Genomic DNA, 72,089 nt, shown 5'->3' on the forward strand with positions numbered 1-72,089 from the left:
TCTGCTGTATGATGGCAGATAAACTAGGGAAAAAAACAAAAATGAAGTCTGTGAAGAGACACATGCTTTCAGAATATCCATATGGTATTATATCTAGGTTTCTTTGTATTTATATGCACACACTTAAAGAAGAGATTAAATAGTCAAATGAAAATATCATCCAGTTCTATGATAATTGAACAGCAGACAGGATATCTCTGAACAACAATAAGCCAACACACAGGTAATTAGCCCTGCTTTTCACTATTTCTCTACTTCTGAGAACAAAGATCCTTAATGTCATTATGAATTATAAGTTATTATGTAAAATAGGAGGGTAAGATAATGTAAAGTTAAGTGCTTGTGGTTGAACAAATGCATGGATAGTGCTGACTAGAAAATATCTAAATATTAAAAAGAAACTAATTAAGTCTGCAAATACACCAAACCAAGTGATAAAAGAAATAGTTTTGTTTATACAGGTCATGTTGAGAACCTGGTTCTGTTTAAGGGAAATTCTGCCTGCAGAAAAATGACTTTAAAATGATCTCAACAAGAACAAAGCAACTCATTGAAGTTGGTAGGAAAAAAATCACTGGAGCAGAATTATCTCTACAGGTTTATCCATTTTCCATTTTAGAAAGGTTGGTTGTTATTTAATTGACTAATAGAAGAATTTCCCTCTTTTTGTAGATGCACACACCCAAGTTAAAAAAAAAACAACCCAGGCTTGAAGAAATTTCTTGATGTTGGTTCTTGTCTTAAACGTATTGACTTATTTTTTTCTGCAAAAAGAATGCTTAGTTTTAATACATGTACATTTCCAGTGGAATCATTGGTGCTTCTATTTATTCAACAAATATTTAAATAGCAGCATTGTCAGTGCTTATAACAGACAAGAAGTGGTATAGAGAGAGAGAGAGAGAGAGAGAGAGAGAGAGAGAGAGAGAGAGAGAGAGTAAACTGAATGATTAGCACTAATGGGTTCACCTTGGCTTCTTAATGTGTAAATCATCCTTCACTGATACAAAAACACTAATGGTCAGGGAAATGGGTGTTGAGTAGTAAGAACACTCATTGTCTCGAAATATCTTTTTTAAATTTAAATTAGAAACAAGCTTGTTTTACATATCAATCCCAGTGCCCACTCCCTCCCCTCCTCCCCTGCCCCCCACTGAACCCCTATCCCATTCCCTTTCTGCTCCCCAGGGAAGGTGAGACCTTCCATGGGGGATCTTCAAAGACTGTCATATCTCTAGATGTCTTTTTTAAGTCTAAGCTTATTTTTAAACATAATTTATTTTTCAAAATTGCCCAAGAACCTGAGACTGGATAGGCTATGGACCTAGAGGAAATCAAATACTACTGTTCTACTAAAGCAGTGGTTATCAACATGTGGGTGTCACCACATGAGGAAATGTACTAAAGGGCCATAGCATCAGGATGGTTGAGAACCACTGTGTGAAATAAACATAGCAATAAAATGGCTCAAGGATGGTCTGCTATACTCATAGATAAGTGTCTCACTCAGCCAATGTCAGAGAAGATTCCCAATGCAGTAGAGGGTAATAACACAGAAGCTCACAACTGAATAGTGGCAGAGGTTAGGAGACTTTGGAACAGTTACTCCTAAATGAGATGTCTCCTTCTAAACCTTTCCCTCAGGGTTCGGGGACCTATGGAGAAGAGAGGTGTAGTTAATATACCCAATGGCACTCGATTGTCAAAAACTGACTTTCTATTTCCTAGCAAGCATCAATTGCAGATGTTTTTAATTAATTTTACTCAACTGGAAAGAAATTTTAAAAGAGAAATAAACATGTATCTTGGATTTATTTCTTATATAAAAACCGAGTGAGCTGTAACTTCTATAATCTGCTTCAACTCTCTGTTAATTTTAATGCATGCCACACAGTCCCAAGTGTATAAGAAAATTAGTCTAACTGTTCCTTTAGATTTTTGTACTTTTGCCACTTTCCACCTTGAAGTTTTACAGTTTTATGAATCATTTCTAAATATCTTAACTTTTTCATAATCTCTTCAGTGACATTCAAAACTGCCTTCTCATCATATGCCTTTCCTAGTGTTTCTGGGGTTTTTTGGGTTTTTTTTTTTTTTGGTTTTTCGAGACAGGATTTCTCTGTATTGTTTTGGAGGCTGTCCTGGAACTCACTCTGTAGACCAAGCTGGCCTTGAACTCACAGAGATCCACCTGCCTCTGCCTCCCGAGTGCTGGGATTAAAGGCATGTGCCACCAATGCCCAGCTTTCCTAGTGTTTTACTTTTAACTGTTCATCTTTATATGAATACGAACATTGGCATATATGTATACAATTCATCCAAGGTCTCATGAGAATATAAATTACATAAATAAAGCTTGCCTTGATTTGTAAAACTTCTAACAATGTCTAGCAGAATACCATCCATGTAACAAACATTTCAATAAAAAAGAAACAATAAATCCTGATTCCCTTTACCAATAAAAAAGGAATTAATAATCCACACTGGAATACTTGAGTTAGACAATTACATTGTCAAACACTTTCATTATAATGAGGAAATGTCACTACTATCATGACATTTTAGGGAACACCGACATATTTAAAACTCTGCAGCTTACATTCCACTTTCTTGGCTCATTCTTTCTTGCAACTAAATCAACCACTTTGATAATTCTCAGCATAAGCTTGGTTCTCTGCACTATTATGACAAAGAACAGAAAACATACAAAACAACCATCTAGCTCTTTGTCATGCTAATACGGAGAGCTTTCAGCACGGCCTTGCATATCTGCTTGGTCTTCACACTGTAGATGATGAGGTTCATGACAGAAAAGAGCAACAGGTAGGCACTGGCAATCAGAGTCTGGACATATAGTGGAGTTTGTTTTCCAAATCTGTGGACAAAGGACAAATTGATCAATGGAATATAGAATATAGCCACAGCCCTGATATGGGAGATGCACATGCTGAAGGCTTTCTTCCTCTCTTCCGGGGAAGCAATGCTGAGGACAGTTCGAATGATCAGGACATAGGAAAGGAGGATGAAGACAGAGTCCACTCCAGCAGTGGAGATCAGCGCAGTGAGCCCAACTGCACTGTTGATCCTGGTGTCTGTGCATGAGAGCTTCATGACATCAGGGTGGAAGCAGTAGGAGTGGTGGAGCACGTGACTGCTGCAATAGGACAATCTTTTCAGGAGCACTGCCAGGGGAGTCTGTATTAGGGTTCCCCGGGTGACAATTGCTACTCCAATCACTGCTATTTTAAGGTCAGTTAAGACAGAAGCATACCTCAGAGGATTGGAGATGGCCACATAACGATCAAAAGTCATGGCCAACAGCACTGAAGATTCCATGACAGTGAAGAGTTTAATGAAGAACATTTGTGACAAGCAGACATTGAAGCTGATTGACCTCCCTGGCATTGAACCAGAATATCCCCAACATGGTGGCCAGAGTGGATATGGACAGCCCGAGGTCAGTGGTGGACAGCATGGAGAGGAAATAATACATGGGCTCATGGAGGCTGGCCTGAGTGACAATGGCGAAGAGAATCAGGCTGTTCCCTGAGAGGGCAGTTGCATAGAGAAAGCAGAAGGGGATGGAGATCCAGGCGTGGAAGGCTTCCAGCCCCGGCATGCCAGTGAGCAGGAAAATGACGGAAGAAGTTGTGGTGTTCTGGAAAGTTGCCATATTGAATTCAAACTTCAATATTTTCAGCTGAGTGTCCTGAAATGATAATACATATTTATTTGTGATGCCTAGTCAACATTTCTGTGAGACAATAGATGGAGTAAGAAAACTGAGGGATCAACTGACAGTATCCCCATAAGGAACCAAAGTCATGAATGAAGAGTTACATTAGAATGGCAGTTTATACAAAATAATATAGTAAGTAAATTAAGCCAGACTCAGAAAGGTATAAACCAGATGTTGTCTTTCCCTCGTGGAATCATTTTTAGAAACAAATGAAAACATAAGAAGGAGTATAAGGCTGTGTATTTATGAAGGTGTAACTAGTGCATCAGCAAAAAAGCATAAGAGCAGATAAAGAGAGAATATGATTTAAATACATTGTTCCTGTATGTCAATACCATGCTGAAACCTTCTGTTTTATAGAAATAATATAAATAATAATATAAAAACCCTAAGGGCATTCCATATTATTTATATTCATAAATTTATTAATGAATGTTTGCTTATTTCTTCTTAAATGAAAATGGCAATCAATTAATAAACATTGAAATTTGAAATATGTACAAATGATTGTAGAATTTCATATAAACAGTAACAGTATATGCAATGATTCTGATGGTCCATTTACAATATTAAAAGTTCATCTGTATGTGAACAGTTTCAAACATAGCATGTGTGTGAGGAATTAAGACACACAACCAGAAAGGAGTATGAAGCATTCGCAATATAATTCTTAAGAAAATTTGTATTTTAAAGTTTATGCTGCATTGCAAGCCAAATTCTTCTAATTCATGTAAACTTTGAGTGGGTCAGATGCTCTGATATTTGCCATGTAACAAATGACTTTTATGATAATGCATGGGGAACCTAGGCAGATTCCATTGCAGGTGAGGATGCCGAGGCTGGGGACCAACATGCCAGGCAGACAGAGCTAAAGTGAGGGGTTTTGTTAGAAAGGGAAAGGAGGGGGAAGGAAAGAGAAAAGAGGTAAAGAGACACAGAGACAGAGAGAGGACAGAAGAGAAGAGAGAGACAGGAAAAGTCCTGTCTGCCCCAGGGGAACAGCAGGAAACAGAGCTGCAATGAGAAAAGAGCTTAAGTGGGCAGGAGTCTGTCTTTTTTTTTTCTTCAATTTTTTTTTATTTTAAATAGCTTGTTTTACATGTCAATCCCAGTTCCCTCTCCCTCCCCTCCTCCCCACTCCCCTTTCCCCCCACCCTCTCACCCTATTGCCATATCCTTCCACATAGGGGATATCAGAGTCTGTCATTTTACTTTGGGTAGGGTCCAGGTACTCCCCTAAGAGTCCAGGCTGAGAGAGCATCCCACTTTGTGCTATAGGCACACGAAGACTGTTTGTATATCAGGGATAGACACTGATCCACAGCTCAGGGCCCCATAGGTTGCCCAGGCCTTCTCGCTGACACTCACATTTGGGGGGTCCAGATCAGTCCCATGCTGGCCTCCCCACTGTCAGTCTGGGATCCAAGAGCTCTCCCCTGTTCAGATCAGCTGTCTCTGCTGGTTTTGCCAGCCCATTCTTTGCCAATTTGCTCATCACTCCTCTCTCTCTGTCACTGGGTTCCTTGGGTTCAGTTCAGTGATTAGGAGTCTGTCTTTTAAAGGGGTCCTTTGCACCTGTGTGCAGACTAAGCAATCATGGAACCCTGGGTTGACCATGGTACTGCCTGAGTGTATTCTACCAGGTGACAGGGACAGGTCAGCATAATACCTGAATCCTTACATTTCCAACTTTATTTTTTATTATTTAAAAAGGTGAGGAGTTAGGTTTGACAGGATAGGGAACAAGGGCTTAGAGTTCTCAATACTACTTCCTGCTAAACTGGAGGGCATCATCCATCTTTGGAAGACCTAAGAAAGCTGGGGTACTGCCGTGTCCTGGGGTAGCTGGTTGTTTCATCGTAGTCCAGACTGTATAGAACTCTCTGGTATCTCTTAGACCTGGCAAGATGTTGGTAGAGCAGAGGACAAGGTTAAGTTTGATCATAAACAAATGTATATGCCTACAAATAAAATACAAGGATGCATAGGAGGATGTGAGTGTGTTATTAATGCAGTAGTTGTAGATGAAAGAAAATTTTAGAAGGAGCACAAGTCTCCTCCTCCCTTCACCAGTCAGCAAGAAATTGGAGACCTCAATTTTGTACCACAAAGATTTGATTTCTGTTGGTAACTCAGTTTTACTTACAAGCACTCAGGTTGTTCTTTTGGGCTTTGTAGAGGACAGGGCTGAGCAGCTGGGTTCTTCTGCTCAATGATACAGAACATATGTGGAGACCTATCTCAGGCTTTCTGAAACCTCTTCATTAGAAACCCCAGATGGAGATGATGGGGACCCCAGAGAATGAGGCTCTCCGTGGGCTCATTCTACTTCATGGTGTCCTTCTCCTCAGAATCACCACACACTGCTTTAGCTTCCATGAAGAAACTGGTGAGAATCTTCCTATCAAAGTACATTTTTAAAAGTCCCTCCAACTATGCTGGAGTGTTGCGTTCTCTGATCTTGTGTAGGTCTTGTGCAGGGAAATTTAACTGCTGTGAGTTCATGATTCTGTAAACTTCAGAAAGATGTTGTCATTACTGACCCATAGTCAACCAAATAATCTTTATTAATTCTTTCAAAAAGCATTGTAAGGCTTTAACATATTCCAAAGTTTTCACTAGAGTAGTACAGAGAACAGAATATTCTTTCTCCCACAGAATCTACAGCCCAGTGAGGAAATAGATGTCAAAAATCAGAGTTCAATCATAATACTTAGCTTTCATTAATTATTTTAATTAAGATATTAAGGGGTACAGGTTAATAATTCATTATACATACTCAGTGTATAAAATTAGATCAGCGTTTTCATCTCCTATATATTATTTTTAAACTTAATATTAAGCTAAAATAGTTATATAATTATGTGATACAACTTCAGTTTCAATGTATGACTGCATTTTGTGATGATCAAATTAATGTAAGGTTCCCTAGACATTTTAGACAATACTTCACCATATCTTGTAAGATTAAAATATTAATTAATTTAACAAAGAGATCTCAAGGCTTCTTTAAAGAACTAGAAAAGTATTCGTTTCAAGCATGTTTTATTTCTCATTGATTCTTTAATGACTCTACTATTTCATTTTATTCAACTATAAATGTTTTTGATTCACAACAATAATCATTTTAAAGTAAAATATAAATTATAAAATTATTCAAATATGTATTTCTTAGGATCTGTGCTAGATGAACCATAATATAGAGGACTAAAATCAATTTATCGGTAGACATAAGCATACGTTAACAATATTTTGCCAGGTGCAGCAGTAATAGTAAGATAAGAACTATACAGCATGATATTTCTGTCATTAAGGAATACCCAGGAAATTTCAAGATCATCAGAATAAAAATATATTTTTTAACAGGCTATTCAAGCTACAGTATTAATTCATACAGATGAATAACAAACACAGATACTCGGGAAAGATTCTCTTTGAAAACGCTAAAACTTTCCTAAGGCTGCTTAATGAAGAATACTTTAAGCATGGCCTTACGAATTTGTTTGGTCTTCACACTATAGATTATGGGATTCATTACAGGAGGGATGAGCAGATAAACATTGGCAATTAGAGCATGCACAAATGGAGGAGCATGCTTTGCAAACCGATGCACCAATGACACACTGATCATAGGGATGTAGAAGATAGCAACAGCACTGAGATGGGAGACACAGGTGCCAAATGCCTTTTTCCGCTCCTCCTTAGATGCAATGCACAGCACAGAACGGATGATCAGAACATAAGATAGAAGTATCAGAACAGAGTCCAATCCTGCATACGAGATGACAAGGGTCAGGCCAAAGGCACTGTTGATCTTAGTGTCTGAGCATGAGAGCTTCATCACATCAGTATAGAAACAATAGGAATGATGGAGCACATGACTACGACAATAAGACAGACGCTTGAGGAGCAGGAGTAAAGGAACAAGAGCTGTGGTCCCCCTAATTACAATTGCAAAACCCACTGCAATGATCCGTGAATTGGTTAAGATCATAGCATACCTCAGTGGATTACAGATGGCAATAAAGCGGTCAAAGGCCATCACCAGGAGGACTGAAGACTCCATGAATGTAAAGCCATGGATAAAGAACATCTGGCCAATGCAGGCATCAAAGCTAATCTCTCGAACATTGAACCAGAAGATGCCCAACACCGTTACCACCGTAGAGAAGCACAGACCCAGGTCTGTGAAGGACAGCATGGACAGGAAATAGTACATGGGTTCATGGAGACTTGACTCAGTGATGATGACAAACAGGATCATGCTGTTCCCAGAGATGGCGATGGCATATAGACAGCAGAAAGGGATGGAAATCCAGGCTTGAGAGGTCTCAAGACCAGGAATGCCAGTGAGGAAGAAGACTATTGAGTGGGCAGTGCTCTGGTTGAAGGATGACATAGTGACTTGAGGAAGCAGAAGCCCTTGGGGGAAAGGCACACATCCTGTAATGATGAGAACAGAAATTCTTCCAGTCTCTGCTACACACCACACATTTAGGAACACTAAAAACCCAGTTTCTTTCCCTCATCTTCAATGGAAAGGCAAAGCCATTTACTGTTTTACTAAATGTCAAATTGAACAGGTGCAATCGGGGAAGAAACAGCACTAATATCTGTGAGGAGACCCAGGTTTTCACAAGATCTATATTGTATTATGTGTGGGTGTCTGTGTGTTTACATTAAAAAAGAGGCTATATTAGGCTGACAAGATTTCTCAGTGGATAAAGGCAAGTGGAGTCAATCCTGATGACCTGAGTTCAATCACAAGAACCCACAGGGTAGGAGACAACCTACCTCAGCAAGTTATCATTTGACTTTTTTCCACATCTATGGTACATGTTCAGCTATACACATGCATGTACACACTTGCATAAATACACAAAGTACAAACATATAATAAAGTTCTCATAGGTAATAAAAGTATCTTCCAGGTCTATGGTGTTGGGCATGACTGACAGGTTATCTCTGGACAATAAGTTAATTTGTCTTGCTTTTCACAACTTCTCAGTTTCTGATCCAGAATCCTAGAAGCCATTACACTTTGCCAGTCCACTAATGCCCAGTGAAAACAGAGTAAGACAATATTGAAGATTTTATAGTTATGACTGAATAAATAAATTATAACTGTCAATGTAAAAAATATTAAATACTAAAGAGAACCAGTTTGTCTACACAAATAAGTCACCCAGAATGATACAAGGAAAAGGTTTGCTTACACAGGTAGTAATTGGAAACCTAATTATGTTTAAGGAAAATTCTGCCTCCAGAAAGATGATTTAAAGATGACCTCACATGATCCCTCCTACATCTCTTCAGCTGAATTCCAGGAGCTCAGCCCCATGCCTGGCTGTGGATCTCCATCTGCTCCATCAATTACTGGATGTCAGTTCTATGATAGCAATCATGTTAGTCACTAATCTGATTAAAGGGGAAGGCCCATTCAGGCACCCTTTCCATTATTGCTAGGACCCTTAGCTAGGGTCATCCTTGTGGACTCCTGAGAATTTCTCTAGCACCAGGTTTCTTCCTAACCCCATAATGGCTCCCTCTATCAAGATATCTCTTTCATTGCTCCCTCCCTCCATCCCCCTCCCAACTCTGTCTTCTTGATCCCTCATGTCCCCATCCCCCATTCCCTCCCTTCGAGCCCCCGTCCCAGTTTACTAGGAAATCTTAACTATTTTCCCTTCCTGAACAAATAGGATCAAGACCATGGTGGAGAGAACCACAGAGACAGATGACCCAAGCCAGTGGCAGTTCATGAACTATGGCTTAACAACTGGGGAAACTGCACGGGACCAGACTAAAACCTCTGAATATGGGTGACAGTTATGTGATTTGATCTGTCAGTGGAGCCTCTGGCACTGGCACCAGGACCATTTCCAGGGACATGAACTGACTTTTTGGAACCCATTATCTATGGTAGGATAACTTTTCAGCCTTGATTGGGGGGGGGCAGAGAAATACCTTGATCCTGCCTCAACTTGGTATGCCAGGCTTTGTTGATTCCCTAAGGAAGGGCTTATACCCTATGCAGAGTGGACAGAGGAGTGGTAAGGGGAGGAGAGAGGCAGGAGAAATGGAGGCACGAGGAACTGGGGTTGGTATATAAAATGAAAAATAATTTTTAAGTAAAAATGTTTTTTAAAAGATCGTAAAGGAAGCCGGGCAGTGGTGGCACACGCCTTTAATCCCAGCACTCGGGAGGCAGAGGCAGGCTGATCTCTGTGAGTTCGAGGCCGGGCTGGACTGACAGCCTCCAAAATAATACAGAGAAACCCTGTCTCGTAAAACAAAACAAAACAAAACAAAACAAAAGGGTCATTGCAAATTGTAATACACATTGTCTATGAAAAAATGACCTAACTAGGAGCTAACAGCTCATTGGAAGCTTGTGGAAAATCACTGAAGCAGAATCACATTAGCAAATGTCATGGTTTTCCACTTTTCAAAGGAATATTAATGTGAGTGAGGAGGAGTATCCCTTCTCTGTAGATATGCAAATCTGAAGGATTGAAGGAAATGCTTTGTATTGCTTAGGAAGCTTTCTAAGGCCACAGTTTACTCTTCAGCATGCTTAATTTTAGTATAAATGCCTGCCCCTTCCAATCATACATGCATATGTTACAGTGTCCACACATGTGATGGATATGAGTTAAAATCAGATGTGACTCAACAATGAAACCTGCAAATGACCCTGAAGAAGAAAACATTGAAAAGATGCCAATTTGCACTTGAATAGAAAAATCACTTAAAGGTGTGACATTTCTGTGATATGGGAGTAGAGGAAAATAGGAAATGATCAAAACTGAAAGCCTTTTGAGTATTGTGATAATTGCTTTTCCACGAAGCTTATGAAGAGACCAAGTTTATCGAGGCTGGTTTAGAGGTTCCCTGTGTTTTCGTACCATGGCAGCTCAACATTGTAGAGCATTACACGAAAAATAATCGAGAATCAAAAGAAAATGGGGAGAGGGTAGAGAATACCCCATGATCAATGTTAAGGACATGTCACTAAGAAACAAACCCTACTTGCCACAGTCCACCCCTTAAAGTTCCCACCACCTCCTATGAACATCATGCCGGGACCCTACAGGATACTCCAGGTTTAACACAAATTTCGGCATCTCTCTGAGTCTGTCTCCAAGGAATCATAACATATAGATGAGTATTAAGTATTAGACCTCTACTACTATTTTTCAGAAACCATTCAGGTATTTGGTAGATTCTATTAGAGATCTTGTCAGGCATCTTCCATGACTTAAAGTTTAGACCTGAGGAAAGGGTAACTGTCTGTGTCCCTGAGTGGTTTTCACCTCTGCACTTTGAATAGAAAGGGTTTCTTTTCTTTGCCCTTAAACCCTAACCTCTGGTGCTCTGCTCTCAGACTCACTTGTTTTAGATTCATAATATGACCTTTACCCCACCAGTCTGTGACTGCAGCCACATCAATCACTGGCAAATGTCAAACACTAGGAGCAGGGCAGAAATTACTCCCCCTGAGATGCAGAGGTGGGCTCTTATCTCAATTCTTCCATGAAAAGTTACAAGTAAAAATGCCAAACTTATCTTTCAGCTGGAGTCCAAGACCCTTAAATCCACATACCTGGTTTTGATGGGCATTAGCTCTTAATTGAGCAGAGCTCTCTCTCTCTCTCCTCTCTCTCTCTCTCTCTCTCTCTCTCTCTCTCTCTCTCTCTCTATCTCTCAATCTCTCCCTCTCCCTCTCCCTCTCCCCCTCTCCCCCTCTCCCTATTCCCCCCCTGTGTGTGTGTGTGTGTGTTTGTGAGAGAGAGAGAGAGAGAGAGAGAGAGAGATTTATTTGAAAATATTTATGTAAACTTATTGGAGTATTTGTAGGTGTAAAAAAGGTAAGTTTTCTGATGAATTAAAATTAAGATCTGGTGATAAGAACTATTATTTTCTTAGAAAAGGAAGAGAACTTTTTAAGGACCTAAAATCTTGTTCACTTTGTTTTAAAGATGAAGAATTAAAATCTCAGTTCTCTTTTTTATATTTCTGTGATTTTATCACCTTTTAGATATATATTTTGTTTCTATTTTTGAGAACTTCCTACATGAATACTGTATTTACATTTATTCCCACCTCACATTCTCACACTTCTAATTCCTCCATGTTCCCTCCCAATTTCCTAACCTCCTGTCTTTACAGTAAGTGATTGAGACCTCACTTACAATTGGTATTCATAACAGCACACCATGAGGATGGCTATTTCTCAAAAGCACAGGTGGCACATACCTTTAGTCCCAGAATTTAGGAAGTAAGGACAGTAGAATCAGAAGCTCAAAGTTATCCTCAACTATCCAGAATGGGCTAGAGATTCTGTTTATAAGACAAAAGTGGCAGGAACGTAAAGAAATTGTAACCTTTGGAAATAATTGGAGAAAATGACAAAATTTTGCTCTCTTAAGAGAAGTATTATAGAACTTTATTATAAAACTAAAAAATTACCTCTTAAGATTGAATAATCCCACTTCTCAGTGAACAACTAAAGAAAGTAGATGTTGAGCAGATATCTACATTCTTATGTTCCTTTCAATATTATTCATAAGTGGCAAAATATGAAAACATCAAAATACCCACCTGGTTCACATGCTAAAATGTTAGCAGCTACACACAGGTCTGAGGGAGAACATACGGTGTTTGTCTTTCTGAGATGAGGCTACTTCACTTGGTAGAACATTTTCATTAAAATTCATAATTTCATTTTTTCTTTAAAGTTCTAATTATAGAATGAATTAATAAGTATTTACAAATGTAGTCTATATTTGTAGTAACTATTTTGAATGTTACCTTTTAAGTTGACATACTAAGTTGTTATACATTATATGCTGCTAAGTACTGCTGGGTTTACTTTAACAAGTTCATCTAAACTACATAAGTTGTTTAAATAAAAACATCTTAAGGATATTCATTGCCTGTTGGATTCATAAAGCCTTCATTGCTCTCAAACTGTGACGACAAGTACAGAGTTACAGAATGGGTCTAGAATGGAAGTATTGACCCTGCTACCTGGTCCTTAAAGGCTCATCAGAGAGGAGAGGAGAGGAGAGGAGAGGAGAGGAGAGGAGAGGAGAGGAGAGGAGAGGAGAGGAGAGGAGAGGAGAGAGAGAGAAGAGAAGAGAAGAGAAGAGAAGAGAAGAGAAGAGAAGAGAAGAGAAGAGAAGAGAAGAGCAAAGAAGAGCATTAACCTCAAAACTTACAAGACAAGATGTTCTTCTATACTAAGGGTAGACGATCAATCCCAGCCCTGCCTTCTGACTCTGGCTCCAAAATGGATTCTGTTTTTCTAGAAGAACCCAAATTATAAAGATCTTGCAATAGCAACACTCGAGTTCAGAAGGGGAGGTTTTATGAGGACTCCAGAAGCTGTCTGATGAGAGACCTTTGCCCAGCAGGAAAAAAAAATGAATTCCTAGGAGAAAACTCTGAAGAGCTGTGTCCTGCTAACCCTTTGTGCTCCATATAATGATATTTATATTTGCTTTTTGTCTAACTTTACTCTTGTTTCTTCAAAGACCCTGTAAATGGGTTACAATTTCCAAGCTCATTCAAGAGCAGTGTCAGCCTCAAGTAGCTGTAGGACAGACCTCTGTATAGGTCCAAAGCCTAGGAGAAATGGTGTAATGGACTGACCATGAGTCTGTTAGGCTGTCATTCGCCTGTTTCACAGACATCATAAGACACAGAACCCATATGGAAGACAAGTTGAGGAATAACTATGGTCACTGAAGGCAAGCACACTTACTTGATTCTGACTTCAAGTATTTCCCTGTATATTCTGTATCCCTTGAGACAATGTGCACAGAGTCGCAGAAGCTAACAATTTAAATGGAAATAACTAAAAGAAGACAACAAAATTCTGTGAATCTCTTGTGCATCACTTGTCAGTTTATAATAATGATTTGATATAGCTTGGCCTAAACTGTGTATTAGCATATTTACTATTATGGACAATGTCCTATATGACAACAGATACCTCTTGTTTAAAAGTGACTTTTAGTATTTGTGTTTTAGTAATAAAGCCTATGATGTTTACCATCAGCTTGGGAATCCACTGACTTCATAAACAAATGATACTACTTTGCAAATATACCCACTATTCAAAAGGTTATCTCTATTAAAGCAGCTATAAACCAGATTCTTAAATGACCTGCTTAAAGTCCTCTTTTGTCTAGATCCCTGGGGAAGACTGGAAAAACATGTTCTTTATTTATCTATTTCATCTCAAACCTAAGAAAATATTCTCCCCTTTTGGGCATCATCTTGACTAACAGAAGCACTCCTTCGCTAGACTGCACTTCAACAGATGGTAAGGCATTTTCCCAGATTTTTATAAACATGCCAAGAAATGCATGACACTCCATGGGAAAAATGCACAGTTCAAATAGTTGCTTCCAAGATACTGAAGTCAAAAGAGATGCCTAGACTGTTACAGGACATAAATGTGAAAAATCTTACTGCCCTGCTGAAGACACTAATCCTGTGAGCACAGTTGTTGGATATGGGACACAGTTAGCAGAAGGACAAGACCTATTTCAGAGCAAACCACAAAGACTGAAAGCATTCAGTAGCTGAATAAATAACATGAGTAGGTACCCAGACATTGTTCATTTTGACAAGATAAGCCTCTATTTAAACAGCCTGTCCCATGATTTGAGTATTTTGAATATGGCCACTATGTAACAAATTCTCCAACATCCATACCCATGGGAAAGAGTAAATCAGAAGTACACTGAGATTCCACCTCACTGTCCACACAGTAAGTGTGGCAAGGATGCAGAGGAAAATGAAATTTTATACACTGATGGTGGTGATGTAAGGTTCAATCAGCTATGGAAATCAGTATGGAAGTTAAAAAAAAACTAAAAATACAGCTTCGACATGATCCAGCCAGCTGCATGCATCATTTCTTAGCACACTCAAAGGAACCTAAGGACACATACTGCAGAGAAAGCTGCTCTTTCATGATTACCACAGCACAAAAGACAAGTTATGGAATAAACCTGGGTGTCCATTACCAGAAAAAAAGAAGCCGAAATATAGCACATATGTATGCACAAGGAAGATTAACTCTGCCCTAAAGAAGAATGAAATGATGTCATATGCTGGAAAGTGATGGAACCTCATCTTGTTAACAAACTAATCTGAGGCAAAAGTGACATGCACAGATACAAATTATACAGATAGATAAGTGACAAGCAGATATAAATGATGGTTATAGATTGGTAGATAGATGACAGAAAGATAGATAGATACATGGATACATAGAACACTAAAGTAGAAAGGTAGAAAAGTAAAGGGGAAAATATTTAAGAAATGAAGGAAGACCAGTAGAAAGGAGACAGAGAGCAGGAGAGGAAAATTAATTAATATGGTCATGGTATATGATACTCTTGAATCAAAAATATGTCAAGAAACATACATGAATACTTGTATTAATAATACTGTATTAAGTTAGTAAGCATTTTGTTTATTAATTTAATAAGAATATTGGAGACCAAACAGCCTTTATCTAAAACTTAGCTCTGTCATCTATCATGTGACTGTGAGCTAAAGGGTACTTGAACCTCTATTTTTATACTCTAATGTAGGCAAATAATTATGTCTGTTAGATACCTTTATTTTGTAAAATAAATAAGATTTTCTAATATTCATCCATGAGAATGTTTTTGCACATAGTCTACTCAATTAACTCAAAAAATTACTAAAGACTATGCTATTGATTGCTATTATTTTGTGTCTATACCTCTCAATACACCAATTTAGTAAGTTATTATTATTCATCATCTATTATGCACCAGATACAGTGCTCCTGACTTTTGAGGTGAAATAGTATGTACTCTCAAGAAGAAATAAAGCCACCATCATCTAGTGTTGTTGCATGCCTATAATCCCAGCACTCAGGAGGCAGAGGCAGGTAGATATCTGTAAGTTCTAGGCCAGCCTGGAATACAAGAGCTAGCTCCAGGACAGTTAGGGCTACACAGAGAAACCCTATCTCAAAAAAAGGCAAATCTGGTCTGTACATGACTGTTTTCAATTCTTTGTCGTTCTAAGGTCCTCATAATTCTGGTCCTGTAACTTCTCAACATCTCCTTAGAAACACTGTAGTGTTATCTGCTTTGTTCACTTTTATAGCCTCGATATCTTTCCAGTATAAAATATGAGGTGGGTCCAGATTATTTTGTACATCAGTAAGGATAGAATTGAGGGCCTACTAGAGGCCAAGAAAATTCTGTAATGAAAAATAAACAGTGTTCCTTGAACACTTGAAAGCTTGGTGAGAATAGAGAGGAGATAGAAGGAAATATTCAGAATAGACACTAGAGGCCCATAGGAGGAAGGAAGTGTTGGTTGTTTTCTGTATACACTAGAATTGCATGGTCACTGCTGGCTACAATAGCTTGGAAATCCTCTAATATCCAACATGGCCAGATACAGAATAAGAGATGGATTGTGCTGCTCTCAGACAATGGAGCCAGGAAGTGACATAGAGTTTGTGTTTTTGTAAGTGATGAGCTAAATGGAGAAACTTTTTTTGCAGTAACCAGCTTTCATTGTTGCTCTTATTTTATTTCTATAGTTTAGATACATTAAATCTATATTGTTCAACTTGCCTTTGGAGCTTTGGAATACGATCCTTATTTCCTGATCTGTCACAGAAATCTATATAATCTGTTAGTTGTACATGAAGTTTAAAGGTGAAAGAGGACTGACTATAAATAGTTTATATAATCCATATATTAAAATTTTTACTTACACTTTGACTACTGTAAATAATACTCTATTCAATGTTCCTGTGCATAAAATATAGTCAGTATGTTTATATATTTTCCTTTCAATAAATTTTTAGAAATGGATTATATGAGAAATTTAAAACAATAATAAAAGCTGGAAACCCATTCTTTTAAAGTTTATGCAAACACTGTAAAACAATGCTTAGCCCACTGTAGCACAGCAACAAAAAATTAGACATTGTAAGCTTAAAAAAATTTACTGATTTGATAGGCAAGAATATGTTACTGCTTACTGCAATAAAATGTTGACACTAAGTAAATGGGGTTTATCCAGGTTCAGACAGAACACTTTTTTCATGTTGAATTCAAACTTTGTAGTCTGAGTTACCAAATTTAAGAAATATGATATGAAATCCAAAGATGTTAGAGACTGACATGCTTTCCATGTTTAACAAAACTGATGCTAATTTATTAATAATTTCAAGTCATTCTTGATGAACCTTATGATTCATTTTTCAGAAATCTTACTAAAATTACCATTGAGAGTTTTGTTAATCTAGTATGAAAATAAGAGCATGAGACAAGTCCTATTTTGAGGTCTGTGTACCAAGATATGAAAGTATCCTTTGCCAATATGCACGCTGTCGTTACATGTGTGTACCACATGCTACCATTATTGCAAGTCTGTTGTTCTGGGAGAGCAATTTCAGCCATGGAAGAGAAACCCATGATTTTTCCCAGTTACTTCCTAAGACTGGTGGGAAGAGAATCTGAACTCAAGAATCTGTGGAAAACACATTCAAAGGTCCCAAGAAACTCTCTATAAGTTCACACATGAACACACACACACACAGTATCACATACATGCACACACACACAAACACACACAGTATCTGTATATGATACTTTCATGAGAGAACTAAGCTAAGTTATTTAAATGGTTTGACTCTTAGAAACTGCATAAATCATACTGATATTATATTTTTTCACCAAATTTACCACCATTGGTGTGTAAGGCATAGGTTGATATGGGTGGGTCTCACTGCAATAAAGTCTAGAAGTCAGCAAGCATCTTTTACAAAAGTTATAGGATGAAACACTACAGAATTGAGTATAGAGGATTCTTAAAAGACTAATGTTGAAACTGCCATATGACTCAGCTAAACCACTCTTGAGTATATTCCCAAAGGACTCTATATTTTACCACAAAGATACTTCACACCCATGCTTACTGTTGTTTCATTCATAATAGCAAAGATCTGGCAGTAGTGAGATCTTCACAGATCTACAAGAATGATACCAACTGGCATTAAGGCTACCTTAAATGTCCTCCCATGATAATGAGAATGATGACTACCTTTTTTATTATTTTTAAATTTAAATTTAAATTAGAAACAAGGTTGCTTCACATATCAATTCCAGATCCCTCTCCCTTTCCCTCCCCTCCTCCCACCCCCTCCCCCAACCCCTCCAATATCCCCTCATTCCCCCAGGGAGGGTGAGGCCCTCCATGGGGGTGTCCATATACCATACTAGAACTCTCTCCAATGGCTGATGGAGGCAGAGGCAGACACCTACAGCTGTGAACTGAATTGAACTCCTGGAACCCAGTTGCAAAGAAGAGTGATGACCAAAGGAATCAAGATCGGGCTGGCAAACCCACAGAGGTAGCTGACCTAAACAAGGGGGGAATACATGGACCCCAGACTGATGACTGAAGGGCCAGCATGGGACTGACCCAGACATCCTCCCACCGAACCTGGGTGACAGAGAGGAGGCCTTGGCAATCTGTGGGACCTGGGAGAGTGGAGCAGTATTTATTCCTGGCATACAGAAGGGCTCTGGGAACCCATACCATGTGGAGGGATGCTCTCTCAGTCTGGACACATGAGGAAGAACCTGAGCCCTTCCTGGGATGATATGACAGACCCTGAAAATCCCTCATGGAAGCCCTTGCCCTCCCTGGGGAGCAGAGGGGGGATGGAGTGGGGGTGATGGGTTGGGAGGACTGGGGGGTGGGGGAGGAGGGGAGGGAGAGGGAACTGAAAGTGACATGTGTAAAAAGTTAAATAAAAAGTATATGAAAAAAAAAGAAATGAAATTGACCTAGCTGTCCATCAACTGAGGATAATAATGAAAATGTGCTAGATGATAGATAGTTAGATAGATAGACAAACAGACAGACAGAGTGTGATGGGGTGATTTTATTCAGGAAAAAATAAAATTAAGAAATGTAAGTGAGATTATCTTGACTCAGAAAGACAAATAAAAACTGACACAGGTCTAGGCCCTGATCCAAATGATATGACAGACTTTGAAGATCCCCATGGAAGGCTTCATCCTCCCTGGGGAGCAAAAAGGGGATCGGATATGGGGTCTTGAGGGGCAGGGGAGGAAGGGAGGGAGTGGGAACTGGGATTGATGTGTAAAACAAGCTTGTTTATAATATAAATTTTAAAAAGGAAAAAACAAAACAAAAAATTGTCTGTTTCACATGTAGATATTAGTTTCTAACTTTATACATTTTTGTTTAAATGGGAGCAAGTATATACAGAATACAGGAAACTACAAAGAAACCCATGAAAACAGGTGGGAAAAGTTGTCTTTTAGGGAAAGTGGTGGCAAAGTAAAAGTGAAAAGACTGCAGTGGAAACATCTAAGGAGGTATGGGAACAGAGAGACAAGGGAGAGGAGAGGGGAGGGATCAATCAATAAAGACTGAGTCTATATGAAAATGCCATAAAGAAACCTGTTGCTTAGCCAGGCATGATGGCACACGTCTTTGATCTCAACACCCAGGAAACAAAGAACGGTGAATCTCTATGAGTTTGAAGTTAGTATGGTCTACATAGTTAAGTTCCAGTCCAGTTAGAGCCACATTGTAAGGCCCTGTCTCAGAGAGAGAGGTGGGGTTGGGGGAACCTTTGTAAGGAAATTTTAAAACAAGTGTAAGACACTTTGTGTACTCCTCAAGTCTGTCCTCAGATCTTGACTTATGGACTCCTTGTGTGATTTCTAGAAGCAACAAAGAGGGTGATAAGCCCTTTGCACACAGCCACCTATTTAGTTCTATATTTTTAAGGATTATGCAAATAGATTGGGTCAACCCAAACAACCTCACCCTACAGCTTTATTTTTCTGGACTGGGTAATTTACTTGAAGCAATAATTTCCAGTTGCATCCAACTTCTTACAAATATGATTTCATTTTTTTTAAACAATCTCATAAAATATGTATATGTACCACATTTTCTTTATCTATTCATTTCTTGGTGGACTTCTCTTGATGGTCCATTTCCTAGCTGTTGTGACTAGTCTAGCTACAAACACAGGCACGCACACACCTCTATGGTGTATTGACTCGGAGTCATTCAGAATTCACCTCAAAGCTTTTAACTTTCATCACATCTGCAAAGCTCAAACTCCCTTCAACATGTAAAATATCAATTCAGATTCTAGGCATTAAGATACGGGCACCTTCATGGGATCTTACTCCATCCACAAACATCAGTCACAGAATCTTTGACATATACAACCCAGCGAAATAGTAAGAAAGAAATCATGCTGGGTGGTGGTGGCACACATCTTTAATCCCAGCACTCGGGAGGCAGAGGCAGGCGGATCTCTGTGAGTTCGAGGCCGGGCTGGACCAATAGCCTCCAAAACAATACAGAGAACCCCTGTCTTGTAAAAACCAAAAAAAAATTTTTTAAAAGAAATAATACAGACATTTTCAAATGTAGATAAGACCTGTCAATGTAATGGATACAGGATATACAAGACATAATCAAGAATAACTCAAAGATCTATAACCCCAAAAGTGGTCCCAAGAGAGTGGGAATGCTGGAGCAACTGAAGAAGCCATGTATAAAACCAATCTGAGGTTAATAATAACCAAAGGCTGAGTAGGGTAGTAGTCAGACCACCTTAGATGGCATCACTGGCTAAAGACATCACCTAACTGCCCTGATTCCTCAACATAAAACTCTCATAACTTGAACACAGTACAGACGCCCCAAAATTAATCTAGTTATTCCCCACCTTGATGTATGGATATCAAATAAGAAGTAGGTAAAAGTAGAAAAAGATAGAGAAAACAGTATTTATTTTCTGTGTAGTGAAATTGTTGACTGAGACATTTTATCACTGTATTTATGAAGCACATGCCTCATAAATGTCAATGTCAGTGTCAGTTAGTCTGTTTCTCTTCTAAACTAAAAGTCCAAGCAGTGAGACCTATGTTGTATTCTTTTTATTAACTTCTAACACTCACATGTAGGTTAAAAAGCCCAGGTCCAGATTGCCTCAGAGCATAATTCTTCCAGAAATTCAAAGAACAGCTTATACCAATTGTTCTCAAAGTATTCCACGCAATAGAAGCAGAAGGGTCTTTGCCAAACCCTGTCTACAAGGCTTCAACTAAGAAAGAGAACTTCAGACCAATATCCCTCATGAACATTGATGCAAAAATACTCAATAAAATACTGGCAAATTGGGTCCAAGAACACATCAAAACAATCATTCACCATGATCAAGTAGGTTTCATCCCAGGGATGAAGGGATGATTCAACATACGAAAATCCATCAATGTAATCCACCATATAAACAAGCTGAAAAACAAAAATCATATGATCATCTCACTAGATGCAGAAAAAAACCTGTGACAAAATCCAATACCCCTTCATGATAAAGGTCTTGGAGAGATCTGGGATAACAGGAACATACCTAAACATAATGAAAGCTATATACAGCAAACCAACAGCCAACATCAAACTAAGTGGACAGAAACTCAACACAATTCTGCTAAAATCAGGAACAAGACAAGGCTGTCCACTCTCTCCACACCTTTTCAATATTATACTTGAAATTCTAGCTAGAGCAATACAACAACAAAAGAAGATCAAGGGGATACAAATTGGAAAGGAAGAGGTCAAATTTTCACTATTTGCAGATGATATGATAGTTTATGTAAGTGATCCAAAAAACTCTACCAGGGAACTCCAATAGCTGATAAATACTTTCAGCAAAGTGGCAAGATGAAAGATCAACTCAAGAAAATCAGGCCGGGCATTGGTAGCACATACATTTAATCCCAGCACTCAGGAGAGGCAGGTGGATCTCTGTGAGTTGGAGGCCAGCTTGGTCTACAAAGCGAGTTCCAGGATAGCCTCCAAAACAATACAGAGAAACCCTGCCTCGAAAAACCAAAAAAAAAAAAAAGGAAAGAAAAAAAGAAAGAAAATCAGTAGCCCTAGTATAAAACAGATGATAAAAGGGTTGAGAAAGAAAGAAATCAGCAAAACATTACCCTTTACAATTGCCACAAACAACATAAAATACCTTACGGTAACCCTAACCAAACAAGTGAAATACCTGTATCGAAAGAATTTTGAGAAATTAAAGAAGACACCAGGAAATGGAAAGATCTCTCATGCTCTTGGATAGGTAGGATCAATGCAGTAAAAATGGTACTCCTGCCAAAAGCAATCTACAGATTCAATGTAATCCTCATTAAAATAGCAAAACAATTCTTCACAGACCTTGAAAGAACAATAATCAATTTTGTATGGAAAAACAAAAGACCCAGGATAGCCAAAACAAACTTGTTCAACAAAGTAACATCTAGAGGCATCACCATCCCTGACTTCAAATTCTATTATAGAGCTGCAGTCCTGAAAACAGCTTGGTATTGGCACAAAAAAGGCAGCTAGACCAATGGAATTGAATTGAACACCCTGATATTAACCCATACATGTATGAAGATCTGATCTTCAACAAAGAAGCTAAAAATATACAATGGGAAAAAGAAAGCATCTTCAACAAATAGTGCTGGCATAACTGGATGCTGTTATGTAGAAGACTGCAGACAGATCCACGTCTATCTCCATGCAGAAAACTTAAGTCCAAAAGAATCAAAGACCTCAGCATAAACCCAGCCACACTAAACTTTTTAGAAGAGAAAGTGGGAGGTACCCTTGAATGAATTGGTACAGGAGACAGCTTCCTGAACATAATACCAGTAGCACAGGCAGTGAGGACGACAATTAATAAATGGGACCTCCTGAAACTGAGAAGCTTCTGTAAGGCAAAAGACACAGTCAACAAGACAAAAAGGCAGCCCACAGAATGAGAAAAGATATTCACTAACCCCACATCTGACAGAGGGCTGATCTCCAAAATTTACAAAGAACTCAAGAAGCAAGGCTCCAAAACACCAAAGGACCCAATTAAAAAGTGGGCTACAGAACTACATAGAGAATTCTCAAGAGAGGAGTCTAAAATGGTTGAGAGGCACTTGAGAAAGTGCTCAACATCCCTAGTCATCTGGGAAATGCAAATCAAAACAACTCTGAGATACCATCTTACTCCTGTCAGAAAGACTAAAATCAAAAACACCAAGGACAGTTTATGCTGGAGAGGTTGTGGAGAAAGGGGAACACTCCTCCACTGCTGGTAGGAGTGCCAACTAGTACAGCCCCTATGGAAATCAGTATGGAGATTCCTCAGAAAAATGGGAATAAGCCTACCATAAAACCCAGCAATTCCACTCATAGGCATATATCCAAAAGATGCACATTCACACAACAAGGACATCTGTTCCACTATGTTCATAGCAGCATTATTTGTATTAGCCAGAACTTGGAAGCAACCTAGATGCTCCTCAACTGAAGAGTGGATAGAGAAAATGTGGTACATTTACACAATGGAGTATTATTCAGCAGAAAAACAAAAAACAATGGAATCCTGAATTTGCAGGCAAATTGATGGCACTAGAAGAAACCATTCTGAGTGAGGAAACCCAGTCACAAAAGGACAAACATGGTATGTACTCATATATGAATTTTAGACATAGATCTGGGGAGTGCCCGCCCACAATCCCACAGCCAGAGAATCTGGGGAGCAGAACCTTCATCCAATGGCTGATGGAAGCAGAGACAGACTCCCTCAGCTAAATACTGAGCTGAACTCAAGGAACCCAGTGTCAAAGAGGGAGGACTGATGAGTAAAGGGGTTAAGACTAGGCTGGTTTAACGCCCAGAAACAGCTGACCTGACAAGGGTTAGCTCTTGAATCTCAGACTGATGGCTGGGAATCCAACATGAGACTGATCAAGAACCCCTGAATGTGGTTGTTGGTGAGGAGGCCTAGGCAATCTAGGGCCTTGGGTAGTAGATCAATATTTACCCCTGGCATACAAATGGACTTTGGGTGCCCATCCAACAATGAGAGATGCACTCTCACCCTGAACTCTTGAGGGAGGGTCTAGGCCCTGCCCTGTATGAAATGACAGACTATGGACACCCCCATGGAGGGCCTCACCCTCCCTGGGAAAATGAGGTGGTATTAGGGGAGTTGATGGGAGGGCGTGGGAGGAGGGGAGGGAAAGGGATAGGGACCTGGGATTGACATGTGAAGCAACCTTGTTCTAATTTAAAATTAAAAATTAAAAAAAAAGAATATAGTAAACACTTCACAATAGATGTATGGACTTTTTTGTTTTTTGTTTTGTTTTGTTTTATTCTTTTTTCTTTTTATTATTATTTTAATTTTAAATAGTTTGTTTCACATGTCAATCCCAATCCTTCTCCCTCCCCTCCTCCCGCACCCACCCCCACTATCCCCTCCAGCCTCCTACCCTATAGCCACTTCCTTCTACATAGGGGATATCTAGAGTCTGTCATTTCACTCAGGGCAGGGTCCAGGAACTCCCCTAAAAAGTCCAGGCTGAGAGAGCTTCCCTCTCTGTGTTATGGACACACTTAAGAGGTTGCTACTGTACCAATACATTCCCGGTAAGCTACAATACACTGCTGATGTGAATAAGGTCAGATTCTAAGGGGTTAAGATGTTATAGAGTGAAGTTTAACTTATAAACATAGCAGGAGGTGTTTTTAAGTATATGATATTTCATTTCTTAATCCACCTCAAATGGCCTGTTAATGGTTATGGCATTTTTGAGGTGGTGAAAGTTCCCTAAATTGAATTGTGTTCATGGTTACTGCATAATTCTGTGATTGTTCCAAAACTATTGGATTATGCATTATAAATGGATCAATTTTATAGTATGTGCACTATATCTCAATAAAGCTGTTTAAAACAAACCCTCCAATGAGCCATCACAAGGAAAAAACTTTGCATCAGCCCATAAAACATGTAGCCATGATCACATTCTGGAAGAGATATAAAAAGCTTGTATCAGGCAAGTGAGTCCTCTGGGAGCGTCCGCACCCCGGAGGCACAGTAAATTAGCTCTGCCACAGGGAACTGGTCCCTCCACTCTGTGCTTATCTCCAAAGGAGCTGGATGAGACTCAACATGAGCTCAGCTGTCCCCTGGAATCTCAAGCTCCCTGCACCTGCTGAGTTAGCCTGAGAGGGACTCATTGCTACTGAATGGGCTCTGTAAGTAAAACTTTGTTCCATGGAAGGTCCTACCACTGTGTGAGCTGTGCTAGCTTAGCGGAGGGTGGGCAGATTTGCATTGTGATGTTCAGAATTAGATAACATCGTGGAGTAGAGGGCAATAGAGGACAGGAAATTTTGAATTATGGATTCCCAGGAAGCCTGCAGAGAAGGAATGAGCACTTTGTTCTGCCTGCTAGGGGCCTGGATAACCTATCTTTAGTCAAATGCTTTAATTAGTGTTCTGATGAATTTATCATGATCAATTAAACTCATTTCTAAGTTCAATGACTCATGCAAAATATAAAAGCTTGCAGCTGATCACACTGATACATACCTGCAATGCCAGCACTTGGGAGGTACAGGTGAGAGGATCAGAAGCTCAGACAGACCAGTGGCTACATATTAAGTTCAAAGCCAGCCTGTGATACATGAGACCCCGTCTCAAAAAATGTAAATGAATAAATCAAATTTAATTTAAAATGAAAGTGAAATGACCTGTTGTGAACAGTTTGTGCATGCCAGGGTTTCCATTAGGCAGTTTACTGATCCAGCCCTATAGATTAAAGAAAGCTCACATAGCTTATAAGTTTCAGGGAAATAGATTTTTGAGAACATGAACATTGGAATTAAAGATAACTTGATTCAGAATACTGGCTGTGGTACTCAACCAGCTATATGTGATCCTGAGTATGTTTCATGACCTCTCTCATATTTTTTTTATTCATTCCATTACAAAAGTAAATTTAAAGCAAATCCACTAATACCTGTATGTGTTGATATATTATGAAGTTCAGGCTACCACACAAGAAGGCTTCCTGATCTGATACATGTGATATATCAGTATGAATAATTACCTTGCTGTACAAGTCTTCCAAATTAGTGTTTCTGAGCACAGATCCAGGCCTGGTCTGCCACACACTAAAGATTGGCAGCAGCTTGGAGAATACTGATGATGCCACAAGAACTAAGTCAACAGCTAAAGGCAGACAGGCAGCAGCTCTCAATATTGCAGTGAAAAAGAACACTGTCTAAATAGGAAAATTCATACAAAAAAAGAATAAAGTTGTGTATGGCCTGGAGAAGGTGAGTCTGACAGACCTGAGAGTGATGTCACACTGCAGGGTAGTTTGCAGAGGACAGAAATGATGAAGAATGCTTGTAATCTAGTCTCTTAGGAAGCCAAGGCAATAACTACAGGCTAGCTATGAGCTACATAATACAATCTGGTCTCAGTGAGAGAAAAAATAAAATTGCAGAATAATGCCAGGAAAATTTAGTGTTCTGTTATTCTTTAATATTATCTGGTGACTTCTGATGTAACAAAAATAAGTGATAAGATATAACCTGAAGTACCAACTAACATCCCAGACATAGGCAAACTGGAGTCAATAATGAAAAAACAATAAGTGGAGCAAGACAGAGATAAGAGAAAAGGATGAAATGGGGTGGTAAATTTTAATTAGAGGATTACTAGACCTTAATATCATTTTCAGATAAAAGAAAGAAGGTGAGCAGTACCAGGTCAGGGATAGGGGAGGAAATGAGATCTGTTGTTGTGTCTCATGAATGAGATGATATTTTTCAGAAACAGGTATTTCATTCACTTTTTGTTACCACTTGATGCAAAGAGCTTTTATTTGTTTCCAAACTGTGACTTGAATTTCTCTATCACCTCACTCTGTTCCACATTTCACTGTTGCCTTCATGTTTAAGCCTGCCACTATTCTGCTAACTTTTGAAATGTAGTATTAGATGTTATCCTTAGACAGTTCATGTATGAGTCAGATGGGTGTGTGTTATTTAAAGCCATGGTCATAACTAGGTCATTTCTAGAAGAGGATATGGACTGCAAGAAGGGATAGGGAAAGCCAAACTCTCTACAGCACCACAATTCATAAGGCCGAGAACAGTATTTTCTGATAAATGGTGGAGAGGTATACTCTATTAGAGTAACCATGGAAGCAATTGAAGCAACTGAAAGAGAAAGTTTCAAGGAAGAGATCATCAAATTTTGAGATAAGGGAGAGAAAACATATCTGGAATTTAGAAACTCATTAGTCACTGAGGGTGAAGGAAAACTACAGGAAACCAGATTGTTCCTCAGCCTCTAAGCACTGTGGTTAATAATGACACATAGTAATGGGTGCTAGCTGAGATGAAAATTTAGGAAACATTTGCATTAAAGTATGTAAAGCTTTCATTATTGAGTTGGAGTGGAACTTGTGAAAAGGAATCAATGGTGTCCAGCAAAATGCTAAAGAAGGAAAGGAATCTTATTCGAGTTAAATTAGAAGAGATAGAGAACAGCTTGTTTACTTATTCATAAAATATTTGGAAATGCCTGGCTCTTGATGCTTTAATCTAACACATCATCCTTTCCAAGAAACTCAAGATTCTTATGCTCTCATCCACTCATTTCTCTCTCAGCACCCGGACCATGCTAAGAATCCTTTCGTGTGATTTTCTTATAGTTTTTATAGTTTTCTATTGTTCTTATCACTTCTCATGTTATCTATGTCAAGAGCGCACTTACCAAGTTTACACTCTTGTGAACTCACATCTACTCATCAAAAGTTTAGTTACAATTCATCTACTGTGTTGATAGTCTCTAGAATTAATTCCTAAACATTTAACACAGACCCATTTGCAGACACAGAACACAGACACTGGGAGACTGCTGCCTGTGCTTTCTCAGTTTTATCTCTTAGACATGCCCTACCTTAGTGTACTCTATGATTAGTAGTGCATTTCCTAGTCTATGACCCTGTTGTTCTCACTATAACTATACAGTATCTGGTGTGCCATTCTTATTCAAACTCAGTAAATTTTTATTGTTGATAAGGGTCACTGAACTCTTATTGAAGAAGATGTTTTGAGACTTTAGAAGGGGATATATAGTCTATTACAACCTCTTTGACTTCCTCAGACACAAACTCATCTCAGACTCACTTCACTCATATCTTAGTAGCTAACAAGAGTCTGTGTGTACCCTCTATTCTGTCTACTGTTGAGCTGACCTAAAGATTTGTGATAGATAGTCAACTGCTTATAAAGAATTCCTGGCTGTAAAAAGTACTCTGTGGTCCTCTCTGGGTTTAGCATGGATGAAGAGAAAATATAAGAAACTCTGGTTTGAGAGTGACAAACGGCCCAGCCAAAAGCATGCAATTTGAGTTTTCTGCTCCCAGAGCACATATTAATCAGGCCGAACTGTTCTGTACAGTTTGTTTTGTCTTGTCATCTTTAATAAAAAAGAAGAAGGAATAAGTTATCAAGAAGAATGAAAACTGGCCATGAATAAATAGATTATTGAGAAACATGTTATTAAGAAATCAGGAAACTATTCAAATAGTAGTTTAATGTTGTTTTAAAGCCATCATTTTAAACTTTCTGGAACTCAGTAACAGAAATAACAAATCAGTCATTACATGTAAAATGAAACGCATGGTTGCCAGAATTAGCAGATATACATGGTGACCCTCTTCATTCCAGAGCCATTATTATTGTTCAGTGTTGTGCAACTAGATATTAGAGTTAATGAAAAGCCTCAAGGATAGTTCTCCCTCACTTGGCTATGAGCTTAAAGGGAATATTTTGTATTATTCTTTAGCTTCTAACCAGAGCTTTGCAAAAGACTTATACTTGAGAAATATCCTATGAAATTCTGAAAATTTTAGCATTCTTCATCTCAGTGTAGACAATACACAGAAAATTTCCACTGCTTTTTCTATGTGCCTTCCTCCTGTTCTGCAAACCTACTGCATGACCACATTCTGATAATCCTCTTCTGCCTTTCTTAGCTGTCTTTGATAGTTAAAGTGCTTGTTTGGATTTTTGAATGATTCTATTTTAAATGACAAACTATGATTGTGGATATTTATGAAATGCAATGTGGTGTTTTCCTAAATATATACATTCAAGAATGAGCAAATCAAGTTAATCAGTATATCTGCCACTTCAATTTATTATCATTTGCGTGGTTACAATAGTTAAAATATCCTCTTGAAGATGTTTGGCAGCATATAGTACATCAATGTCAATGCTTAATTCTTTTTATGGTGATGACCATACATCTCTGACATTAATTTCATCATTCCCCTGAGGACACTTAGGACTGAAACCATCAAAGTCCTAAGATATACTCAATTCAAATAAATTTTGCCATTCCCCCTAATATTCCAGTAATTTCAATTATTTTCCTAATTTTCTTTCAGTAAGTTCCTTAAAATGGGAACTTATTTGAGGTTGTATATGTGTTCTGGAAGCACTTAGGTGACCTCTGTGGTCTTTTGCATCCTATGCTTGCTGTCTGTCACTTAGTGACTTTCTTTCCCACCAAAGAACTTACCCCAAACTGGCTACTTCCCATTGATCCAACTTCAACCATAGCCTTATGTTTTCCCCAAAACCCCCATTTCCAATTCATGCCTACCCATCTACCTGGTTTAAATTTTCTACTCACAGGAAGAAGAAAATGTGATATTCTCCATAAAGATTCATCCTCCTCTGCAAAACAAGGCAGAAACATTGCATTATATCTCTTAGCCAGTATGTTTCCACAAAATGCACAGAATTTATCATGGAGAACTAGTCATTCAAAAAACTTAAAACAGATAGCGTTGATTCTGGCAACACCTTACACCAAGTTGGCACTAGTGTCCTATGACATCTACTGCTGGAAGAGTGAAAAGATAGATCACATAGTCCAAATGCAGCTAGTAGCAAAGAACCTCAGAGAAGAAAAGTTGTGAACTGAGACTTTTTTTCAAAAAGCAAATTGTGACAGTAGTTGAAATCATACAAAGTTTTATCAAGTTAAAAGCATCATTCCTATTTTCATATATTGTATAGATGCTCACCCTTGGTAAAAATAAACATTGGATAAAATTATTTATAAGTAGGATACAAAGACCTTTTCCATACTTTTAATCTAGGATGTCAACTTTCCAGAACACCACAACTTCTTCCGTCATTTTCCTGCTCACTGGCATGCCGGGGCTGGAAGCCTTCCACACCTGGATCTCCATCCCCTTCTGCTTTCTCTATGCAACTGCCCTCTCAGGGAACAGCCTGATTCTCTTCGCCATTGTCACTCAACCCAGCCTCCACGAGCCCATGTATTATTTCCTCTCCATGCTGTCCACCACTGACCTCGGGCTGTCCATATCCACTCTGGCCACCATGTTGGGGATATTCTGGTTCAATGCCAGGGAGATCAGCTTCAATGCCTGCTTGTCGCAAATGTTCTTCATTAAACTCTTCACTGTCATGGAATCCTCAGTGCTGTTGGCCATGGCTTTTGATCGTTATGTGGCCATCTCCAATCCCCTTAGGTATGCCACTATTTTAACTGATTCCAGAATAGCTCAAATTGGGGTTGCAATTGTCATCAGAGGAACTGTAATGTTGACACCAATGGTTGCACTTCTTAAGAGACTTACCTTCTGCATCAGCCATGTGCTCCACCACTCCTACTGCTTCCACCCCGATGTCATGAAGCTCTCATGCACAGACACCAGGATCAACAATGCAGTTGGACTGACTGCCATGATTTCTACTGTTGGTGTAGACTCCATTATCATCCTCCTTTCCTATGTCCTGATCATTCGAACTGTCCTCAGCATTGCTTCCCCGGAAGAGAGGAAGAAAGCCTTCAGCACATGCATCTCCCATATCGGAGCTGTAGCTATATTCTATATTCCATTGATCAGTTTGTCCTTTGTCCACAGATTTGGGAAACGAGCTCCACCCTATGTCCATACTATGATTGCTAATACATACCTGCTGATCCCTCCTGTCATGAACCCCATCATCTACAGTGTGAAGACCAAGCAGATACGTAAAGCTATGATAAAAGTTTTCCACTCTAAAGAAATAAAGTCACAAAAGTCTAGAGCTAGATGGCTTGCTTCAGGCCATGTTGTCAGTTAATGCTAGAATACATATAGAATACTAATTACTTTAACTCCTTATTTCACAAATGAGGAGACACTGGTCTGTAAATAGGAAGCAGGATCAGTAGAGAGGCTTATGCATCGAGTTTTTCCTTGCCAATTTTTGTTCTAAGATAGTGTTTCTATCCTTGTCAACAGTTCTTTTATTCTTACCTCATTGTAGCAGTTAAATTTTCATATTAAATCATCCCTTTGTAGAATTGTAGGTGGCATTTTCTAACTATCTGCCATCCACTGTTCAAAGAAAGTAAAGGTTGAATGCTTCTGTGTGTATGGAGATTTATATTCAGAAAATAGTTTGATACTATGTTCATTGAACAAATAGTAGCAAGTTGATCCTAGGGTCTATGATTTCTCCAACCATGAGTTCTTGGCCAAATTCACCTCAGACATAAATAAATCCTGTGGAGCTGGCTTTAAACCACATCATAAAGCCATTGGTTACCCAAAAAAACCTCTTACCATGATTTCACCCATGAATGTATCTTGCCAGTTCTATCATTTTTAGAACTTGTGATGCTCATAGCTGAGTAAAACTATCAATGACTTTTGTTCCATAGCAGTCAGGATAGCACCGTCTAGCACTATGGGCACCAGTCATTAGGGAAGAAGCTTCCAGAACAGTACCAACTTTATTTCTTCTAGTCCTACTACTAAAGCATGTGGTGCCTTCAGAAATAGTATCTTACCATCAGGTTCTGGTGGGCAACTAAGAGCAATGAAAATGGCCTGCATTATTTTGAATTTTCTGAGAGATCCCTTACCAATAACTAGAGGGGAGGTAGCCTATACCCAGGACTGGGATTTTTACAACCAAGACTTCTGGAAGGAATACCATCCTTTCTCTTAATTATTACTGCCCTTGATTTCCATGTGTTGAAATATCCCAGTACTCTCAGGCCTATTCTTCCTGTTTTGCTTCTTTTTCTAGCCACTTCATACCATATTTTGACATTAGATGCCCTATGCTGAACAACCACAAGTTAACATTCATAGTCCACACTCATCCAGTATGTGTCAATGTTTATCTCCAGATACCTCACAATCTAGATAATCTTAACAGTTCCATCGGTAAAAATGTATGCTTATCTATAGGCTTCCATAGCCAGGAACTCTGTTTTCCAAATCGCTAAGATGAAACACTTGCAATGAACTCTTTGCCTTGCTCTTACTCCTGTCCCACGCCTGTTTATCCCCAAATTCAGATTCCAACCACCTACGTTGCTTCCACTGCTGTCATGAGGATGGCAACCATCACCTTGAACCTGAAGATATTTGTGAACAGCTTTCTGGGGAATCTTCCTTCATGAATTTTACAGTTAAGAGTGCTTATTCTAGTACGAATGGCAGACCTTATCACTCCCTGTTTAGCACACTCTCATGGGCTCTTGTGTGACCCATGGGGGAAACCCAGGGATTGTAGTAGTGTGTAAGGGCCTCTACATGTTCTGAGTCTCTACCACTATTCCAGTTCCATTACCTACTGCCCTTGGATCCATCCTAGTAAACCTGCATTAGCCTCCAGATAGTTTCTTGTATCATCAGGTACACTCCAGTATCGAATTCATGCTTACTGTGTTTCTCCCTGTGATGTTCTTCTCTCAGAGATCAACTTCTGATTTGCATCCTCTTTTCATGCAGTGGACCTTACTGCAGGACCCCAAACATTATAAGGATAAAAATCATAGCAAAAATAATTCTCCCTCAGTTCCTGACAGCATTTACCCACATCCTTACCTACCTTTTTTTTTTCATTCCTAGCACTTTCAACACCCAACTGGGGAAGAGAGGTGTTTTGCTTTGTTTTACTTATTTCTCGTTTACAAGAAAATACTTTTAAGGATAAGGAAACTATTTCTCACTGAGTGTCCTATCTCCATTTTACCTCTTAAGAATCTTTCACATTTCTATTAATTATCCTCTGTCACTTCAAGCCTTTGTACAAGCTGATAGCTCCAATTGTAGTAGTATTCACTGTCATCACCCTCATGCTTAGGAGAAAAATGACTTATCTAGAGGATCCTTGACCCCCCTTGATCTGCCTTATACCCCACCCAGATGCACCATCATCTCCTTGTACTTATTTCGCCTGGTGACCCTCTTTAGCTTCTATTATAATTATTCTTTCCACAACAGAGTTTGAGTTTACTTCTCAAGACCAAGAGCTGCATCTTACTCACTGTTGTTCTGTTTTTACACTTCTATTAATAGCATCTCTGGCCCCTTGTATCTTTAGATTTCCTTTCTTGTTGATGGCTTTGTTTTTATTTGGTTTTAAAATAGTTGCACAAAAATCCCCATGGTGACACTGCACTACCCCAACCTCAGTAGTAGCTGGGGTTAAAAATATGTGCTGCCATACCTAGTTCCACACTATCTTCTAAGCTCAGTTAAACTGATGAACAAATAAATAAGATCTTAAATATGTATAAGAATTTGGATGGCACCCAAAAGTATATCATGGTTCCCAAGGTATTTATTTATGAAGGTTCTCATTTTGAAGGATGCTATGCAAGGTGCCCTGCTTTGATCATTTGCTTTAACACCACCCTGCCCCTAATTCCTGCAGAGCTCTCTCTCTCTCTCTCTCTCTCTCTCTCTCTCTCTCTCTCTCTCTCTCTCTCTCTCTCTCTCTCTCTCTCTCTCTCTCTCTCTCTCTCCCTGCCTCCTTCCCTCCCTCTCTCTCTTTCTCCTCCCTCCCGCCCTGCCTCCCTCCCCAACATAAAAGACTTCCCTTGTATAATCTTGTATAATCCTTAATAAATGTGAGTTAAAAGCAAGAAAAAAACATTAGGGAGTCATTGACGTGGGTGATTTCTATTTTGAATAAGCTACCAATTTCTGTTTGTTCCTGTCCCTTTATGCTCTCTGAACCTCATGGATCATACTCCTCATACAGTCCTGACCTATAACAAAGTCAAGATAAAAGTCCAAAATAACTGTAGAAAAATCCAAGAAGGAAAGATGAGAAAATGTAGGTTTAAATGCTAGATTTTGCCTACTTCATTGCATAAAGTGTGATTCTTGGAGAGCAGTAAGAGACAGGGTAGGAGTGACTTGATCTGGAAGTGAAAGATGACACTATTCAGTCTTAAAATTGGAAAAGAAACTGAACAGCAGTGGCACATGCCTTTAATCCCAGCACTCAGGAGGCAGAGGCAGATGGATTTCTGCGTTTTAGGCCAGCCTCGTCTACAGAGCAAGTTCCAGGAATCCAGGGCTGTTACACCTGTCTCAAAATAATAATAATAATAATAATAATAATAATAATAATAATAATACGTTGGAGAAAGACACACTAATCAGTCAGGCAATGCCAAATAAATCAGCCCTGAAAATATACATAGCAAGTAACAGAGTACATATTGAGCTAGTTGGGTTTATGCATTTAGGAATATAGATATGTATAAATATGTAACAATTAATAAAAAGGAGTCATGCATTTGAGAGAGAGCAAAGAGGAGTATATGTGAGAGTTTGGAGAGAGAAAGAAGAGTGAAATGATGTAATTATAATCTCAAAAAAATAAATAAAGTTTTTGTTTATTACTTAATTATGGCCAGATGGGACTTTGTCTCCCCAATTATTTGGCAATTTCATTTAGATCACCATCATGTGTGTACATGTATTCCCTCTCACAACCCCCTCACCCTCCACCACCCCATTTGATCCTCTGTTTCAGCCCCCCTTCATCCATATCTGTTTATTCTGCTTAAGTCTTCTATTGAGAAGTAATTTTTAAGGTGATAAGGAGGAATCTCAATCTTTTTTTTCTTTTTTTAATTTAAATTAGAAACATGCATGCTTCAAATGTCAATCCCAGCTCCCCACCTTCTACCTCCCAACCCCACCCTCACCCCCTACCTCTAGCCCAATCCCCACATTGGAATCTCAATCTTAAAGGCTAGGCACTTGGATTTTCATGACACTCTCTGCTTACATCTACAGACTAACTTGTGGACAACACTACTGTCCAGCAACCCTGGAAACTCATAAACTTTTGCAATTATAAATGGGCAACTTGATATGAAAACTAGTAGTTTACATAGCAAATATTACACTCTTACCAAGTTGGGTCCCCACTATGAGTCAGAAACTTTCCTAGAAATCAAAGTAATTATGGGGACATGAATATTATATTTAGAAGGAAAATTAGACAAGACGAGTTGAAGAATTAATTACAGGAGATAAGGAAAAAGTGTACATCTTAAGTTTAAATTCATAAACACACCTAATCTTATCTTCCTGAATTCATCCTTCAAAAGATTTCTAGACATTCAATTTAATACACATATGTAGTTATGATATCCTTGGTATGAACTGTGCATTCTCCCCCTAATGCCAACAGAATAAAGCCTTGAGTCCACAGCTTAACCTCACCTCAAATCTATTTGTCTTCTCAGTCCCTCTTTTGTTTTTATATTGCTTCAGAAACATGATTCTACTTAGAGAATTGTGTTTGCTTCTGTGACTTATCTCTTCTTAAAAACCCTCTTCTTAAATCAGGCGTTGGTGGCTCGTTTTTAATCTCAGCACTGGAGAGCAGAGGCAGGCGGATCTCTATGAGTTTGAGGTCAGCCTGGTCTACAAAGCAAGTTCCAGGAAAGCCTCCAAAGCAATACAGAGAAATCCTGTCTCAAAAAACAAACAAAACACCTCTTTTGGGAGTGGAAAGATAGTTCCACAGGTAAGAACACAGAATTCTCTCCAAAGTACTACGGTTCAATTCCCAGCACTCACATGGCAACTTACAACCATCTGTAACTCTAGTTCCAGGAGGACATATCCTCTACTGGAATCTGCAGATACAGGGCACAGACATGCATCCAGACAAATACACATAAACATTAAATTGAATTTTTTAAAAAATCTCTTTCTTGGACCCAACCTTGATTAAAAGTATGTCCCCATTGTATTCATTAAAAATCACTGATATTTGCTATTATTTCATGTTATGTCAAGAGTGTTATTTTAGCATCTTAGGATAAAGGCTTCATGATATCCATCTCTGTATCCCCTAAACTCAGTATGGTGTCTACATAAAGCCAACATTGAGAGGACATGCTTTTACACAATAAGTGAATGAACACATTCACAATAAGAAGAGGGTTTTAAGAAGAGATAAATCACAGAAGGAAACACAATTCTCTAAGTGTAGGTGTATAGTAAGTCTTGATACTTAATTAACAAGACAATAATTATGTTTCTGTTTTTAAATAAGGTAAGATTGATCTGTGAGGCAAACCAAGAAAGAATAGGAGACAAATCAAGATAAATGTCAATCAAAGGTACAGACATACCTGTAGAGGAATCAAGGAAGGCACATAACACTAGAGAAGAAATATGAGAGGGCTTAGAGATACCACTTCTTGGTACTTTAACTGAATTTTAAAGTCTTAAAGTATGAAGTCACTAAAAAGGAAAAGTGAAAGACCAGAATGGACAGTGATGGATCAATAAAACCAAGTCTATGTGGTGGAGACAATTAAAGACTAATCAATAGGATTATATATAGCTTTGTATAAGATCTTCAGCTCACTGAGATTTGAAGGGAGAACATAAATTTATTGCTAAGTGCTACAAGTTCCTTTATGGGCAATTTGTGGAATTGTCCTCCATCTGCCTTCTCTCCCCCTCTTCTCTCCATGGGAGTATACTCCCTGCCTTGTTCTTAGGTCCTGGACACACTTGTTCCTTGGGAAACTTATTTAACATCTCTGATCATTCTTCTGAAAACATTCTTCCCCAGATTTTTCCATGGGGGTATCCCTCACTTATCTCTCCAAGCATCTCCACCGGAAGCTTCACCTGAGGCTTTAAGTCCCTCCTCCTGATATGAACATGTTCTTTATCCTCTTCATTTTTTTCTCCTTATGACTATCTAGCATTCTATTCAGTTTATATGTTAATTTAATTTAATTTCAGTCAATCTAATCAAAAAGTATACTCTTCATAACCTTGGGAATTTTCTCTATTTTGCTTATGAAAGTACATGTTCTTGACAAATACTTGTTGAATGTGGATGAATGCATGAGTTTCCCCATCTAACATTATCAGTGTATGATATAAACCAAAGAGTCATCTTTGCTAACGGCACAGACACAAAAAGAAATGACTTCATTATATCAGGGACTATGTTTAAACCGCAAGAGAAGTAGGAGAGAGTTATGGAGACACGAATGGACCTATTTTGAATGATGAAACAACATGTTAGTGTACCTATTTGGGATTTAAGACCAATGTGAACGCGAACATTTCAAGGATCATGACTATTCCTACACTTTGCCTGCTGTGTCTAGCAAATCAGATAATGAGGAAACACTAACCTTGTGGCTGACTGTGGAAATTAGATCAACTCGGAGGAGTAGGAACACGTGTTTGTTGTCAAAAGAATCACATGTGTCACTGTGGGAATGGTGACCAAGATCTTGGCCCTTTGAGATTGTTTCCCCAGACAGGAAAAGTGGGCAGCCTGTGAGAACAGCACACAAGTGGACATGAGCATTTTACTCCTCTGTCTGCCAGATCCCAGGAGCATCAGCTATTATTCCCACAGCTGGTTGCTTGAGCCTACTGAGTAGCATCATAAAGAGACCGGCTCCTGAAAGTGAAAGCCAGATCCAGCTGCCCTCCTTGAGTAGAACAGCACCATTCTCAGGTGAGTGCTCTCTTACCAGGAGTCTGGCAGCCCAACCATCCTGCCACATTGAGGGACCTTGAAGACGCCACACACTTCATTACAAGGCAAGCCGCAATGCCCTAGCTGATGATCTCCAGAAAAGCAGGTGATATATAACAGAATTATGTTCAGCTATAAAGAATGAAGTAATACCACTTACAGAAAAATGGATAGAATTAGAGATCATTTTGTCAAGCAAAGTAAACTAGACTCAGAATGACAAATACTACCTTTGCTGTCATATGCAGAATCTCTCTGTGTGTGTGTGTGTGTGTGTGTGTGTGTGTGTGTGTGTGTGTAGAAAATAGAAAGGGAATTATCAGAGGCGAGGTAGGAAAGGGGGATTATGCAGTCCATATAACATGATGTAGAAGAAGGAAATATTTGAGGTATGAAGGGAACCAGCAAGAGGGTGGTGAGGAGCTGAATAAGAACAATGTTTCCATGAAAATGTCATGGTAAATCCTTTTATTTTGTATGCTAACTTTAAAAACTGATGTTTAAACACCCTAAAGAAACTGCAATAGCAATTATAGTAAATATGCATGACATTTTAGAGAAAAGCTGTACTCGTAACACAGTTTTGTGTTATATTCCATGAACACTGTGCATCGTTCCATTCATTAGATACTGTGTTTAATTTCTCTCAATAATAGTTTGTAAATCACAATGTATAAATTTTCTACCGGTTTTGCTTAAATTCATTTTCATTGATGCTATTGTGAATAAATGTTTTTGGAAGAGCATTTTCTGATATTTCATTATTGCTATAGGAAATATTGAGCTTTGTAGACTGCTATCGACACTACAACCTTGCTATTTACTGTTTACAATATTAGTGTATTGTAGACTCCTCCTTTAAAATAACACAAATGGACCAGAAACTGGTTCTGTGCTTTAAGCACCAGCCAGACTGGACAAGTGCTATGCAGAGAGTTGCATTAGGAAAGCACCTGACTGTAGATGAGAGAGAGACCTGACTGCATATAACAGAGTCCTGACTGTGGGTGACAGAGACCTGACTGTGGGTGACAGAGTGTCCTGACTGTGGATGACAGAGACCTGACTGTATATAACAGAGTCCTGACTGTGGATGACAGAGACCTGACTGTATATAACAGAGTCCTGACTGTGGATGACAGAGACCTGACTGTGGGTGACAGAGTGTCCTGACTGTGGGTGACAGAGTGTCCTGACTGTGGGTGACAGAGACCTGACTGTATATAACAGAGTCCTGACTGTGGATGACAGAGACCTGACTGTGGGTGACAGAGTGTCCTGACTATGGATGACAGAGACCTGACTGTATATGACAGAGAGACCTGACTGTGGGTGACAGAGAGACCTGACTGTGGGTGACAGAGAGACCTGACTGTATATGACAGAGAGACCTGACTGCATATAACAGAGTCCTGACTGTGGATGACAGAGACCTGACTGTGGGTGACAGAGTGTCCTGACTGTGGGTGACAGAGTGTCCTGACTGTGGATGACAGAGACCTGACTGTATATGACAGAGAGACCTGACTGTGGGTGACAGAGTGTCCTGACTGTGGATGACAAAGAGATCTGACTGTGGATGATAGAGAGACCTGACTGTATATGACAGAGAGACCTGACTCTGGATGACAAAGAGACCTGACTCTGGATGACAGAGTGTCCTGACTGTGGATAGTAGAGAGACCTGATTCTGGATGACAGAGAGATCTGACTCTGGATAACAGATAGATCTGACTGTGGATGACAGAGAAGCTGACTCTGGATAACAGATAGATCTGACTGTGGATGACAGAGTGTCCTGACTCTGGATAACAGAGAGATCTGACTCTGGATGACAGAGACCTAACTGTGTATGAGAGAAGTCTTTAATATATCAGTGATACAGAAGCCCTTGAGAATGTGAATCGTGACTTTTTGCCTCTCGGTACACCTCCAACCTGCCTTCTTTTCACGTTTGTCTCCATTTCTCTTGGGTACAGTGGTCAAGTAATATGGTCTTCCTCTAGGGAAGGTTGTTTTGCTTTGCTTACACCACACAGAGTAATTCACTGACACATTTGCATTCTCTCCCACAAGCTGTTTATGACAGATACAAAGACAGATGGTTGGATCCAAGATAGAAATAAAAACACACAGGACTGTTTCCAAAAAATAAAACATACAAGATTGTTTACATTTCCTGTGTGTTCACACCAGGAGAGAAATGTGACAATGGGGAGTGGGTGTTTTGACAGAAATCTAGACATATCAGGACAGGGAAATTGCCAGAGATCACAGGGTGATACCTTGATAAACCAGAGAGGCCAGCTTGGGGTGCATCTCCCCAGATAGAGTGGCATCTGGGACAAAGTAGCCCTGTGAAGATTGAGTGGTGTGCATTGATATCTCAGGCTGTGTTCACAACTCTTCTTGGGATGCTTATCCCACTCTCTTGCAATTATCTTGCATCTAACTGAAAAGTGTGATTGTCTCTGACAGAATCAGGCAGGACGGTTTGGAATTCATTATCTGCCAGTGAGGAGAAGCTGTTCCTTTATCTACACAAAACCTAAGGGTAGAAAAAAAATCAAGACCAGTGATACAGATTTTATAACCTTTGAACTCTTAATCTGTTTGTCTTTGCTATACAAGATAGGGAGGTTGCAACTTTAAAATTTCTTAGTTCTCATTTTTTGTGATTTAAAGCATTAGTTCTCTAAACTCTCTCCATTAAGGGTCATCTCCAAGCTGTATTAAAGACCTCGGTTATAAGGGGAAAAGCATCATGGGAGAGATAAACAAATTAATCAGGGTACCCTGGATACCATCAACATGGACACCTGCATCATCTGTTACTAAGCATCAAAGCCCATTATTCTCACAGCCAAGCCAGTAACTGCTGAAGTTAGCCAGCTCTAAAAAGAGGGTATTAGGGAGCGTGGCAGAGAAAGATGTGAGTGCTCAGATGATAAGGTGGGGTGTGGAACTGCAACAAAGCAACATTGGGCTCCAGAAAACGAAGAGAAGAAATTCCTCCCTTGACATGAATGACATACTGGCACAGGTCCCAAGGGAAATCCTCAGAATATTATCATGAAAAATCAGTAATACTGCTCCCCAAATCAGGGTTTACACCACAAACTCTCTTTGGGGCAAAATAGTATACCCTTATTGGTGACTTCCAAGTATCCAGTTGGCTGCTGGCCAGCAGCGATGGAAACAACTGTCAGAGGGTGCATGTCTAGTACCTGGGATCTGCTGGAGGTGATGGAGCCTGCCAGCATCTCCATCTGCAAAGAGATAGTTACAGGGAGCTGGTAGATTTGGATTTATGAATCCAGACACATTCCTTTTTCTTTTCTTTTCTTTCTTTCTTCTTTTCTTTCTATTTTTTTTTTGAAAAGTACTTTCTATTCCACCTACCTTGGAAGATCCTTTATTGTCTCTTCCTTCTACCTAATTCTGCTTCAAGACTGAAATGAAAAGAACATCTTTTCTAGGAAGGCTCCTCTGTCTTTGTCATCCCCTACAGTCAATTAATCTCCTCTGCTAGCTTTATCACAATGCTCTAATGTATCTGTTACTTATCCATCTCCTATTCTAAGCAAGCCTTGTGGAGGTCAAAAGGAATGATTCCCAGATCTGTGTCTCAAAGATAACATTGTGCTTAACAGGTCATTCAAGTAAATATTTCTGAAATTTGAATTAATAAACATTAAGAGAGAGGGAAGAGAAAGAAAAATGATGAAGGAATAAAAGCAGAAATAAAGGATGAAAACAAAGGTGGGAATAACAGGGAAGGGATGGAGAGAGCAAGGGAAGGATGATATCTCTATCTGAAAAGAGAGTTAATATGGTAATTTTATGAAATGGAGAGTGCATAATATCCAGACAGTCAAGGCAAACTCAAAAAGAGGGTTTGAAGAAGTCACTCTTTGGGGATAAGTATTTTTCTACTAAAGTTTTATTAAGTATTAAATGTACCTTAGTAATAGTGAGTAATAAATTAATTTTGAGCATTCATATTTCTTCCTCTGGAAAAGAAAGCCATGTAGCTTATGGAAGAGCTGAGGTGTAGTTGGAGGTAGAGAAGGGAGGGAGTGCTAACATGCATTAAGTTCCAGGGAACTCTGATTTTGCTCCATACCTTTGCAGGCTGTCACTGTGACCTCACCCTCTCCTGTCCTCCTCACTTGGTGTCAGCGATGAGCTCCTGCAACTTCACACATGCCACCTTCGTTCTTATTGGTATCCCAGGACTGGAAGAAGCTCAATTTTGGTTTGGCTTCCCCCTGCTTTCCATGTATGCAGTGGCATTGTTTGGAAACTGTATCGTCGTATTCATCGTGAGGACTGAGCGAAGCCTGCATGCACCCATGTACCTTTTTCTCTGCATGCTGGCAGCTATTGATCTGGCTTTGTCCACATCCACCATGCCCAAGATCCTCGCCCTCTTTTGGTTTGATTCCCGAGAGATTACTTTTGATGCCTGTCTCGCCCAGATGTTCTTCATTCATGCTCTCTCGGCAATTGAATCTACCATCCTGCTGGCCATGGCCTTTGACCGTTATGTAGCCATCTGCCACCCACTGCGTCATGCTGCTGTGCTCAACAATACAGTGACAGCCCAAATCGGCATGGTGGCTCTGGTTCGGGGATCCCTATTCTTTTTCCCACTCCCACTACTGATCAAGCGGCTGGCATTCTGTCACTCCAATGTGCTCTCCCATTCCTATTGTGTCCATCAGGATGTGATGAAGTTGGCCTCTACAGACACATTGCCCAATGTAGTCTATGGTCTAACTGCCATTCTGCTTGTCATGGGTGTAGATGTCATGTTCATCTCCTTGTCCTATTTTCTGATTATACGAACAGTTCTACAACTGCCTTCCAAGTCAGAGAGAGCTAAGGCATTTGGGACCTGTGTGTCACACATTGGTGTGGTTCTGGCCTTCTATGTACCACTCATAGGCCTATCGGTGGTACACCGTTTTGGAAACAGCCTAGACCCCATTGTGCATGTTCTCATGGGGGATGTCTACCTTCTGCTGCCCCCTGTGATCAATCCCATCATCTATGGTGCTAAGACAAAGCAGATCAGAACAAGGGTGCTGGCTATGCTCAAGATCAGCTGTGACAAGGACATTGAAGCTGGAGGAAACACGTGACCCTTACCATTCCATCACCATTGTTCTAGATAGCTTAATATAGTAATTCATCAGACCTGTTTAATTCCCATAAGCACATTAGTGCTTTTCACTGGATGGGATAGTGAACTAAAGTATGGTTTAGTTCATTGTGGATATAATGTGAAATAATCTGTATCAATGAATATTGTGCTGTTTAAAGACTGCTATAAAATGAGACACAGTGATAACAAAGCAACTAGGATTTGTGATTTAAACTAACTGGCCAGGTTTGTGATTTTGATGGAATCGGTTCAAATTACCAATGACTTTGTTTTATTCCTACTCTCTTTGTCGTGAAGCTATTGTTCAGCATAACTTCTAAAATGTAGAACATGAAACTGACAGTATGGTAGCCAAGGCTTGTTTCCTTTACTTCAAGTTTATTATTCACTACCCAGAAACATATCGAAGCCCTAAATAGTAACGCTTATGAATGTATCATGTATGTTTAACATGTTCCAGGCTGCATGACAAGTGTTTTGCAGCCTTTCTGTGATCTCATCATTTCTCCAAGGAAGGTACCATTTTTGCCCTTCACAACATGAGATAGAGGCTTTAATGAGAAAAGAAACTTTCTTGTATGTGCTGTGCCAAGATTTTAAATTAAATTTGGTAATTGAATAGATTTGTTTTACTACCATGTTATATTGCTTCCTGTTTAACATCTGCCATCTATTTCCTCTGCCTGTTAGAATTTCTGTTTTCTCAGTACCGTGTGCTAACATGGGTGTCTTTGTGTTTGAGCAATGTGATTGACCCTGTACTAGTTGGTGGCAGAAAACTCTTCCTGATAGAGAAGGCTGCTTCTGCTCAGATAAAAGGAGGACCTCTCAATCTTTGAATCTCCTACATATCCTTGATCGATTTTGTATTCTTTTTATTGTGTCCTGCATCTATCAACTCCTTTGAATGTGTAACATGTGGTAGTGACTGAGTCTTGACTTAAGTGTCCGACAACATAATAATTTATCTTGAAATGTTCAGTGTTATTTCTACTGTTTTTATGTTCATAGAACCCTATAAAGTAATGTTGGGCGATGTGACAGCTCCCCCAGTCTTTTCATCGTCAGTGCAAAGGGACTGCCAAGTATGTCTTGCAGAACTGTAAAGATGTTGTATGAACTTATCTCATGTACAATATTCCCTTTGTATTAAAAGAGATGATGAAAAGGTTCTAGAAATAGTAGTGATACCTGCATAACAATATTAGTATATTTAGTGTATACTTAATACTTAAAATGGTGAAATTTATGTAATAGGCATCTGCCACAATAAAAGAAAACGTTTAAATTGTTGTAAAATATTTTATTGTCAATTATATGTCACTAATGTAGTAAAAACAAAGTTTAGATATGTTAGGTTAAAGAAAATATGTTACTAAGGCTTTTAAAAATAGTTCATAAGGGGTGATATTGGGTCTGAACTACTAAAAGTCCAAAACTCAATAGTTTGCTGTGGATATAACAGGCCCATATGACAGTCTTTCAGAGCTCTCAGGAAGCTGGTAGCTGTACTTGTAACTGGCCAGATAACCTAAGGATGAGCCAACAGCAGGAAGAGCAAAATTTTTCTGTCACTGCACACCCTTGGGTAAGTTATGTACTTTCTTTGCATTTTTCCACCTATAATTTTGTAATAGGCTTCATTTCCAAGGCCAAAAGGCAGAAACAAAAAATCCCAAGAGAACTTTGTCATTCTTTCTGTGAATATCATGTAATACTTTTTGATTAGAGTAATAAAACGGTAATCATGTGAATGAGGGGAAATCATTTGACATTGTTATGAATAGCATTTTACATCAGCTTGACTGGGATATGACCTCCTGATATTTGAACATAACTTTTTCTGGATATCTCCATGATGGTGTGTTTTTGAGTGATAGCAACACTGTTATCCGGCACTTTGTAGATGCAGGAAGGAGTACCAATGTCATCCTCAATTACATCATGAGTGTAAATCCACAGATTATATGGGACACTTTATGAAAGAGAGGGGAAGAGAGACAGAGAAACAGAGAGAAAAAAAAAGAACTTTCTACTCTTCTGTCCCATACTATGTTCCCTCAGAATAATGTGATGAAAGCACAAACATAGCCTATACTGCACCCCAAAAGTGCTATAGGACCATGGGTTGAAATTTGGGGGCTCTGAACAATGTTTTCCATTCTGACACTAGATGGGTAATCTTCCCTAATTCATACAATCTCTTCAGTGAAGGATTTCAATTGATTAGGATAATCTCAAAATTTGCTGCCGCATTTCAAACATGCCATTCTATTAATATCATTAACAAGCCTTAGAGAATTCCTGAGGACTCACAATACCAATGCAGGACACTCCGTGGATGTTGCACTCTGGCCTACATGAGAGGCTGGCCCCTTCTCTACGCCTGCACCTGTTCTTTGCCCAAACATGGCATTTCTCAATTTAATCTCCTACACTCTGTTCCTACCAACTATGGCTCTTCCTAAAAAATCAAAACTGCTCTCAGGGACAGAATTTTTCCATCACAAGAAACATTCAAAGGCTCTCTAAATGGAAGTTGAGTCCAATAGGAAGAGTAGCGGCTGTGTAACTTTTCAGGTCAATTCTGTCTTTGAACTGGCTCCTTGATTGTTGCTACCTGGTAGTTCTTTTATGGGAATTAGATATAATAATCCTTGGTCAACACTTACCACAGCAGTCAGTACTTAGTGTGCTCTCCACAGATACCTGGCATATTATAATAAGAGGGAAACAGGTAAAAATTGTGTTGCCTAACACTGAGGTAAACGCATAAGAACACACATTGGAACCACAGCAAGCAAAGTTCTATGTATGTAGCCGACCTCCTATCTCAGCCCCCAGAGAAGCACTCACCTGCTGAATTAACCCAAAAGCTTGAAATTTTAAAATAGGACGTGTTGAGGGGATGAAGGGGAGCTGAGCAGTTAACAGCACTGGCTGCTCTTCCAGAGGACTTAGATTCAATTACTGGCACCTCAACAGCAGCTCAACACTGTCTGTAATCTCACTTCCAAAGGATCTAATGCTCTTTTCTGTCCTCTGCAACAAGTAATATGTAGTACATAGTCAAAAACACTCATACACACAAATTATAAAATAAAAACATTTTTTAAAAACTGGAATATTTACCCATTGTCCATCAACAGAAATCCTTAGAAATTCAAGCATGAAAATAAAACTTAAAATTGCACCAAGATAGCCCTTTACATTACAACATTCTGTACTCTGTCTAATATGGCCCAAGAGCTCATTCTTCACAGTGCTGCACTAAGCAAATGGATTGCTTTAACTGAGTGAATTTTATTGTTACCACAAAATTAGCAGAGCCCATTGTTTAATTCCAAAACTGTAATCTTTTGGTAAATGTATATGTAAGCAATGTAATCCTTATACTTGTAATCCATATTCCTTTGCAAGTGATTAAAATATAACCTTTATCACCAAATTTAAAAAAAACAGACTTGCAGAATAGAGGAGAGCAACATAAGAGATACCATAATAGTAGGAGCCATTATAGGTTTGAGGAGAGATCTGGCACTAGAGAGATTTCCAGAGATCTACAAGGATGACACCAACTGGCAATCTAAGCAATAGTGGAGAGGCTACCTTAAATGCCCTTCCCCGATAATGAAATTGATGACTACCTTATATGCCGTCCTAGAGCCTTCATCCAGTGGCTAATGGAAACAGAGACAGACACCCACAGCTAAACACTGGACTGAACTCCTGGAACCCAATTGCACAGAGGGAGAAGTGATGAGCAAAGGGGTCAAGACCAACCTGGTGAAACCCACAGAGACAGCTGACCTGAACAAGGGGAAGCTCATGGACCCCAGACTGATGGCTGAGAGGCCAGCATAGGACTGATCTAGATTCCCTGAATGTGGGTGTCAGTGAGGAGGCCTCAGCAATCTATGGGGATCAGTATTTATCCCTGGCATATGAATGAATTTGGGGAGCTCATTCCACATGGAGAGATGATCTCTCAGCCTGGACACATGGGAGAGGGCCTTGGCCCTGCCCTAGATGATATGATAGACTTTGGAGGACCTCACCCTCCCTGGAGAGTGGAGGGAAGATCATATGGGGGTTGGGAGGGTTGAGGGGGCAGGTGAGGAGGGGAGAGAGAGGGAGCTGGGATTGACACATGAAATAAGCTTGTTTCTAATTTAAATTTAAAAAAATAACAGTCTTGCAAGTTCTCCATCTCTCTTCTGGTTCTCACTCCTCTCTGTACTTCACACACTTTTCCCAATCCCGCCCCCACACACAGCATACAAACACTAGTGGGGGGTGCGAAATGGAAGAGATCACAATGGGTGAGGGGGATGGAGTTTCTTTTTTTTTTTTTTAAGAGTGGATTTCTTTTTTTTTTCTTTTAATTTTAAATAGCTTGTTTTACATGTCAATCCCAGTTCCCTCTCCCTCCCCTCCTCCCGCAGGCCCCCACCATCCCCCCCCAGCCTCCTACCCTATTGCCAATTCCTTCCACATAGGGGATATCTAGAGTCTGTCATTTCACTCAGGGCAGGGTCCAGGCACTCCCCTAAGAGTCCAGGCTGAGAAAGCATCCCTCTTTTTGTTATGGACACACGATGTCTGTTTGTATTCCAGGGATAAACACTGATCCATTGCTCAGGGACCCATAGGTTGCCCAGGCCTCCTCACTGACTGTCACATTCGGGGGGTCTGGATCAGTCCCATGCTGGCCTCCCAGCTGTCGGTCTGGGGTCCAAGTGCTCTCCCCTTGTTCAGACCATTCTTTGCCAAGGGATGGAATTTCAATGAGACAAAGAAGGGGCAAAGTGATTGACATGTTCACTGGAGATGGTGTAGCAGGCCAGCTTCCAAAGCTGTCCCAAGAAAATGTGGTTGCATTTCCAGTGATGGCAAATGAAAGGAAGAGGCAAAGACCACTGCTGTAGCTTAGCTACACAATCCAGGATCCTGGGAGAGCATTTGTCTTTCTGTTCCCATTACCTGGAAAGGCTTCTGCATTTGAGGAGCCTAGTCAGCTGGCATGTGGCCGCAGGCTGTTCCTTCTGTGAGAGGCCTCTGAAACTGGGACTCTCAAGCAAATGGTCACCGCAGTGAGAGTGTCTTTCCCAGCACACAGGGTCTCCTGGGACAGATAGCCATAAAAGCACTGCCCTGTTCCCAGCCGTGTTTATGTTGGCCTGATAGTGGAGGGCACTCATTTAGGTAGCCAGTCCCCCTAGAGAGCCATAACACAAGTTTGCCTTAGGACAGAGAACTCACATTACTACATGGTTTTATGTAATCCCCATCTCTGAGCTGTATGTTTTATCCTAGACAAGCTTGATTAGAAATGAAAGAACATAGTGTGTGTTTTTTTTTCTGGGAATAGAGGCTTCCCTGGGCTACTTTTATTATTGCTGGAGGAAAAGATTTACACTTAACATACACTTACAACCAGATTTTACCAGCTTCCTCTCACATATTTGGAATTCCTTCTGAAAATGTCACCAATTCTTGTAGCTTGTGCATAGTTCATACACAGTACTCATTTCTCGCTTTTTCTTTTTTAAAAATAGTGTATACTAAGTATACATAATAATGTGTTTCATTAAAGCATTTTAAAGTGTATACATCTTGGATGTCATTCAAGGATAAATACTCAGAAATCCTTTATGCAGCATCCCATAGCCTGAAACATGAAACATAAAAATGAACCACGTAAATATCAGGTGGAAAATGAGTTATGAACACTAAAATGAGCTTTTAAAAGTTCAGCAGCCACACCAAGAAAAGAAAAAGCAATTTGGAGGATGGAGAGACTTTCATGAACAAGTGATATTTAAACTGAAACCAAATTAAGGTTAGGAAAAGCAGAGGGAGACTAGAGAGCCATGGAACAGTGACATAATTCTAACAGTAAGAGAACTCATTGCCAAAGAACAGGCTGTTTCCCCAAAGCCAAAACTGACATACTACAGGCATCAGTCCATTCCAGTGAGCAAGGATGAACCACAGCCAGATTGAAAGAGAAAAGAACTAAATAAAATGCAGTGTGGAGCTGTTCACTCTGTAGACAAGAATTGTTGAGTCTTGCAGGACTCCCTAAAATTTGTCTCAGAATATTCTGTACGTGGATGAAAGGTGATGGTTTTCCCTCTTGGATCCTACTGATCATTAACTCTAAGTACTGGTAAGTAGCCTATGCCTGGGTACCCAGTGAATCTCCATGGGCCACTCACACTGTGTCATCAAAGGAAAAGACAGGTGAGAAGCATGGGATACAGGGAATAGAACCTTACTAAGAGTGAATCAAGGTGACCAGAACCTGCTCGGTACCCACAACAATGACTGAAATAAGAAAGAAAATCACCAAGATTTCAAGTGGTTTAAAAATAAATCAGATGATAAGCCTGACAAAGCAAGATTTTCCAGCTTTGTTAAAAAGAAACTAAGGAAAACTCTCTCTCTCTCTCTCTCTCTCTCTCTCTCTCTCTCTCTCTCTCTCTCTCTCTCTCTCTCTCTGTGTGTGTGTGTGCGTGCGTAAGTGCGTGCGTGCGTGCGTGCGTGCGTGTGTGTGTGTGTGTGTGTGTGTGTGTATTGAAAACTCCATGTCTCCATGTTCGCCGGGCGGTGGTGGCGCACGCCTTTAATCCCAGCACTCGGGAGGCAGAGGCAGGCAGATCTCCGTGAGTTCGAGGCCAGGCTGGACCAACAGCCTCCAAAACAATACAGAGAAACCCTGTCTCGTAAAAACCAAAAAAAAAAGAAAAAGAAAAAAAAAAGAAAACTCCATGTTCTGATATATGGATCTATTGCAAAATGATTCACAGAAGCCAATCAACACATCTGTCATCTCATAGTTGCCATTTTGTGATAAGGACATTTAAAGTCTACTCTCCAGCAATTTCAAGTGTACAATATATAGTAATTAACTTTTGTCACCATGGCATTTACAGAGTTTACTGATCCTACATACCCTAAACCTTGTACCCTGTCAACTCTCACCTCCTGCCTCAGTGTCTTGCTATTTTGTTGTTAGTTTCACCCACTTCTATAAGTTTAATTTTATATTACACATATAAATGAGATCTTTCAGTATCTGCTTTTTCTATATCTTGTTTATTTCTCTTAGCATCATCTCTATGATCGTCCATGCTGTTGTCAATGGCTACACTTTGTCACTGTAAGGCTGCATAATATTCCAGAGAGGGAATGTTACACTTTTATAATCCATTCATCTGTTAATGGGAACATATTCATCTGTTATGGCAAACATATAGTGTCATGGCTGCTGTGAGTCCCTGTGAAGAATATGGCCATACAGATGACTCTTCAGGAAGTGCCCTCCTTCCCTTTGGCTGTGTGCCCAGTGGTAGAACTGATGGATCATAAAATAGCTGCTTTTTTTTTAATTTTTGGAGAAAACTCCATGCTGGGATGTTTAGAAGTCTGTCTATCCCTATTTCCTCAAATGCTTTCACAACATCCTTACACTGGGTTTGACCACTACTGGGCTCCAAACCCATTGCACCTTATCCCTACTCTATGCTAAGTTGTGGAAATCCTACAGGATTCATCCTGTGCACTGGCCCAAAGGATGCTCCAGGAATTTTATCCTGGAAGGATTTCAAATTCAAATGGGCCATGGTTGCTGCTAGTTTCTGAAGACAACTCAAATTTAATGGGTTGTTGTGAAGTCTATGATCCTGAACTCCCTTTCTCTGGATGTCAAAGCAAGCTCCAACTTTCCTACTCCCCAAGGACCTGAGTGAGATGATTCCTCTGTGACTCCAATTTTCCCTGGTGACAAATGCTGCTGCCACAACTTCCTGTGCAGGGAGATAAATCCTTGTCTCTCCACTGCAGGCAGAACAGCCTGGAACAACAGCCAGGGTGAGTACCTGGCCCTAGAATGGCTTTTTCTTCACGTCCCACATTGGTGGGTGCTGTATCTCAACCTCAGATGGTGGTATGAGTAGGAGTGGGATTAGTACCAAGAAAAGAGAAAATCTTCTGAAACTAGAAATAGTAGAACCTAGCAGACTAATTTGCCAAAGTCCTGGAGTTTATAGCTCAGATATGAATTGGAAACTCACACTATATTTCCAGGATTATCTGAAGAGAGGGAGTGGATGAGAAGTGTATCTGATGCTCTTCTCATCCGAGCACTTGTCCATCCTCTTCACTGTCCCGGTCAGCAATGGCTTTTTTTCCTTAGACATTCCTGATTCTACTCCTCCAGCTGGGAAGGCTCCCAGCATACTTAGTGGTTGGTGCAGAATCAAACTAACTGCTAGGACTCTCTGATCCAAATAGGGGAAGAAAATTAGGCAGGCTCAGCTCTTTTCAAGTTGCCAGTTTTCAGTGTTGTCCTCTTATTGTCTCCCTCTCTGGGTCTTCTGCACATTCTTGGCAGAACTTCCTGCATGGGAAGATGGTGTACCTAAGACAGAGACTGCAATTGTTCCCATACAACCACTGTATTGTGTCAATCCCCTCACTTTTCTTTGTATCAATGCTAACTTCTTCGTTCTCTTGCATGTGAATTGTTTCAAAAAATGCCAGTTTCTTAGTCTCTTCCCATTTTTACCGTAAGCAGTAACTTTTCATGACCCTTTTATCCCATCCTACTCTTCTGTCACTGGAGAAAGTGAGATGAATATTTTATATAAATTTCAACATTTAATATTTATTTAAGATTACAGAACTGTGCTTATTTTTGTAATGTGTATGTAAAAGCTCATAAATAACTCAAAATTGAGGAGAAAGACCCCAGATATCTTCAAACCTGCATCAAGATACTGTAATTATCAGCTCATGACTACTCTTCACCCTCAAATTATTTTGGAATCAATTTATGTTTTAAAATATCGACCTATATTAAAACATAGCTGTGCTATTATAATCATGCCAAGATAGAGCATCCCCATAAAAATGTAGCTAGCATTGATTTACACCACTCCAAGTTTGCTTTAAAATGTGCTCTTTTATTCCTTTGCTGCATTTGGTTCACTCAGAACAAAATCTTAGTTCAGTGCACGTATTCTACTTAGCTGGTTATGTAAAGTGTGTTTCTTTAATTCTGTAGGCTTTACAAATACAATTAAAAGAAACGGATGACATCTTTCTGTTTTCTTATCAATTATTTGAGAGAGATTTAGTCCTATCACTTTGTTTATCCGTAATTGGAATTTTTCTGTGTCTGCTGGTGTCTTAGCAAGTCTAATTTCCTGCTCTTTCCTTTATTTTCTCCAAATTAAAAATTAATTCTGAATCAGAATTAATATTTTACAAAATATCATTTTCTCTTATTTTGTTGGCCCTTGATAGTTTCCCATCAATTTACCTACTGTGTTTGTAAAAAAGAAACGCTATCTAGTTCTATTATTAGGAAGCATCTATAAATAGGAATCCTTGTTTTAGTTTTAGGACATAAGACACAGAATAAGTAACAGCACCATTAGTGAGGGGACCTAGAAAACACACATATAATGTGATTTAATAAATTACAGTTCTCAGTCTCACTGACGCCCAGCTCACACTATGTGGAAAATGACTGATTTGCTTTTGTCCTTATTAAATGTCTCCAGTTCTCTTTTACTAGTTCCATGCTGTCTAGTACTGAACAATGTACAGATTTGTCTGTTACATTTTCATCGCAAGTTCTAAAACCAACCAGTTTTCAAAGCATAAGTGACTCCTTCCAGGTGACCATGGTATTTAGAGATTGCATTTAGCCATCAGGATGCTCCTTATAACCAGGTCAGTATTGTTTGCCTTTGTTTTCTATTCATGAATTTATTCTGTTATTCCTGATTCAGCAACAAAAAGACACTACTTGAGATAGTTTTATTTTGTATACCATTTTTTTACCTCTAAAATCTTGGCTCCCAAAGGCCTGAACAAATAAAAAAAAGTATATCCTGTACTTTTAACTCATACTAGAAATCACAAAAATTGTCTTGATTTGAACATGTTTTCCTCCCTTTTCTACCTCAACAGTATTATACATTCATTAAAAAATGGGCAGCGTATATTCATTTTCACAGATCTCTGTGCACAGTGGTCTTTGATACATATGGTCTAGTAGACATGAGTGGGTTCTAATTCAAGTCAAACATTTTCCTATTTGGAGAATGGCTACTACTAAGAAGGCGGCTCTAGATTTTTTTTCTTATTCTTACAATATAATCATAACATCTAGTATAATCTACAGCTGCCTTTCCATTGGTATTTATTTCCTGGCACATGATAAGTACTTTCATATGCCCTTTTACATTTTTCATAAAACATTTTATTACACATTGAAATATGCTTCTGTTTTCTATTTCTAAATAATTCTGTTAAAAGATTATGTTTACCATTCCATTGTTTAATGCATCATATATTCTCCAGGTTAATTATTTCAATTTAACTTTGATTATTCTTTTTTAATTGGTTATTTTAACTGAAGGCCTTTCATAACAGTAAGTTTTTAGACCTCAGACTACTTTGCTTTTTATACTAGTCCTTTATTTGATCTGCCGTTTTGATTTTAAATTTCTTTATCATCAAATTACTCTTACTCTCTACTAGCACAGATTGATCCATTCTTTTGCTTTCAAACTATTTAGAAAAAATGTACAGAATCCTCTTTCATTTTTTTCACTTCCTATGAATAATGGCTTTTTTCTTTTTAGATTTTATAGATTTTTTATTTTTTTAATTAAAAACAAGTTTGCCTCATATGTCAATCCCAGCTCCCTCTCCCTCCCCTTCTCCCGTTTCCCCCTAACAACCTCCCCATCCCCACTTCATTCACCAGGGAGTGTGAGCCTCTCCATGGGGGATCTTATTTCATTCAGGGTAGGGCCTAAGTCCTCCCCCAAGTGTCCAGGCTGAGACAGCATCCTTCATTGTGGGATGGGCATGCAAAGTCCATTTGTGTGCCAGGTATAAATACTGATCTACTACCCAAAGCTCCCTAGGTTGCCTAGGCCTCCTCACTGACACTATATTCAGGGGGTCTGGATCAGTCCCATTCTGGCCTCTCAGCCATCATTCTGAAGTCCAAGATCTCCCCCTTGTTCAGGTCAGCTGTTGCTCTGGGTTTCACCAGTCCAGTCTTGACCCGTTTGCTCATCACTCCTCCCTCTCTGTCACTGGGTTCCAGGAGTTCAGTTCAATGTTTAGCTGTGGGTATCTGCCTCTGCTTCCATCAGTCACTGGATGGAGGTTCTAGGATTGTCGCACCTGCTGTGCGGCCTGCATCCGAGAATGTAGCGAGGTGGTCGGGATAGATGACACAGAGACCGGTCGGTTGCTTTAAGAAAACTTTATCTTCCCAAGTCAGTTTAGGAGAGCTCTCAGGAGAAATCTCAGGAGAAGTCTCTGGAGAAGTCTCTGGAGAAGTCTCTCTAAGAAAAAGGAGTTTCCCTTTTTAAGGACTTTTGCCATCCATTTACATACCATTCTTTCCACTTCTCACCCTCCTGGCTGGTGGTTTAATCTCCGGCCCCAGAATCGGGGAGACACCACAGGGGGCAGGAAGAGGCATCTAGCCATAGGAGGTGTGGAAGGCATGGTATTTCAGTGAGCCAGCCCTATCTGAGCCCTATCAAGCTTTAAAGCACTGAATTGTTTTCAGTAAACAATACATAGATGCCTGCTCCCAGGCCAAAGGGGAAGTGGGTTTCTGCTCAAGGTCTGGTGTCCCCACATAGGATGGCATATAAGGTAGTGTCAAACTCATTTTCAGGGAAGGGCATTTAAGGTAGTTTCATCACTATTGCTTAGTTTGCCAGTTGGTGTCATCCTTTTAGATCTCTGGAAATCTCACTAATGCCAATCTCTCCTCTAACCTAAAATGACTCCCTCTATTATGGTATCTCCCATCCTGCTCTCCTCTATTCTTCCCCCAACTCAACTTTCCTGCTCCCCCATGTCCTCCTCTCCCCTGCTCTCCCCCCCACCCCTGTCTCTTTTTCCTGGCTCCCTTTCCCTCCCCACCCCATCCCCAGTGCTCCCAATCTGCTCAGGAGATCTTGCCTCATTCTACCTTCTCTGGAACACCATGCATATCTCTCTTAGGATCCTTCCTGTTTCCCAGTCTCTCCGGCAGTGGGGTTGTAGACTGACACTCCCCTGATCCATGCTTAATAATAATATATAAGAGAGTAAATATTATAAATTTTAATTATACTAGAATTGCACCACTCTGTCCTTCACTTTACTCCCTCCAACCCCTCCCAAGTACCTTCCCTTGAATCCCATCCCTGTCCCCCAGTGCTTGGATAGCCTCTTCATTGTGTGTGTGTGTGTGTGTGTGTGTGTGTGTGTGTGTGTGTGTGTGTACTCAAAAATATATAAATACAACTGGCTGAGTCTGTTTTGTTATTTATATGCATGTGGTTTCAGGGGCTCCTTCCTGAAGGTGAAAATTCCTCCTGTCCCAATACTCACTAGTTGCCTGGAGCTCTTGAACTAGAGGTGAGGCCCATGCAATTTTCCCCTTCCATATAAATGTGCCCTTTGATATTGCCATTGTTTCTATCCTTTCTATGCAGCCATTTCTAAGGGGGACTTTGACAGCAGACTTTCTGGTATTCTGTCTCTTGCAAAACTCATTACCAACTTCACAATAATGTGAATACTGTTTCTCTCATTTAACTATTACTTTGGTACTCACTGGGTTGAATTTACAGTTTCCTTTTATTTGACATTTATTGTTTTACTTGTTGTGAGGGAGAGATACAATAGAGTAGACATGAGATCAGAGTTCAGATTGCCAGTTTTGGTATCTCATTCCACCAAATTGGATAGGGGGACAATGTAAGATCATCATGCTTTGGCAACAAGCACCTTTCCTCAATAAGCAATCTTAGCAGTCTTGTTTTTCTTCTTTAGAAATTTTTATCATTTACATGCACTACATTTCTAGATCTGCTTCACATCTGTCATGTTCATGCTTGGTCCCAAATCAACAGATACTATACCAGGCATTTTTTGCATTAACTTCATCATTTTACTTAGGTTTCTTCAGAGCCCTTGGCTGTCTCCAAGGATGTTCCCTTCCCAGTCCTTCATCAACATCTCCTTCTTCCAACCACAGTACTTCCTCATGACAGGCATCCCAGGCCTAGAGGCCGTCCACAACTGGATCTCCATCCCCTTCTTCTCCATGTACACTGTGGCACTCACCGGAAATTGCCTCATCTTCCTGGCTGTGAAGAGGACCCATAGCCTACACCAGCCCATGTACTACTTCCTGTCAATGCTGGCCCTAAGTGATGTGGGCCTTACATTGTCCACAATGCCCTCCACCCTGGCTGTGCTCTGGTTTGACTATCGCTTCATTGGCTTCCACTCCTGCCTAATACAAATGTTCTTCCTACACTCTTTCTCTGTGGTAGAGTCTTCAGTACTCTTGGCCATGTCATTTGACCGCTTTGTGGCTATCTCCAACCCACTGCGCTATACATCTGTCCTCACTAATAATGTCATCATCAGGATTGGCGCTGTCATTGTAGCTCGAGCCACTCTGTCACTATTCCCAGTGCCCTTCTTGCTGAAGCGACTAAACTATTGCCCTGGCAAGGTCATCCTGTCTCACTCATTCTGTTTCCATGCTGATGTCATGAAGCTGGCCTGTGCTGACATTACTGTCAACATCCTATACGGACTCTATGTAGTGCTGTCCACAGTGGGTGTAGACTCCTTGCTTATTGTTATGTCCTATGCCCTGATTCTTCACACAGTGATGGGGCTAGCCTCTCCCAGGGAGCGTGTCCGGGCCCTCAACACATGTGTTACCCATATCTTGGCTGTCCTAGTCTTCTACATTCCAGTCATAGGTGTGTCCATGATCCATCGTTTTGGTAAGCATCTGCCCCACATTGTTCATGCCCTTGTTGCATATGTGTACCTTGTGGTGCCTCCTGTGCTCAACCCCATCATCTACAGTGTCAAGTCTAAGCCCATCAGGGGAGCCATGTATAGAGTACTAAGAGGAAAAGACTAGACCTGATAACAATGCATGTTTATGGGACTTGCAGCCTGTGAATTGCTGGGCAAAATAAAAGAAACTTGGTGGATCAAGTCTTACAAACTAACAATAAGAAGTATAGGACTTGTAAAATTATTTCTATAATTGTTTTTCTATGGTGCTATGGATTATTTCTAATGCCTCTAACATACTATGCAGGGCCTCTACAACTGAGCTACATTCTCTAATCTGAGAATGTGTTTTGTTCATTTGTTATCACATTTATATCACCCATGTTTTCTTAAAGTTGAGGTTTTCTAGCCCTACTTTATATTCCAGCAACATAAAAATATAAAAATAGTTCTCATATTGCCTTTGCTTCATAGACATTAAAATTCAGTAAATATATCCAAAATGTCAACATAGAAAAACAGTTTATGGACTGTGATGTAATGGGTACTTTGTTTAAAGTATTACAGAGTCCTGGGTAAGCAGAGAAACAAATTTTATCTGTTTATTATTATGTTCTTTCTATAATTAAAGGTGAATAATTATATTATACAATATTGCAAGGATCATTATATACTAAATAGTATATGTCACAATATGTTGTAAATGCCAATAAGGATTTTCCTTTCTAATAACTGAGATAACTATTGATGTATTTATTACAACATTCTTTCCTTATTTTATTCTAGTCTAACCCTTTGTCACCTGAGAAATCTTTAAACACTCCTGGGCATGCATGTATTTAAAATAAGTATTGAAACTAAATATTTATTAGCACTAAATTATGAAAATTTTTATGTAAAGGCATTCTGTGTTAACTATAAAATTTAACCAATTATTAAACATGATATCAATTTCACATACAAATGTTATTTTTAAATAAATAAGTAATTCTCAACCGAATATTTCATACAGGTTATAAAGTGTCTCAGAGTATTTCATGCAGGTTGTAAAGTATCTTTAAAATTTTCAGAGTTGAGTGACATCTCTATTTCATACTGGCTACTGCTGAGAACATTGCTTTTTATATGCACAAGATAAAATGACAGTAAGTACTGAGGGTCATTTCAGGAACTGTTGAAGATTTGGTCCTCACTACAAGACAGCATTTTTTTCCAAACTTAGATCAGTGACTCAGAAATATTTTAAATAATGCTAGCACTATACAGTCCAAAGATATACTAATTTTATATTTTCATAATAATAATGATGGCAGAAAATATTTAAAAGCTTTCTTTTCTGTAATAGAGGCATGATAGTTCTACAACATAAAAAAACTGAGACAAATAGTTTGTGGTCATACTCTTTAGAATGTGTTGTGTGACAGCATACATATGGTGTGTTCAGAACCAAGCCAGCAATGAAATAATGTGGTGTGCAGCATGGGCAGCTGCTTTCATCGAATTTGTTATTTGATTCATTTTGAATTTTTCTTTAGTTCACTGATAATTCAGAACTTAACAGCTGTCACTAAATTTTCCACGTCCCCAACACTTGCTTATATCAACTCATATGGGCATCCTAACCTACATGTTTAAAAGTTAGGCTTAAAGCAAATGTTTTCTTTATGCATATTTTTAATTTTCTAAGGTATCAGAAGTGAGAAAGAATTCAATTTTGCCATTTGAGAATCTCACAGTCCATTGGAGTAGAGGGGAGAATAAGCAAGGAAATGTAATGACAAGCTAAAAGTTCTGATACTAGCTAAGGTTGAGAAAGAGGGAAACAGTAAGTTTTGAACTCTTGGAATTTTTCTGGGCTCCTGAGAAAAAGGGGTGACATGTTCAGTAGATGATGAAATATGAACTGATATGGATGAGAAGAGTGATAAGGGACTTAAGGAAAAAGTCCTCTGCCTACATGGTAAAACAAGGGGTTAAACACAACTAGAATGGAGTGGCAGAAGATAAAACTGAAAGGCAGGGAACATACCAGTAGACATTTCCAGCCTATCTCAAGTGTGTATATCAGTTTTCAAGTATGATCTATGGTCTTCCCCAGATCAAACTCCATTCTGAAAATAAAACAGGATTCTAAAAATATCTCGGCCCTTTCATACAGAATTTAGTATCATCTGCTTTATATTCTAATGGTGATCACTCTTTAACCAATTCCAAGACAGTGATGCAGATTTTCCTGATTTGTTTTGATGTACCTAGCAGGTATCATGTTAGGGCTTGATAGAGATGCCACACATTCCTATTACAATTTGCATCAAAGTTTTACATGTTATATGACACACATGCAAAAGTGCTATTGTACACACTGACTAAGAGGCAAGCCTTTCTCCTGGTCTAGGGCACTCTTGTAGCTAGTACTCAGCCACATTATGTGGTGAATGGATCAAGTAATTTTTTTTACATATTATTCTGTGTTATATCTAAAATCCAAGAAAGACTGACAACTGCTGTAGCAATTTCTTGGTGGTAGGGAATGCAATAATCCAATAAACTGTCTACTTTTCAGAAAATAGAGACAGGACAAAAAGCATTGAATGATGAGAACATCACTTAGGTGACAGGTTGCTGAATTTGTGAGTTCCTCAAATTTTGTTATGTTGGGAAATTCAGAACATGGCATTTACTGATTCACAACACATTGGTGAGTAGTCACCATGCTCATCTTTAACTTTCATGTTTCTACGGTTTTTGAATCTATCTTGATCTTAGTTTTCTTTCTAAAACATATCTACTCTCAAGGGAAGAGATGAGCTTGGGTCTTGGTATCAGACCCAACTTCTGTTTGCCCACTCTGGGATCTCCTGGCCTGGGGAATGCAGGCAGGTTGACTCACCCCCTGTGGACCAAGGAACCATGAGTCTGCTAATAATGCTGTGCTAGTCACACTCCCCTTGCTGGGAGAGGGAGTGCCTCAGACCCACCTGCAACCACCGTGAGACCCATCAGAGAATTAGACATTCTTGTACCCACCTGAACAGAACCTTGGACCTGTACCCACCAGGAGAGGAAGAGACCCCACTTGCACCCACTGGAAGAAGGGATGGGAAGACAACAATATAAGAACACATCCAACAACAGAAAAACCAACATTACCACACCAGAGTCTAGGGACTCTACATCAGCAAGACCTGAACATCCCAACACAGATGAAGCAGTAGAGAATGACCTTAAAAACAACCTCATGCAGATGATAGAGACCCTGAAAGAGGAAATGAGAAAATCCTTTAAAGAAATTGAAGAAAAGACAAACCAAAAACTGCAAGAAACAATTCAAACAGTGCAAGGTTTGAATGCTGAAATGGAGACAATAAAAAAAAACAGTCTGAGGGAATGCAGGAAATAGAAAAGCTGCATAAACTATCAGGAACTACAGATGCAAGCAAACCAACAGAATACAAGAGATGGAAGAAAGAATTTTGGGTATTGAAGATACACTAGGAGAAATAGACTAATCACCAAAAGAAAAATTTAAGTCCAACAAATCCCTAATACAAGATATCCAGGAAATATGGGACACCGTGAAAAGTCCAAATCTAGAAATAATAGGTTAAAAAGAAGGTAAAGGAACCCAACTCAAAGAGGCAGAAAACATATTCAACAAAATCATAGAAGAAAACTTTCCCAACCTAAAGAAAGAAATGCCATTGAAAGTACAAGAAGCCGACAGAACACCAAATAGTGTGGACCACAAAAAAAAAATCCCCTTGTCACACAATATTCAAAACCCCAAATGTACGGAATACAGAAAGAATATTAAGAGCAGTAAAGTAAAAAGGCCAAGTAACATTTAAAGGCAAACCTATCAGAATTATACCTGACTTTTCCATGGAAACTCTGACAACCAGAAGGTCCTAGATAGATACCGTACAAACATAGAGACCACAGATACCAGACCAGACTACTTACTATACCCAGAAAAGTTTTCAGTCATTACAGATGGAGAAAACGAGATATTCCATGATTGAACCAGATTTAAACAATACATATCCACCAATCTAGCCCTACAGAAAGCACTGGAAGGAAAACTCCAACCTAAGGAAGTCAACTACACTCACAAAAACATGGGCAATAGATAATCCCATTTTACTAAAAGCCAAAAGAAAAAGCAAGATAAATCCACACACAATACCAACAACAACAAATCCCACACACCCAAGAATTAACACTCAGTGCCTATAAATGGATATGAAGACAGAATCCATCCTTCTGCTGTGTACAAAAAACATACCACAACTTCAAAGACACACATTACCTCAGAGTAAAGGGTTGGGGTAAGATTTTCCAATCAAATGGACCCATGAAACAAGCTGGTATAGCTATCCTAATAGCTAACAAATTAGACTTCAAAAGAAATGAAGAAGGTAATTTCATATTCATCACAGGAAGAAGTCTCAATTATGAACATGTATGCCCCATATACAGAGGCATACATGTTCATAAAGGAAACATTATTGAAACAAAAATCTCACATGGTTATAGTAGAAGACTTAACACCCCACTCTCACCACGAGACGAGACCACCAAACAGAAACTTAACAAACAAAGGAACTAACAGAAGTTATGACCCAATTGGGTTTAACAGACATCTATGGAACATTCCATCCAAACACAAAAGAATATAACTTCTTCTCAGCACCACATGGAACCTTCTCTAAAGTCAACCACATGCTCAGCAACATAGCTAACCTCAAAAGGTACAAAATATTGGAATACCCCCCAGTATCTTATCAGACCACCATGCTTTAAACTTAGAATTCACCAAACACAAAATGCAGAAACCATGCAACTCATGGAAATTGAACAACCCACACCTTCTCATTCCTGGATCAAGGAAGAAATAAAGAAAGAAATTAAAGACTTCATAGAATTCGATGAAAATGAAAACAGGATATACTGAAATTTATGGGACACTTTGAAAGCAGTGCTAAGAGGAAAGTTCATAGCACTAAGTGCCCACATGAATAAACTGGAGAATAGTCACACTAGAGAATTGACAGCACAACTGAAAGCTTTAGAACAAAAAGAAGCAAACTCAGCCTGGAGGAGTAGACCAGGAAATAATCAAACTGAGGGATGAAATCAATAAAGTAGAAACAAAGAAATAATACAAAGAATCAATGTAACAAAGACTTGGTTCTTCTAGAAAATCAAAAAGATAGACAAACTTTTATCCAAGCAAACCAAAAGGCAGAGAGAGAACATGCAAATTGACAAAATCAGAAATGAAAAGGTGGACATAACAACAGACACCAAGGAAATCCAGAGAATCTTCAGGCCATACTTTGACAACCTGAACTCAACAAAATTCAAAAACATAACATAAATGAATAATTTTCTGAATTTATATCACTTAATAAAATTAAATCAAGAACAGATAGCTCAATTTAAACTGAGCTATAACCCCTAATGAAATAGAAGCAGTCATCAAAAGTGTGCCAACCAAAACAAGCCCAGGGACAGATGGCTTCAGTGCAGAATCCTGCCAGAAATTTTTTAAAAAGCTAGTACCAATATTCCTCGAATTGTTCCACACAATAGAAGCAGAAGGCTCACTACCAAACTCTTTTTACAAGGCTACAATTACCTTGGTATCCAAGCCACACAAAGACACAACAAATCTCCCTCACGAACATTGATGAAAAATTATTCAATAAAATACTGGTAAATCAAATCCAACAATGCATCAGAAAAATCATCTACAATGATGAAGTAGGCTTCATCCCAAGGAAGCAGGGATGGTTCAACAAATGAAAATCTATCAATATAAACAAATTGCTGAAGAAAACCACATGATCATCTCACTAGCTGTTGAAAAAGCCTTTGTCAAAATCGAACACCCATTCATGATAAAGGACCTGGAGAGATCAGGGATAACAAGAACATACCTGAACATAATAAAAGCAATATGCAGTAAACCAAGAGCCAACATCAAACTAAATGGAAAGAAACATGATTGTATAAAATCAGTAACAAGACAAGCCTGTCCACTCTCCATACCTCGTCAATATTGTACTTGAAGTTCTAACTAGAGCAATAAGACAACAAAAGGAGATCAAGGGAATACAAATTGGAAAGGAAGAAGTCAAACATTCACTATTTGCAGATGATATTATAGTTTATATAAGTGACCTGAAAAACTCCACCAGGGAACTCCTACAGCTGATGAACACCATAGCAAAGTGGCAGGATACAAGTTAACTCAAAAATATGCAGATGATAAAGTGGCTGAGAAAGAAATCAAAGAACCATCACACTTCATAACAGCCACAAGCAATATAAAATATCTTGGGGTAATGCTAACCAAGCAAGTGAAAAACCTGTATAGCAAGAACTTTGAGTCTATAAAGAAAGAAATTAAAGAAGACACCAGAAAACGGAAAGATATCCCATGTTCTTGGATAAGTAGGATCAACATAGTAAAAATGGCAATCTTGCCAAAGGCAATCTATAAATTCAATGCAATCCCCATCAAAATACCAACACAATTCTTCACAGACCTTGAAAGAACAATTCTCAACTTTATATACAAAAAAAACCATATACTATAAAGAAACTTCTGGAGGCATCTCCATCCCTGACTTCAAGCTCTTTTATAGAGCTTTCTCCTGAAAACAGCTTAGTATTGGCACAAAAATAGACAGACAGACCAATGGAATTGAACTGAAAACTCTGATAGCAACACATACATATAAGAACACCTGATTTTTGAAAAAGAAGCTAAAGTTATAAAATGGAAAAAAGAAAGCATCTTCAACAAATGGTACTGGCGTAACTAGATACTGGCCTGTAGAAGACTTCAGACAGATCCATATCTATCATCATGAACAAAACTTAAGTTCAAATGGATCAAAGACCTCAACATAAATCCAGCCACACTGAACCTCTTAGAAGAGACAGTGGGAATTACCCTTGAAGGAATTGGTACAGAAGACCACTTCCTGATCATAACAACAGTAGCAAAGACCCTGAGATCAACAATTAATAAATGTGACCTCCTGAAACTGAGAAGCTTCTGTAAGGCAAAGGACACAGTCAACAAGACAAAACAGCAGCCCACAGAATGGGAAAAGATCTTCACCAACCCCACATCTGACAGAGGGCTTATCTCTAAAATTTACAAAGAACTCAAGAAGCTAATCTCCAAAACACCAAATAATTCAATAGAAAAGTGGGCTACAGAACTAAATAGAGAATTCTCAGTAGAGGAGTCTAAAATGGCTGAGAGACACATAAGAAAGTGCTCAACATCCTTAGCCATCAGGGAAATGCAAATCAAAACAACTCTGAGATACTATCTTAATCCTGTCAGAATGGCTAAATCAAAAACACCAAGGACAGTTTATGCTAGAGAGGATGTAGAGAAGGGAGAACACCCCTCCACTGCTGGGGGGGAGTGCCAACTCATACAGTCACTTTGGAAATCAGTATGCAGATTCATCAGGAAAATGGGAATCAGTCTACCACAAGATCCAGCAATTCCATTCCAAGGTATATACCCAAAAGATGCACATTCATACAACAAGGATGTTTGTTCCACTATGTTCATAGCAGCATTATTTGTAACAGCTAGATCCTGAAAGCAACCTAGATGCCTCTCAACTGAAGAATAGATAGAGATATTGTGTTACATTTACACAATTAAGTACTACTCATCAGAAAAAAACAATGGAATCTTGAAATTTGCAGGCAAATGGATGGAACTAGAAGAAGCCATCCTGAGTAAGGTAACCCAGTCACAAAAAAAGACAAACATGGTGTGTACTCACTCATATATGGATTTTAAACATAGAGCAAAGGGTTACCACACCACTAGAGAAGCTAGGAAGCAAGGAGGACCCTAAGTGAGACATACATGGTGCCCTGTAGAAGGGCACAAGGATAAGATCTCCTGAGCAACTTGGAAGCATGTGGGAGGGGAGAGGGAGCTAGGAGAAAAAGAAGGAGAGAAGAGGAGGGGAGAGGAGGATATGAGGGAGCAGGAAGGTTGAGTTGGGGGAAGAATAGAGGAGAGCAAGATAAGAGAAACCATAGTAGAGGCAGGTATTTTAAGTTTAAAGAGAAATCTGGCACTAGGGAAATGTCCAGAGATCTACAAGGATGACCCCAACTAACAATCTAAGCAATAATGGAGAGGCTACCTTAAATGCCCTTCCCCAATAATGAGATTGATGACTACCTTGTATGACATCCTAGAGCCTTCATCCAGTAGCTGAAGTAAGCAGAAGCAGAAGCCCACGGCTAAACACTGAACTCCTGGAATCCAGTTGCAGAGAGGGAGGAGTGATGATCCAGACCCCTGAGCGTGGTGTCACTGAGGAGGCCTCGGAAATTTGTGGGGCCTCTGGTAGTAAACCAGAATTTATCCCTAATACAGTAATTATTTGGGGAGCCCATTTCACATACAGGGATACTCTCTCAGCCTAGACATGTTGGGGAAGTCCTGTTATTTGCCTGTTATTTGTCAATAAAGTACTGTTGAGCCTATAGGAATCTAGATAGGTGGGGCTAGGAATCCAGGAGGATTCTGGGAAGGAGAAACACAGGAGAGTCGACATGTAACGCCGGGTAGGAGCCCGGAAACTTCTCCGGTAAGAGACATACTTAGATTAACAATTATGAGGTAACTACTTAAGTCAGAGCTAGCCAGTAAGAAATAAGCAAGGCCAACAGCTTCATAATTAATACAGCGTCCTGTGTGTTTATTTGGGGACTGCAATGAGGCAGAGCCTAGGCGGCTGGCAGGGGATAAACCAAAGCGGCTAGCAAAGAAAAAGCTTCTCTTAACATAATGGTGATCAGGAGTGGGATTGAATTTCCACGTAGAATGACAAAAGCTTTAAAGGAATTTTAGAAACAGAAGAACAGAGAGAAGCACAGATTTTGGTAGCAGCATTTTTCTCAGGTGTGCTCTGTTTTGCTAGCGACAAGCCGAGATTCACATAGCTCGATTACCGGAGTCTTCCTGACTCGGCATAAAAAGAAAAAAAAAAAAACCAGCAAGGTTGTTTTAAGAGACTCTGCTAACGATTGAAAAGTTGTACGTACAGCTGGAAGTGGCAGCTTTTGCTGGATGTCAGCATGGACTGAGGCGGTAAACTGGAATCACGCTTACGCCCGCCATCTTGACAAAAAAAAAAAAAACTGCAGTTTAAAACAGCCGCGGTTTTAACAGATAAGACACGTGGCCAGAAAAACATAAAGATTTACAGTAAAGTCAGACTTAAATGAAGAAAAACCTATAAAGGTTTACAGTGTGTTTAAAAATATACGTGAGATTGAGAGAGAAAATGAAACGGCAAAGTGGTAAATAAATACAAAAGCCAGCTGTGGTGGCGCACGCCGGTAGGATTTACTTCAGAGGCAGAGGCAGGCGGATTTCCAAAGAGAAACCCTGCCTCAGAGAAAAAGAAATAAAAGTAAAAGAAATAAAGTAATAATAGATAAATAAATAAGCCACGTAAATATGGAAAATACACAGAGAGTCCGGATACTGTACGCTATTATGTTTTTCAGTTTTTTCATTGCTAAGGAAGGAACAAATGCTAAAGTACACTTGATTATAAATGCTGCCGAATTAATTCAACTTATATCTTTTAAAAATGCCTTGACTTCAAAATTTAAGTATAAGGATATGTTACTCGGAAAAGGAGTTTTAGTTTATGTTTCCACAGAAAATGAAAAGCTGAGGATTCCTTCCAGGCTTCTGTGGTTTGACAAACCAAGACACCTGGAAGCAGTGGACAGGTGTTCCAACTATTGAGACAGCTAAGATGATGCAGCTTTACAGACCACGAAAATAAGGACTTATACAGGTTTCTGAGTTTTGTCATGATCCCCATGGTGTGAACAGCGCCCCCTTCCAGCAGGAAGCAGTTTGGAATGAGCGACGTTCCAATTCCCATCTTGTTTATAAATCTTTGTTTTCATTTAAATGGAATTGTTTATAATTGGCTAGTGATCACAGCCAATCTTTTTTAATGGTAAAAAGGGGAATTATGGTATGGGTATGGTTTTTCATTTATTGATACAAATTCAAGGTCAATTTTGTGATATGTATATTCCTCCTCTTGATTAAGTATTGTGCTTATACTGATCTTTTAAAATGTAATGCATAATTAAATACAGATTATAGATAGTTACTTATAATAGTCAGAATTTATAGTTAGGTAAGTTAGGTTTTCTAGATATACAGAAATATATTTGAGATAGATAAACAGTCTTCAAACCTTTCAAAGACCTTCAGAAAATGGCATTTAAAATGGTTTAGGGTTTTTCTTGACAATGAGAAATGTCTGCTCCTGGCAGCACCAATTACGTCTGAGAGGAAGATGGGCATCGAAGAAACTTGTTATGGAGTTTGCTTTCAACATGGCAAGATTAGCCATTTGGCAAGAAACTGCTCTTGCCTGTACTGCTTGACTGTTGTTGTATAATCTGGACATGCAGGACCCACAGGAAAGTGACTGCTGAACTCAGTCTTACAGGGTTCCTGCTTCATGGAAGAGTCTAGGAGACGTTCTGCAGGACACAGAGAAATGACTGACAGACTGGCAATGCAGATGGACAGTTTGAAATTTCCTGCTTTGCTGAGAAATCTTCTGGACACATTGTGGCCTATGGGCTGAAGATGGATGCCCCAACGTTACAGAGGAACTTCGGGTGACTGTCCAGGCAGTAAGATATCTCTGTCAATCCTAGTGTTTATATATTATCCTTCTGTGGTCTTTGATGGAGTTGAAGATAGATAGTTATAATTATAGTTTTCCTTAGTTATGATAAAAGATACATATAGAACTTTGGACTCACAAGGATGGGATGGATGATATTTTCTTTAAATCTTGCTAAAATATTGTAACTATGTTCTTATTTGATAACTGTTCTGTTATACACAATTTGACTATGTTAAAATTAAGACCTTTCTTTTGTTTAAACAGAAAAGAGGAGATGTTGGGAAAGTCCTGTTATTTGCCTGTTATTTGTCAATAAAGTACTGTTGAGCCTATAGGAATCTAGATAGGTGGGGCTAGGAATCCAGGAGGATTCTGGGAAGGAGAAACACAGAAGAGTCGACATGTAACGCCGGGTAGGAGCCCGGAAACTTCTCCGGTAAGAGACATACTTAGATTAACAATTATGAGGTAACTACTTAAGTCAGAGCTAGCCAGTAAGAAATAAGCAAGGCCAACAGCTTCATAATTAATACAGCATCCTGTGTGTTTATTTGGGGACTGCAATGAGGCAGAGCCTAGGCGGCTGGCAGGGGATAAACCAAAGCGGCTTCTCATAACATAGACACAAGTGGGAGGACCTAGGCCCTGCTCCAAATGATATGACAGACTTTGAAGATGCCCCATGGAAGGTCTCACCCTCCCTGGGGAGCAGAATGCAGTTGTGATAGGAGGTCAGTGGGGGACAGAGGAGGAGGGAAGGGAGAGAGAACTGGGATTGATTTGTAAAAACAAGGTTGTTTCTGATTTAAATTTAAAAAATAGAAAAAAATCTTATCAGCTCTCTTTTACTCAGGCACTACAGAATTATTGGCCTGTTAACTTCAAGTCCTCTTGGAACTTAGGGAACCCTAAGGAAGAAGTAGACTAAGAATTGTAGGAGCCAGAGTGGTTAAAGACATGAGAACACAGCCCACAAAATCAACTAAGCAGGGCTCAAAGGGGTTCACAGAGACTGAAGCAGCAATCATGGAGATCATGGAGCCTGAATGGGTCTGCACTAGGACCTCTACAAATATGTTATGGTTATTATCTTAGTGTTTTATGGGATTCCCAACAGTGGGAGTGGGAACTGTCTCTGACTCCTTCAATTGCTCTTGGAACCATTTTCTTCCTACCACATTACCTTGCACAACCTTGATAAAGGGTTTATACACAATCTTATTGTATCTTGTTATGTTGTGTTCAGTTGATATTCCCTGGAGGCCTCATCCTTTCTGAAAGAAATCAGAGGAGTGAATCTCAGGGAGAAGGATAAGGAGGGGAAACTATGGTCTGGATGAACTGTATGAGAACAATAAAAAAAATAGACTCTGGTGTTAATGTTGACTGAGTCTTTTCTTTCAGGACTCATGGTAGAGGGCCACTTATACATTAGAACTTCAAGAAAATATGCCTTAGAGACATTTGAGCCAGAGGTATGATCTGACTGGTAATGTCTATAATCTTTCTGAGATTCCCCCAAGCAACCAACTGAAGCTTTCCACAATTCCTATCCCAGAGGTGGAGCTGAACACTGAGAAGTTTCTCTGTGACTGAAGACCAGTTTTCCCTAGAGTCTGGTTGTATTTTCCTGAATCTAAATAAAAGAAGAATGTCTTCACTGAAGAAGCTTCCATGTTCTATGAGATGTGGTACAGCACATTTGGCCAGCATCACAGCCAAGGTGAGTCAACAAGGCTCACAATTGGGTTTTCCTCTATTTTAGGATCCTTTACTCACTCTCCTTCCTAGCAAAGGCTCAAGGAAAATAAACACCAAACAATAGATATCAGAAAGAGACCTGGGTATTGGGTTTAAGAAGAGCCCAGGAATTCTAGCAGAGTTCTAAAACAATTGTCTATACAATTGATTCACAATAGTGATGCTTACAGGGACAACTCAAGTCAAGACTATAATGAAATATTTTTTAAAATGTAAACATTTGTGCTTGGGAGAACACCAGCATCATCCCCAGACTTCTTCTCCAGTGATTATTTTCATTCATTCATCACAGTGACTGAATATCTAGTGTGTGTATAAATGTGTGTGTGTGTATAAGTATGTTTGTGTGTGTGTGTGTGTGCATATATAGTCAAAGTTCCAAAGGGACACAGAGCTGGTGCAGGAGTGAGAACTTGGCTTTCACCGTTGTGAGGTGAGTACGGATGTGTGACTTATTCAGGACTGACTGGAGGACAAGGAAGAGTTGATCTACACTCTGCATCTCAACACCACCTGGAACAAAATCCCCATTTCCCAGAGAGACTCAGTTTACCTTCTCTTCAGATTAAATGAAGCCACACACAGAATGCAAATTGATGATCTTTTTTCAAAGTCTAAAAATTCAAAAGTTAATTGTTCTTTTTAAAAAAAAAACATATGTTCATAAAAGTATCTAGAACATTGTTGACCAAAATCTGACACTGTAATTTTGCCAAGTTACCACAGGGAATTAACTATCATGTTTACCACACACTGTGGAATGAAGCTTTATTTAAAGATGTCTAGTTTTGGTAGCCAGTTAAACTGATTGAGATCAGAAACTGCTGTGGTAAGTTGGTGTGCGGCAATTTTATAGGCATGAGTTAGTAATTGGAAGGAAAACTGCTTAGGAGTTGGTTCAGAAAAAAATGAAATGAAGAAATCCTAAGGAAGGAAATTCAGAGGAATAAAATAAGAACAAGGTAAAGAGATGGGAAAGTAAAACGGTTGGTTGGTTGGTTGGTTGGTTGGTTGGTTGGTTGGTTGGTTGGTTGGTTGGATTTGAGGAACAACAGGTTTATAATCAACAAATGCCAGAGTTCAAATGACAAATGATCTGATTTATGCCTCTATTTTTGACAAAGAAGACTGGGGTCAAGAGAGAGAAAATGAGCCTGAGATCTAATGCAACCTGTAAACTTGGACAGCTTACTTGGAGGGAAAGGAGGGCATTTGATGCTAAACAGCACTGGGACTGGGTACTTCTTTCAATACCATAGGCATTTGATTTTGTAAATAATGGTACCACTGTTGAATTCATTTTTCACTCAAAGCCAACTAAACTACTAATATGCCTGTACATACCCAGTGTGATACAATAATACAGCAGAGTGCCTGAAACCCAAAAACCTTTCTCTAATTCTCTCCATTTCAAAAATTGTTAAAATTACTTTCACATACTTAAACCTATAAGTTGTTGTTACTTCAACAAATGGAAGATGTAAGTCACTGAAGTTATCTCCCATATTCTAATTCCAGAGGCTTCTATACAAATGTCAACACTGTCCAGATAAAGCATTGATGGACAGATAGACAAAATTATAATGAAACTCAATTTACCAGGAGAGTGTCAATTTAAAGGTGGTGACTTATGAGTATTTGTTGGTTGAGACAACTTGAGAACTCTATAAAGAAAGTTCAGGTAAAGAGAGGCAGGGGAATGAGACAAGTGCAAGAGAAGGGCCAGTGGTTTAACTAAAACAGCAGTGAGAAAAATAAGATTATGAACAATTTCTTTGGGTTGAATGATGGGAAAGAGAACACAGATGGAAGGTACAATGGGATAAGAAAATGAGATGTCCAACAAACCTAAAATTGGGGAGATTTTATGAAGGTACACTATAACATCATATATGTCTGCTGGTAACACCATTGGGCTTCTTAAAATAGGACACAGATAAAATATTTGAGATTCTAGTTGACATGATAACCATCTATCATTCAGAAAATGAACCAAACATTTCTTGGAGATTCCTTCTCTGTGCAATCAACTACAAGACACCATATCATGTCCATCCCATGGGTGCAATGCATGATTTATTGAAATAGAGTTTCAATCCCCTCTTCTTCAAAACCTACCATAAGTTCTGCTATCTGATGCCTGGGGAAATACAACTTATCTTTTACTTATTTTCCTTCCTGTGTATAAGACTCGGTTATCATTTCATTATTCATTCATTCAAATAAATATTGACTGTGACTTTACTCTGTACCAGGAATCACACTAGTTAAGAGTTACCTGTTAATGAACAAGACCTTATGGTTGACACATCCATGAATTTGTAATCTAGTAAGAGTCAGAAAATCAGAGAGGAAAGATGTACTCATAACATGTAAAAATCAATTCAGTGGCAAATAAGGAAAAACAATGTGTTCTGTTAGAATAATGAAGGACGGGACTGTAGATCAAGGCACCATTGAGGCAAAAGTCATCCAAATGGCTCTTTGAGAAAATGATGTTTACTACCTAAAGGAATGAGGAACCCAGCCATGTGGAAATCAAAGGAAGAAGACAGGCAGAACACAAAATCCCCAAGATAAATAGCACAGACTTTTTTAGAAACTGAAATATGATCTCCTTGCCTGAAGAATTCTGAACAGGACAAAGCCTGCCATGGAATGACTGGAGAGTTGGGAATGTACTTCATCATAGAACTACCCAAGCCATATTCTACCAGACTGCATAGGAAAACCACTGAAAGATGTTTAAAGGAGGAGTCACATGAACAAGTCACATCCCTGAACATCAACTACCATCCACAGTGAAGGATGAGCAGTCCCCTAAAGTCTACATTTCACAATAGCTATGGGGATGGGATCAAATGAGTCACTACTAATGAAAGCCTTGAGAATTGCAACATGTTAGTATCACAGTAATCACAGAAGCATGCTTATAGTACTTTCTACTGAAGACCACTCTTCAATCACTTTGTGTCATCAGGATGGGCCTCAGTAGACAACATTGGCTTTGGAATCAGATGCACAAGGATTCAAACTC

General features: G+C 39.3%; 6 protein-coding genes across 6 annotated transcripts in view; 4 read left to right on the forward strand and 2 right to left on the reverse strand.

The window, feature by feature from the left end:
• Nucleotides 1-2,653: 2,653 nt before the first annotated feature.
• On the reverse strand, nt 2,654-3,673 carry LOC121135260 (olfactory receptor 51F2-like). The gene is given in 2 exon segments (XM_040733787.1): nt 2,654-3,390; nt 3,392-3,673. Coding segments are annotated over 2 exon segments (954 nt in total). The 3' UTR covers nt 2,654-2,718.
• A 3,520-nt stretch (nt 3,674-7,193) lies between these two features.
• On the reverse strand, nt 7,194-8,147 carry LOC101826800 (olfactory receptor 51F2-like). Its single transcript, XM_005074139.2, has one exon. It carries the CDS (start codon nt 8,136-8,138, stop codon nt 7,194-7,196), a length of 945 nt encoding a protein of 314 aa, XP_005074196.2. The 5' UTR covers nt 8,139-8,147.
• Nucleotides 8,148-29,839: 21,692 nt separating this feature from the next.
• LOC101826530 (olfactory receptor 51F2-like) lies at nt 29,840-30,835 on the forward strand. The gene has a single exon (XM_040731747.1). It carries the CDS (start codon nt 29,840-29,842, stop codon nt 30,833-30,835), a length of 996 nt encoding a protein of 331 aa, XP_040587681.1.
• Nucleotides 30,836-41,721: 10,886 nt separating this feature from the next.
• LOC101830074 (olfactory receptor 51E2) lies at nt 41,722-43,943 on the forward strand. Its single transcript, XM_013116285.2, has one exon. The coding sequence runs from the start codon at nt 41,722-41,724 to the stop codon at nt 42,682-42,684; it is 963 nt and encodes a 320-aa protein (XP_012971739.1). The 3' UTR covers nt 42,685-43,943.
• Nucleotides 43,944-55,731: 11,788 nt separating this feature from the next.
• LOC101829803 (olfactory receptor 51G2-like) lies at nt 55,732-56,688 on the forward strand. Its single transcript, XM_005074076.3, has one exon. It carries the CDS (start codon nt 55,732-55,734, stop codon nt 56,686-56,688), a length of 957 nt encoding a protein of 318 aa, XP_005074133.2.
• Nucleotides 56,689-68,856: 12,168 nt separating this feature from the next.
• Nucleotides 68,857-72,089, forward strand: part of LOC121144058 (olfactory receptor 51I2-like) — a 5,407-nt gene continuing 2,174 nt past the window's right edge. The window contains exon 1 of the mRNA XM_040757402.1: nt 68,857-69,014. The gene's annotated coding sequence lies outside the window, so the exon portion shown is untranslated. The remainder of the gene's footprint in view (nt 69,015-72,089) is intronic.

Source organism: Mesocricetus auratus, unplaced genomic scaffold, assembly GCF_017639785.1.
Source record: "Mesocricetus auratus isolate SY011 unplaced genomic scaffold, BCM_Maur_2.0 Super-Scaffold_4256, whole genome shotgun sequence".
Lineage (NCBI taxonomy): Eukaryota > Metazoa > Chordata > Mammalia > Rodentia > Cricetidae > Mesocricetus > Mesocricetus auratus.

Excerpts from the sequence above, each read along its gene's own strand:
- LOC101826800 (XM_005074139.2), bottom strand. The coding sequence starts at position 8,138 with ATGTCATCCTTCAACCAGAGCACTGCCCACTCAATAGTCTTCTTCCTC.
- LOC101826530 (XM_040731747.1), top strand. The coding sequence starts at position 29,840 with ATGTCAACTTTCCAGAACACCACAACTTCTTCCGTCATTTTCCTGCTC.
- LOC101830074 (XM_013116285.2), top strand. The coding sequence starts at position 41,722 with ATGAGCTCCTGCAACTTCACACATGCCACCTTCGTTCTTATTGGTATC.
- LOC101829803 (XM_005074076.3), top strand. The coding sequence starts at position 55,732 with ATGTTCCCTTCCCAGTCCTTCATCAACATCTCCTTCTTCCAACCACAG.